The sequence below is a fragment of the Aegilops tauschii genome, chromosome 3, assembly GCF_002575655.3.
Source record: "Aegilops tauschii subsp. strangulata cultivar AL8/78 chromosome 3, Aet v6.0, whole genome shotgun sequence".
NCBI lineage: Eukaryota > Viridiplantae > Streptophyta > Magnoliopsida > Poales > Poaceae > Aegilops > Aegilops tauschii.
The window spans coordinates 20,859,184-20,930,823 of record NC_053037.3 but is presented as its reverse complement, the minus strand read 5'-3'; the positions used below and the strand labels follow the sequence as shown (position 1 = coordinate 20,930,823).

The 71,640-nt window shown below is 43.7% G+C and overlaps 4 protein-coding genes and 2 long non-coding RNA genes across 6 annotated transcripts; 3 read left to right on the top strand and 3 right to left on the bottom strand.

The window, feature by feature from the left end:
• Window positions 1-17,806: 17,806 nt before the first annotated feature.
• On the top strand, window positions 17,807-21,789 carry LOC109771041 (GDSL esterase/lipase At1g28600). The gene is made up of 5 exons (XM_020329758.4): window positions 17,807-18,103; window positions 18,209-18,433; window positions 20,671-20,819; window positions 20,942-21,218; window positions 21,338-21,789. The coding sequence occupies exons 1-5, from the start codon at window positions 17,872-17,874 to the stop codon at window positions 21,616-21,618; spliced, it is 1,164 nt and encodes a 387-aa protein (XP_020185347.1). The 5' UTR covers window positions 17,807-17,871; the 3' UTR covers window positions 21,619-21,789.
• Window positions 21,790-24,970: 3,181 nt separating this feature from the next.
• On the bottom strand, window positions 24,971-26,139 carry LOC109771052 (E3 ubiquitin-protein ligase ATL6-like). Its single transcript, XM_020329767.3, has one exon. It carries the CDS (start codon window positions 26,102-26,104, stop codon window positions 25,055-25,057), a length of 1,050 nt encoding a protein of 349 aa, XP_020185356.3. The 5' UTR covers window positions 26,105-26,139; the 3' UTR covers window positions 24,971-25,054.
• Window positions 26,140-46,205: 20,066 nt separating this feature from the next.
• On the top strand, window positions 46,206-47,785 carry LOC120976376 (uncharacterized). Its single transcript, XR_006671327.1, has 3 exons — window positions 46,206-46,542; window positions 46,637-46,800; window positions 47,412-47,785. It is a non-coding gene; the product is annotated as an uncharacterized lncRNA (long non-coding RNA).
• A 3,052-nt stretch (window positions 47,786-50,837) lies between these two features.
• On the top strand, window positions 50,838-53,892 carry LOC120976377 (uncharacterized). The gene is made up of 2 exons (XR_005771707.1): window positions 50,838-51,047; window positions 53,691-53,892. It is a non-coding gene; the product is annotated as an uncharacterized lncRNA (long non-coding RNA).
• A 5,487-nt stretch (window positions 53,893-59,379) lies between these two features.
• Window positions 59,380-61,248, bottom strand: LOC141020904 (uncharacterized). Its single transcript, XM_073495875.1, has 3 exons — window positions 60,884-61,248; window positions 60,618-60,764; window positions 59,380-60,125 (listed from the first exon to the last, which is right to left on the bottom strand). The coding sequence occupies exons 1-3, from the start codon at window positions 60,944-60,946 to the stop codon at window positions 59,601-59,603; spliced, it is 735 nt and encodes a 244-aa protein (XP_073351976.1). The 5' UTR covers window positions 60,947-61,248; the 3' UTR covers window positions 59,380-59,600.
• Window positions 61,249-64,174: 2,926 nt separating this feature from the next.
• Window positions 64,175-65,037, bottom strand: LOC109771071 (uncharacterized). The gene has a single exon (XM_020329784.4). The coding sequence runs from the start codon at window positions 64,999-65,001 to the stop codon at window positions 64,405-64,407; it is 597 nt and encodes a 198-aa protein (XP_020185373.1). The 5' UTR covers window positions 65,002-65,037; the 3' UTR covers window positions 64,175-64,404.
• Window positions 65,038-71,640: the final 6,603 nt, after the last annotated feature.

The window sequence follows — 71,640 nt, the reverse complement described above, 5'->3', positions numbered from 1 at the left end:
GTTTCCATCGAATTTGCACAGCACCTCAGCCTTACGTCCTCATGCCACCTGCATCTGGGCCTTGGGCTTTGCATATACGCCGTCCGCTTGGCCTTTGCATATACTTCCGAAATCACTAGTTGAGTAGTACTCGTTGCAAAGATCACTCCAACTTCCCAGGCTGCGACAAGTGGCGCATATACAACGCGCCACTGGTCGCAACCTGAGAGTTTTTCTTTTTTCGTAGATCCGTTTATTTAAAACGTTTTATCTCTCAAACCGTGCGTCCAAATCTCGAACCGCTTTCATCATTGGATTCCTCGCGTCGAGATCTTCAAAACTAGATCCCATGTTGATAGGTTTTGACGAACTTTTTTTCATAAAAAAAAACGAACAAAAAAACCGAAACCGGAGCACAGGTTTTTTCCCTTTCCTAAAGAGACATGCCCGTGCCTCTCACGAAATCACAACCGTGCCTCTCGCGGAAGCAAAACTGTGACTCACGAAAGGAAAAAAAAGAAAAAACACGTTTTTTTTTTCATTTCCGAAGAGGCACGACCGTGACTCTCACGAAAGCACAACCGTGCCTCTCGTGGAAGCAAAACCGTGACTCTCGAGAAAAAAAAATAGAAAATGAGTTTTTTTCGTTTCCGAGAGGCACGACCGTGACTCTCGCGAAAGCACAACCGTGCCTTTCATGGAAGCAAAACCGTGACTCTTGCAAAAGGAAAAAAAATAGAAAACACGTTTTTTTCCGTTTCCGAGAGCCATGGCCGTGACTCTCGCTAAAGCACAACCGTGCCTCTCGCGGAAGCAAAACCGTGACTCTCGCGAAAGGAAAAAAAAACAGAAAACCCTTTTTTCGTTTCCGAGAGGCACGGCCGTGACTCTCGCGAAAGCACACCCGTGCCTCTCGCGGAAGCAAAACCGTGGCTATCGGGAAAGAAAAAAAAATGGAAAACGCATTTTTTTTGTTTCCGAGAGGCACGACCGTGACTCGCGAAAGCAAAACCGTGCCTCTCGCGGAAGCAAACCCATGACTCTCGCGAAAAAAAGAAAACGCGTTTTTTCGCGCAATTTTTTTTTAATTTTTCATCGAAAAGCTAAGGAAGACCTGTAGAAAACCAAAACGTCGAAAAAACCTGAAAAAAACCGTTTAAAATGGCGAAAACGCGTGCGGAAAAATAAAAAATAAAAAATCCGGAGGGAGCGCCCAGAACACGACACATGAAGAATGGCTGAGAGCGCGCCAAGTAACGCTAATCGTTGCGAGACTCTCAAAGGAGCGCTCATTAACTAGTTGCTCTCATATAAGTCCCGTACAACTCCAGCCAAAAAGCTCCCGCACGACCTGATTGGCTAGGCCAGCGGCCCGCCTGGCAATTCCTGCTGGCCAAACCTCGCGCTGGACACGCGCTGCATGGCTCGCCCGATCGATCACGCCGCCGCCGCTTGGACCAATCCGCTGCTGCACGTCCATCCGATCTGCAAGATCTCCAGCTACTCGCCTGACGTCACCTGCTTCCGATCGCTTCGATTCCCATGCCATCCATTTACAACACACGCCAATAAGTCATCGTCCGGACCAGCCGCAGATCACCGATGAAGCTTCTGCCAAAGACGCTCCATCCAATTGCTAGCTTCCCCGACCATAAACTTTCATCGGCTCCTTAGCAACTTTGACATCAATTTCATCCTCTAGATCAACAGCCGCAACCTTCCCGAACCTTGCTCATGATACCACTTGTTAGAATTAATCCGAGGCGCTCCATCGATCTACTGAGGACCAAGCAATCACACGAGGCACGACATCGAGATTTGTTAACGAGGTTCACCATCATGACTACATCCCCAGGGCCTGACTACGGGCGCTCCTCCTCATGACACCGCTACAATACCGCACCAGGTCGCCCTGGACGCCGACACATGCCGCCGACTTTCCATGCGTTCCTGTGCTATTGTTTTTTGGCATAGGTTACATCGTGTGTCTACCCTCGCTATATATGAGAGGCCTAGGATACAAGTGTCCTATTAGGAGACGACTCCATATCGTATCTAAACACAATACTACTCAGAGTCCAACTGTAACCTACCTTGTAAACTATATTCGACACAACTCTAACACTTGCCCTACAAAATAGTCCTACAAATGATGCATCCTCCTTGGGTCATCAAACACCCTTGGAACTTCAAAATGACAACTATTGTGCATAAGGCCACAGACCAACATTCACTCGAGTATATAGGAAGCACCAGACATATGTATATTTTAGCAGTGTTCATGTGAGCCCGAACTCAGCATTACGACATTGGATTCTCAGTTATCCCTTGCAACTTTATTATCCTAAGTCATTCAACACGGACAATAAAGTTGTGGCACATAAATGGACCACCAACCTTCATTTGCACTGCATAGATAGTGCTTTCGTTTACTATATAGACAACTGATCTTGGTCAAAGCAAACGAAAAACTCCACCTCATTTATCCATATTTTACATTTCGGCATTACAAACTCTTCATTTTTAGTATTTTTGTATAGCGAATGGTGATGGCGATCCACAAAAGCATAAGAAATAATAGATTGAAATCCGAAACAATATATGCCCATTGACGGTGCGCAGGAATAAGAGACATGGGGAAACCAACCACGAGGTCTGTATACCAGGGTAGCGGATACTTTGCCCGAAACATGCCAGATATTTGCTTTATATATACAGCGGGGCGAAAGCCTTTTTCGGTAAGTAAACATGCCAGATACGTTCGTGGTTCACAAACAGGTCGTTGTTGCATAGAAATTAGTGACGCAAAAATCTACTGTTGTGGGAAACACAACCCTTTGAGCAGCTGTTAAGGGGGGTGTATGGTTTCGCACACGGTTGGCACCTGCTCATTTTCTCATTTTGGACTGCTTCAAAAGTGCTTTTGTTTCTCATTTAATGAACTTCTGGAAGATGCTAAGTTGCTGGAAGTTGGCTTGCGGCTGATGTTTGACAACTGCTAACTGTGTAGTTCTCTTGTTTGGTTGGATCCATGATGTTTCTAGCTAATACTCCAGTTGTGGTAGTCTCTAGATCCAGTTGAAGGACCTTTTTTTGCTAGTTTTGTTTAATTGTGAGCGGGTACTCCCTGAACTTTTGTAATTGTTGAAAGGCATTGTTTGTTCACAAGAATAATACTTTGGTTCCCACGTTGAAGCACCTTTTGGAGTTGGGATCTGATCCAAACCTTGTGATCCTGGATTCTGCTGATAGACCCACGTTCGGTTTCTCTTTATGGAGGGGACATGCATTTCTTGCCCTACAAATGACTTTTCTTCAATGAGGGTAATGTAAGTCGGAAGCACGGGATATTTTAGCAGTATTCATGTGAGCCCGAACTCACAATTACGACATCGAATGGTTAGCACGCTCTTCTAGTCTGTCATATAAATTCACATGGTCTCCTTGTGTATCCCGTGTGTATGTAAGTGTTAACAATAGAATTAAACACATCCAGAGTATTTACCCTGAAAAATAATATCCAGAGTATTTTGAAGTAAACAACTACAATCCTATAAACATGCCCATTTGGAGGCAACCAAATGTGTTCCAAAACAATCAAACTAGCGTGTGCCACTCAATGAGGACCGCGGAGGCAACCAAATGTGTTGCAAGTCATTCAACGTGGATAATAAAGTTGCCGCAAATAAATGGGCCACCAACGTAAACTTCATTTGTACGTAGATGCAGCTTTCAGTTTCTATATAAACAAACCATCTTCCTCAAAGCAAGCAACAAACTCCACCAATTCATTTTGCCATATTTTACTTCGGTAGTAGAAACTCTTCGATTTTAGTACTTCCGTATAGCAAATGGGCATAAGAAAGAGCAGTTGATGATGTGCAGGAATAAGAGACATAGGGAAAGAACCAGCCACAAGACCAGCGTAGCAGATAGTATCGCTGTTCTGAAACCGGCCAGATACTTTCACGGTTCTGAAACCGGTCGTTGTTGCACTGAAATGAGTAAACCAAAAATCTACTGGTGTTGAGAGCAAAGCGGTTCGAGCAGGTCTCAAGGGAGGCGCATGGTTCCGAACAGGGCTGGCACCTGCTTCAGCGTACGGTTCCATATGTGTTTCTTGTTTTGTACTGCTTCTGAACCTGATTTTGTTTCTCGGTCGCCAACTTCTGGCGAGATGTTAAATTGCCAGCAGTACACTTGCGTCTGATGTTCGATGACAGTTGACGGTGGAGTTCTCTTCTTGGGTTGGATCACTATTTCTAGTTGATAGTTTGGGTAGTGTCTAGGACTAGTGAAGGGGGCCTTTTTATGCTCGATTTTGTCAATTGTGAGTGGGAACTTTTGTAATTTTCTACTTGCTTGATTTTGTGCTACTTACAACGTAAGCCAATGGTACGAACATTGAGAGCAATAAGACAGTTATTCTTTTTTCTTTCTTTCCATTTCCTTAGATGAAACGTAGTAGCTAGTGTCTATTGTGAGTACGATTCTAGCGTTTCATAATATTTGCAAGAACCATTAGATTAATCATTATGAACAATTTACCTGCGTGTACTTGTATGGTCCATCTCGTGTGTAACTGTGTATAATGTCCATCTAATTGTGAAGAATAAAATATGAACAAAATCTTTCTTTTCGTAAGCTGAAATCTATACGGTCCATTTATCCTCGACATGCTTCCTCCTCATTCTCCCATTCACCAGGGTTCAAGTTCTAGACTTGGCACTGTGTTCATAAGGTTGAGTGTATTTGCGTGTACATGAGCATCTGCGTTTGTACTTGTTTTTAAAAATATAACATTTCTCTCGAGGAAATTATATAGCTTTAATATGTGTTGTTCTGTACAATAGTTAGAAGTGTATCAAATATAAATGCTAAAAGACGGTACATTTATTTTGAAAAAGCAACTATCTTGAAAATCTTGGATATGTGACAGCTTGAGCAACTAGGCAACTACCGTCCCAAAACAATTTGAACGCACACAAGAGATGACAGTACCAAAATTAATAAACTAATGCACATGTACGAAAAAGATGAAATGAATGAAAATAACAAAAGAAAGGAGCCCTATTCGCAAACTGATTAATATCTCGGTTTCCCTAGCACGCACTTTGCCGTGTGTGTGGCTGCGTCCTGCGTGCCGGCTACCCACCTGCAACTTGATCTAGCCTCATTGCATGACTTGTCAGCGAGTCTGAGTGTGATGTTTCTTTAGGCGAAGAACACTGATTGACCGAGGAACTAGGAAACCAATGTGTAGCCCACTGGGCGCTGCGGGAGCTATATCTCGCTTATAGCGACATAATAGCTCCCTTCGGCTGAAGCTTCCCGCAGCGCGCCCGCGTATGAGCCGTCCGAATAGAGTGTTACTTGGTTGTTTGTTCGTCAGTCTGTGCAATGATGAGTTTGGTTTTTTCCTTTTGTTTTTTCTTTTGCTTTTCTTATTTCTTCATCAGTTTTCTTTGGTTTTTCTTTTTTGTCATTATACTTATTTTTTGTTTTTCCTTCGTTTTTCTTTGGTTTCTTCCCTGGTTTTCATTGTTTTTTCTGTTCTTTTTCTTCAAGTTTCTTTGCTTATTTCTTCGTTTTCATTGGTTTTCTCAGTTTTCATTCTTTTCTATTTTCTGCACTTGTTTCTGTGGTTTTATTTTCTTCTTTGATCTTCTTTCTTTCCTTTTTGTTTTTTATTAGGTTTCTTCATTTCCTTTTTGGGTTTCATTCTACATTTTTTCGTATACTCCATGAATTTGTTTATTACATGTTTACCTTCTAAATACATGATTAACTTTTTTAAAAAAAAAAGTGTTTCTATGTCTATTGTTTTTACACATTATGCTTTTTGGTATACATCTAAAGCATTTTTAGCAGATGTTTAATTTTTTTAAATATATGAATATATTTTTCAAATATATGTTTCCATGTCTATTTTTTTCCTACACATCCTACATTTTTCTTATATATCTGATACATTTTTCTGTACATGTTTACCATTCTATATACGCATGTTTTGCATTTTCAAAATACATGATTACATTTTTTAAGAGCATATAATTTTTTGCTATTTACTTCCCATACACATTTTATATTTTTTGTATACATCATTTTTTTCATATAAATGAACATTTTTAAAGTACATGAATAACATTTTTGAAAACTTATATTTTTTATGTTTAGTTTATTCCATACACATTTTACATTTTTCTATACGTCAGAAACATTTTTTATATACAATATTTGACATCTTCAAATGAATGATTAACATTGTTTTAGAAAAATATGTAAAATATTTACATAATAAAAAGTAAAAAAAATTAAAATAAGAAAACAAAAATATGAAAAAGGAACTATAAAAAAACAAGCGCTTTTGTGGCCGTGGCCTCCGTTCGCTGTGCCAGCCAGACTCGCTTCATGCGGCAGCCATATGCCTTTGCTGTATGCGAGACATGATCCTCACAAAAAAATGCTGTATGCGAGAAACAGGCTCACCCCCTTCGAAATCATTAATTAGGGAGCACTTCTTCCAAAGATCACTTACACACTCCCAGGTTGCGATAAGTAGCACGCTGCATGCGCACCACTCGTCGCAACTTGGGAGTTTTCCATTTTTTCGTAGATTACTTTATTTAAAATATTTTATCTCTTAAACTGTGCGATAAAATATTGAATTGCTTTCATCATTGGATTCCTTGCGTCGAGATCTTTAAAACTAGACCCCATGTTGCTAGGTTTTGAGGAACTATTTTCTTCACAAAAAAACCTTACATAAAAACTGGACGAAAAACCTGGTGTCACTTGAGCTGAGTTATTGCTTAAGTTGGGAGCATCCCCCCTCTCTTGGAAAGCTACTATGGCTCAAACATATTAAGTTGACAGGTCTTCGTAAGCTACAATTAACAGATTGGCCATTTGTCCAGTGATACCTCTAAGGAGTTCTTCCTACCTCCACAACTTGAAAATCTAGTAGTGCAAGCAGGTTGTCCAATTAATGTTAACTAAACTACCTGTTCTACCTCTATCTAAGCTTGGTGTTCTTGAGTATAAGAGAGGTTGGACTGATCAAACTTGCTATGCTTGACAGTGAGAGCAGTGAGGCTAAGCCATCACGGCATCACGTACAGTTAATGAAGATTGAGGTCAGGAATGCAGTAACTTGGCAAGATGTACTTGGCTGGAAATATCTTCTACTCCCTTCATTCCTAAATATAAGTCTTTCTAGAGATTTTATTATGGACTACATACAAATATATATAGACATAGTTTAGAGTGTAGATTCACCCATTTTGCTCCATATGTAGCTCTCCCTCTGTTCCTAAATATAAGTCTTTTTAGAGATTTTAATATAAGCTACATACATATGTATATAAACATAGTTTAGAGAGGGGTGGAGCCAGGCTAGCACCGGGCCTGCTTCATTGCTACAGTGCATAACAGTGATCAACAGTGTAAACACGCTACAGTCAACAAAGGAATAAATCCTCACGCCCCGGGCCCAGCCCCCCCAGCCTGGGGCCTGTCCCCGCCACTGGTTTAGAGTGTGACTCACTCATTTTGCTTCGTATGTAGTTCATACTGGAATATCTAAAAAGACTATATTTAGAAACGGAGGGAGTATTTTTGATATTTTAAACATTTTTGTATCAGCTATAAGGGTATTGATGTACTTTTTTTCCTGCGTGAACCATCCAAATGATGATGTGGGAGTCGAGTCAGCACTTGTCTCATCAGAGCCGTGGTGGAGGAAATACAAGTGTTGTTTGAAGAATGCTTCTTAATTAGCCTAGTGTTGCTTGAGATAATGTACTGTTTGAAGTAGGGACCATCTGAAAGGTCTTGTAGCCTCTTTATTTACTTATTATGACTAACTCTTCTGCATTCAGATATTTCAGCCTCTTTATTTACTTATGACAAACTCCTCTACATTCAGATCTTTCAGCCTCTTTATTTACTTGCCAGATAATTTTATGTTTCCAATGAAGAAAGTGTGGCCAAGTAATTTCCTTCATCACAGCTTCGACCACGGCTACACCACCCTACGCCCTCGGCTACCTCGACAACGGCACAAAGGGCTACCGCCTTACTTGAGCAACCTCATTGGTTCCACTACAGCCACGACTTCCGCGATGCATCGACCGTTACGACTGCGGAGGGGTGTCCGTCAGCTTATCTTCGGATTCTTCTCAAGTCTCACCTTCTGCGTCACTACCGTTGTGACTGCGGGGATGTTGAGTATCGTGATTATTTATTCTCCTCTATCTCTCCATGTATATCTCTAGTTTTGTTTAAACCGCAACCTTGTGTGCCTCTGCGAGAGCTCGCCTCGCCTAATCAACATAAATCACGCGGGCTCCCATGTTACGGGAGTTGAGACGCTTCCATAATTTCCACAGTTGGGTGGCCACTGAGAGAAATTATGCCGTTAGCTGTGTCAATTGAAATGTTCTTGCCTCTCCAATCTACTAGCATTGGACTGTGTTCCTCGAGCCAGTCCATTCGTCATAGGTGCCCAATGGTATGATCTTCATGTCAGTCACGAACGTGTGCCCTTGTGAATACCATGTACACTGAGGAAGTTTGGAATAGCAGCGCCTCCGCCCACAACTTTAACTCGCGCTAGCTGTTTGAGTGGGATGGCACCGATCAATGTACCTGCTAACTGCTTGTCTAGAAACGATTTTGAGATTCCTGAGTCCACCAACATAAGCACTTCAAGGCCCTGGATCCACCCATGAAGTTGGAATGCACGAGGAGGTGCGCTGCCTGTGAGTGCATGGCGAGAGATGGCCATTGCAGTTCCACAGTTGTGGTCGTGGTTTAGGACTGCTTGCTTGTCAAACATCGCATTGATGCCGAAGAGCTCAAGTAATTCCTCGACGACGTGAACTTGAACCGTGGTAGGGCACATGTGTTCATGCCCCCACCGCTCGCGCACTTGAAGCATAAGCCGCGCGCCTATAGTATCTGAGTGCCTTGACTTGGATGAGTCCGCGCGGGCGCCCTCGACATTGCATTGGTCCGCTGCAGGAGTTGGAGTCTGTGTGGGCCGTAACCCTGGTGGCACTGGCGATGGAAGCGGTGCGCCGGGCCAAAGAGTTACGTCCGCTTCTCGTGATGTGGAACTTGGTGTGTGAGGATGGTGCTTTGCGTCTACTACTTCATCTTGCAACAGCGCCAACAAACAAGCGGTGTTCATGTCCGCTGGCCACTGTATCAGCAACAACGCACGAATATCCACCCTGAGTCCCACGACAAAATGAGTGAGGTAAAAGTAAGGGCGAATTGCATGAGAATAAGAAGCTAAGTGATTAAGCCCAAAACGCTCTATGTAATCTGCTACTGATGAAGTTTGACGAACATTGTAAAATTGTCTTATCAACACCTAGTGCTTGTCTCGGCGAAAACAGGTGCATAGCAAAGCGGTGATCGATTCCAATGAAACTCAGACAGTTTGTTTTGGACATATTACAACCAAATAGTAGCGAAACTGGAGAAATTGAGCGCAACCATTGGTACCCAGAAAGAGGCATGTATACCAAACATATGAAAATGTTGTTCACAGAGAGTTTTCCACAATTTGGGGTTCTCGCCTGCGAACTGCAGAAAATGATGAAGGTTGTGCTTGCCCCAAACCCACGAGCAATTGATTAGCATGAGAGAACGGTGAGAGAACATGAATGGGCGAATGGACAGGAGATTGACCAGTGCCCGGGAGGGGCACCGACAGGCGACAATGTCACCGACCCCTTCTCCCAGTGTAGGAATGCGTCGCTATGGTCGCTTGACCCATGTCGCGGCTCCGGCATGCTGATCCCGGCGCCAGGAAGGCCGCGGCCCCGCGGGTCGCCGTGAGACTAGCATCAGGTGTGAAGTCCCCGATAGCCGCCACATTGAACGCCGCAGGCGGAGGCTCTTTTTATAGTAATGCAGCCGCCACAGCCATGGCCACGACTCGCTTCTCCAGAACCGGTCGCCAAGCGACAAGATCGTCAAGCTTGTTGGAGTTGGCTTGGATCACGTTGGTGCTGCTGCGGAGATCAGTGCGGAACTCCTGAGGAAGTAATCTTCGTCGGGTAGTCCTTGATGGAGGGATCCATGGCCTCATGTTGAAGTTGCACTTGCCGCAAACTGCACGTCTCGATGAACTGTGCTAGATCGGAGGGAGGAAGGGTGGTGTGTGGCCTCTGTTACCAGATGTGAGGAGCTAGTTGTGGTAGTTCTCTCGATTTATAGCTCGCCTACACGATTGGGAATCCAAGGTCTCGATTACACAGGAGCTAGGGATTACAAGAATGGGGAATGGAGAGTAGGTGAGGGGATAGCCGCCGCGCCATTGTCGTCTGATCCTCGGGATACCTCTCTCCGGTGCAGTTGGTGGCTAAGTAGGGGGGTGGGCACTTTGAAAACGAAAACCGAAAAACAGAACGAAACCGAACCTTTTTAACCGATTTGTCGGTTTATTCGGTGTTTGGTTTTACGGTTCGGTGCCAAAGCTGGCCGCTATAAGGTGTTTGGTGTTGTATTCGGTTTTCATCGCTAACAAACCGAATTAACCAAAGAAACCGATATGTATGTATCCTGGTTAGTTTGCTCCTGTAGTGCAAGTGCAACAGCCGGCAGGCCAATTTGCCATCGGCCCAACCCAATAGATGCTCCACAATTGTATTTAACTAATATATATATTCTGAAAAATCTACCCTGTAATTACAGTTGCTGTCACATCTAGCCGGTTGGCCGCTAGAAGGTACTTCCCTACTGGCTTCTTCAAGTTTTGGTGTCTCGATGCATTCTACAAAAAGATCTATAATCTATTAATATAAGTAGTGCGTAGGCCATGCTAATATCGGATCACTATACTAATGATTAATTTCATCCATTGGAATATTTTAATATTCTTTTGCATGCACGGCTAGTGAATGCTAGTGAATCCTTCCACCAAGTGTATGTATATGTGCTCATGGAACTAATTATTTTGTGCATTCTGTACAAAGCCACGCCTTCTCATTAGTCATGACATCTTGACTGATAGGTGCAAGTAATTTGGTTTTTCGGTTAACCGAATAAATCGAACCGATATATTTCGGTTAATATGGTTCGGTGTCTGGATTTTGTGTACTTATTTCGGTGGCAATTTCTTCAAAACCGAAATTAAATAAAACTGAATAAACCGAACTGAATTAACCATTAAAACAGAACGCCCAGCCCTAAGTAGCGATGAGCAGGCTGACGTGTTAGTGCACCCATTCTGGGCCAGCCAACTTGCAGTTGGGCTTCTGTTGTCGAGCAGGCCTTCAGACTTGTGGAGAGCTGGTCGAGTCGCCGCCAAGTGGGGTGGGAATATGCATTATTTAATAAATGGGAAGAAAACCTATTTCGAGATAGTACGATAGTACCACAATTCAAACCTAAATAATACTCTAGATTTGTCCTTTTTGGTTGTTTCTTGAGTTGTGGACCAAGTTCTAATATGAAATTACAGAGCATGGTAAAGACATATGGTATAAATATATTTCAAAAGTAACAAAAATAATCGATTTTGAAGTAACCCTTTGTCGTACTTTGATGTGGAGGGATAGCTGGAAAACACAATAGTACTCTCGTCCGAGCTAAGTCAACCCCAGTGCCTAAACGGTGTCCTGTCTTTTTTTTTTGCAAATAAAAGGTTTTTTTCTCGAATACGCACAAGCATGCATATCATTCATTAAAGAAGAAGGGGAAAGACTCCCCAAAGTCTTAATTACATGAGATATTTACATGTCGGTTTTCCGACACCACCCACACCCTCATGGCTCACGACTTCCTATGATTCTTCCTCCCACCCGGCTACCTCTACCCCATCCATCTCTCTTCCAGTGCCCTTCTGGAACAGCCCCGCCTTATCCCACAACGTGGCCTCCTCCGTAATTCTCTGCCGTACTCTCGATAAGGAGGGCGTAGCTCCGTTGAATACAATGTCATTCCTATGCCTCCAGATCATCCACATTACCAAGAGGCATTTTGCTCTCCTCGTTTTCTTGTTGTGCCCAGCAGACTCTTGTCGGAGACACCAAGCCCTTAGCTCCTCCCCAACTAGTGGCTCCAAACCTGGACTACCGGTGATCTGCCCCAACCAATGCCAGATTTGCCTTGCAAACACACACCCTAGCATGAGGTGTTCGATGGTTTCCTCCTCTTGGTCGCAAAGGGGGCAGGCGCTCTGGTGCGGTAGCCCTCGTCTAGCCAATCGGTCCGAGGTCCAGCACCTGTTTTTAACGCTAACCACGTGAAGAAGCGGCAACGGAGAGGTGTCCGTGAACTCCAAGTAAACTCGACCTCCGGCGAGACCTGAAGACCCGAGAACCTCGCCGCATAAGCTGACCGCGCCGAGAACTGGCCGTTACTCTCCCAACTCCACCGCACCGTGTCCTCAACACCATCAATGAGATGCACCTCATCCAATCTGACCCACAGCCCCAAGAACTGCAACAGCGCCTCTGCCGAGAGCTCTGGGCCAATGGTCGTCACCCACCTGTTGTTATCGAGCGCATCTGAGACCGTCAATAACCTTCTTGCCCTCTGAGGACTTCTGTCATAAATCAATGGTGCGAGATCTTTTAAGCGGGAGCCATCCAACCATTTATCTTCCCAGAACAAGGTGGATTTTCCATCGCCCAAAGTCGAAACTATCGCTGTTTGCACCAAAGCCTCCGACTCCACCGGTACGCTGATCTGAAACTCTGCCCATGGTCTTCCTTTGTCGAACTTCTGCAGCCACGGCCATCTCGCTTGAAGAGCCTTATTGAGCCACTTCAAGTCCGCCAATCCTAGGCCACCTGCCCACTTGGGCCTGCACACCATTTCCCAAGATACTGAGCAGTTGCCTCCGCGGGCCTCCTTCTTACCACACCACAAGAAACCACGGCAAATCTTAGATAGCGCCGAAACTGTCTTTGCAGGCAAATCCAACGCCAACATGGAGTGTACAGGGATCGCACACATCACCGAATGAATTAGTAGCATGCAGCTACTCTTTGGGAGTAGGGAGGCCTTCCACAAAGGTAGCGCATCCCTAACCTTGTCTACCAGATCCTGGAGCTGCGCCGCCATTGGCTTCCTGAGGATTAAAGGGAGGCCGAGGTATCTGCACGAAAACGTGCCAGTAGAGCAGCCCAAGATGTTCACCACCAAATCCCTCTCGTCCGTCGAGCATCTGATCGGAATAGCCAAGCTTTTGCTCCAATTCACCACCAATCCCGAGGCCTAGCCAAAAAGCCTCAGAATGGCATCACAAGTCCGTACTTCCAATTCATTGGGCTTGAGAAAGGCGACCACGTCATCAGCAAACATGGAAACTCGTTGTTTTAGCCCCGCACGTGCTAACGGCGCCAGTAGCCCCCTTTCCGTTGCAAACTGGAAAAGAGCTCGCAGTGGCTCCATGCACAAGATGAAGAGCATAGGTGAAAATGGGGTCTCCTTGCCTGAAGCCTTGGCATGGCAAAATCGGCCTACCAGGCATGCCATTAACCGTGATCCTTGTGGAGGAGGTTGCCAACAGTCCACACATCCATGAAATCCATTTGGCACCGAATCCCAATCTCTGCAACACTTGAAGAAGGAAAGGCCACTGAATTGTATCGAAAGCTTTCGTGATGTCCAGCTTAGGAAGGACAGATGGGCGCTTCAACGCATGCAATCTCCTAGCTGTGCATCTCACCAACATAAAATTGTCATGTAGCGACCTGCCACGCACAAATGCACTCTGGTGGTGCCCCACCATCTTCGGCAGGTCAACCGCAAGCCTTGATGCCAAAATTTTGTCGAAGATCTTCACTGATCCACTGATAAGGCTCACCGGTCGAAAATCTTTCACATCCACCGCTCCCTGGATCTTTGGGAGGAGGGAAACTAGCGCCTTGTTAATAGAAGCCAACCCTCTCATGTCACCCGCATGGAACTGCCGCATGGCCTTCATAAAATCATGCTTGATGATGTGCCAGCATGCAACAAAGAAACGGCCAGTGAAACCGTCTGGGCCAGGTGCCTTGTCCAACGGCATTTCTTTAATAATCTTCTCGACCTCCTCCTCCTCAAATGGGGCCTCGAGGTGTGCTAGATCCATAGAAGGGAGATCCAGCAAGTCCAAGTTGATCGATGTCAGCCGCTGAGCCGAGACACCGAACAATGCATCGTAGTAGTCATCCACCACCTTTGCTATGCTCTCCTGCCCAGTGTAAAGTACCCCCTCGTGGCTCAAAGAAGTAATCACATTCTTCTTTTGCCTGTATCTTGCCTGACGCTGGAAGAAAGCCGTGTTTGCCTCCCCCTCTTTAAGTTGCCAAATCCGTGAACGCTATCGTGCAATGGATCTCTCAAGCGAACAGAGTCCAAGTAGCTTCTTCTTCAGTACCTTCCTCAAGCCATGCTCGTTATCCGCCAGCTGGCGCGAGTCTGCAGCCTTGTCAAGCCGACCAATGATCTCCATCGCCAAGGAAATTTGAAGCTTAACATTTCCAATCCACTTGTCACTCCACCTTTGCAAAGCTATGGCCGTTGCATGAAGCTTGCTATCCAGGGCCAAGAAAGGGTTACCTTCCGACGGCACTGCATCCATGCCTCCTGAACTACATCCAGAAAGCCCTCGGCCTTCGGCCAGAAGCTTTCAAACTTAAAGCGCTTGCCCACGTGAAAATCCGCGTCCAAGTCCACAAAGAGGGGGGAATGATCCGAGACTGCCGTGCCAAGAGCCGTCAACAAGTTTCGTGGAAAGATGTCCTACCAGGTGTTGGTAACAAAAATGTGATCGATTTTCTCTAGGGTGGGGTTTCTCCTTTCGTTTGACCACGTGTACCTCCTGTTGTTCAAGTATAACTCCTTAAGTTCCAGGGCATTTAGCAACGACCAGAACCTAGCCATCATTCTCCTGTTGATCATTGTATTATTCTTGTCTTCTGGGTTAACCAAAAGATTGAAGTCCCCCACTACTGCCCACGGGCCAGCGTGAAGATCACGCACCTCTCTCAGTTCGTGCAAGAACTCCACCTTTTCCGCATCGTTCTAGGGTCCATATACACCCGTCAACCACCACATGACCTCGCCCTGCTTGAAAAGCGCCGTAATTGTGTTCTCGGTGGCATGCCTATTAGAGGCCGACACCACCATTTTATCCCACGCGAGTAAAATGCACCCACGTGTGCCTACGGCCGGCACATAGTAAAAGTCCTCAAATCTATTACCCAAGCATTGCCTTACAAGCTCACTCGACATGATCTCCATCTTTGTTTCTTGGAGGCACACCACGCTAGCCCTAGCCGCCTCCACGACCTGAAAAACCGCACTATGTCGTGCCGTGGAGTTAAGTCCATGCACGTTCCACACCAAAATTTTCAGAGGTTGTGAACACCCATCATGACCACCTTGGTGCACCACGGCACTACGACCCAACCATCACACAGTCCTCCTCCCCCGCCAGCGACAACGCTTCCGAGTCCCAACCGAACAAGGCTAGAATTGCCTTCACGTGACTCTCCACCAGTGGCTTGTCAAACAAGTCGACGTAGGCTTGAAGAGCCTCATCCGAGATCACATCTCCCTCGTGCGCCAGGCACAGTTTCCTAATGAGTACCCCCGCTCCCCCGCTCTGAGAGGCGAAGGTTTTCCCCCGCTCCCCCGCTCCCCCGACCTAGGGTTCCTCCCTCCCTCCCCCCGCCGCCGCCGCCGGCCGTCCTAGGCCCCGCCGCCGCCGCCGGTCGCCGACCGCCCCCGCCCCTCCCCTCCCCCCTCCCCCCTTCCCCCGGATCCGCTTCGCGCCGCCTCCCCGGGAGGTGGCCGGGGCGGCGCGAGCCCTCCTTCCCCTTCGGCCGCCCTCGTCGCGCCTTCCCTCCCTGCCGCCGCCGACGGGCGCCCCCGGCGCGGGCCGGGTGGTGTTGGTGGCGGCGGGGCCTGCCTGTCCCCGCGCGCGCGGCTCCCTGCCTGGGGCATGGAGGCGGTGGCGGTGCCCCTCGGCCTGATGACGGCCCGGCGTCCCGGCGCGGTGGCCGGCGGCTCGCTCGGTGGTGGCGCGGCCCCTTGGCGGCGAGACCGCGTGGTGGCGCTGGTTGGCCGGTGGCGCGCCCCGGCCCAGATCGGGGCCCATGGGCCCCATCCGGGTCCTAGCGGGCCGGCCCCCGGTGTGGCTTCGTCGTCGTTTGTGTGGTGAGGTGGTGGAGCAGCTCGGACGGGGGGCAGCGACGCCGACGGCATGCCAGCTGCGGCGCAGAGGCGGGAGTTGTCCGGGCCTTTGAGGGCCCAGCCGGGCCTGTGGGGCCACGGGCCCGGCAAGCTCCCGCTTTGGCGTCCGGTCGGCTACCGTCGTGGACGGTGGAGGTGGGGCCCTCCAGTATTCTGACGGTGCTGCTGCCCTAGTCCCGGCCCCCCTTCCTCGTTGTGCAGGCCATCTTCACGGTGCCATGGTGAGACAGCGTGGGAAGCTTCGTGTTCGTGTGCACAGGGTGGTGGTCGGTTTGGTGGCGAGCACCGGAGTGCCTGAGGTGGAGGATGGGATCGGGAGAAATCCCTGTTGGCTTGGCCGACACCGACGCGGTGGCGCCTGAGGGTGCCATCGGACCTTCCTGGAGGGCGTCGGGGCTACCCTTCCTCTTTCCTCACCGTGTACCGGGGGAAACCCTTGGCAGCAGCGTCATCATCGTCGCGTCCCTTCTTGGAGGTGTTGATTGGTACCGGCGCTTCGGAGTCTCGGAGCTTGGGGGACGATTTCCAGTGGAAGCAGCGGTCGCGAGGCTCCGTCGTCTTTGTCGATCCGCCGTTATCGGCATTTGTTTATTTTCTTTTTTCTCTTTCTTTTCTTTTGGGCGTGGTTGTGCTGCTTCCGCCCCAGCACCTATCGTTGGTTGTATCGGATGTTTGCTTTGTAATACAAAGCGGGGGGAAACCCTTTTTCTCATAATGAGTACCGCCTGCTGCTTGGAAGCCTTCGACGCACGCCCCCCCTTGGCCAGCCTGACGCTTCGACAAGGGGAGGAGACCGGCACACGCTTCTGCCTTGGCTTCTGTTGCTTTTGAGGGGGGTTCCTGCTCACCGGCTGCGCCAACAGGGGGGATAGCGCCTGTCTGAGCTCTGCGCATATCATGGCCACCTGATCACAGGGCGACGTGGAGGCCGGACGCGTTACAACCTCGGCCACATCTTCCATCGGCGTGCCAGCCTGCTCGGAAAGGCTCACCGCAAACCAGCCCTCCCCAAAATCTTGCGTGCATGGGTACGTCCCATCCGCATGCAAGACGGGCCCACACATTCCAGAGCAAGGGACACGCCCTCCATGCATGCAAGCTGCAAGCTCGGCGTCCAGTGCGCTCGAACACTTCGAGAGGAAACGACATGACGCAAAGACCACAGTGCCGCGGTGGTCGCGAAAGACCAACTAGCACTTCCCCCGTTTTCATGTCCTTCTGCAAAAAAATTGCAAGAGCTAGCTGCTGATTCGTCACATTTGGCGAAACACACACGCAACAGTCAAAAGCAAAGCAATTGTGGACTCCTCCCGTGGAAGTGCTGCTATATACTTATTATATACTCACGATGCGACCTCATGTAATCTTTATTATTGTCGTACAATCTTTATTTGCACATGCAACCTCGTGGTTACCATCTGCATTATTTGTTTCCAACTCTTATCCGGCCCCGGCCGATAAAATAAGTAAGGATATAGGAAAACGCTTTTGTCTTTCTGCTTATCCGCGGCATCATCTTTCCTGCAACTTGTCGGATGAAAGCGATCGCACGCCGGCACGCGATCGTAATCACCACCGTTTGGTGGAGTAGCTGACAGTCGCTTCCCTCCCGCGCTCCCCGTGGATTCTTTATATCCGTTCATCTCGAGCACATGTCCCACGAGAAACAGAGAGACAGAGAGAAGCAGCATGGCTTCCTCTGCCACCATGTTGGCGGTGGTGCTACTGGTGCTGGCGGCGGCGCAGCCAGCGCGGGCGTGCTACTCGCGGGTGTTCAGCTTCGGGGATTCGCTGGCGGACACGGGCAACTACCGCTACGTCTACGGCAACGACACCGGGCCCAGGCTGCCCTACGGCGAGACCTTCTTCCACCGCGCCACCGGCCGCTTCTCCAATGGCCGCATCGTCGTCGACTTCATCGGTATGGAACAAGCATTCGATCTATCCACAGGACAACTTTGTCGGCACAGTGTATGTGCTAATTTTGGAACCTGTTTTTTTGCTGTGTGGGTGCGCCACGCCGCAGCGGACGCGCTGGGACTGCCGTTCGTGCGGCCGTACTGGAGCGGGCGGAGCTCGGAGGACTTCGCCGGAGGAGCCAACTTCGCCGTGGGCGCCGCCACGGCGCTGAGCCCGGAAGTCTTGTGGGAGCACGGGTTCACCGCGGCTAGGGCCGACTTGGTCCACCTCGATATGGAGATGAAGTGGTTCCGTGACCTGCTCCACCTGCTTTGCCCCACCGATGTAGCCGGTATGTTAATTTACTTCAACATTTTTTGTCAGCTTAATTTCTCAAGGCAAGTCAGGGGCGATGATACATTTCGCTAGAAACTTAAAATTTGGATACCAGCTCAGGTTGACAGTATTGTATCTTACATTAGGTTTGCCCTCCTCTAAAACTACTTCCCAAGTTCATCTAACGCGACTGGAATGTTGCATCCTTTTATGAGTGGTGTGCTGGTGCTACGTACTAGTATCAGTTACTCTCTCCATCCACAGATATAAGATGATTTGGATATTTTAATTTGAACTATGTAGGGATTAAAATAAGTGAACAAACACACTACTGAGACGTGTCTATATACACCCAATTCGTAAAAAGGTTAGAACATTTTATTTTTATTTATAAACGGAGGGAGTGGCATTTACGCGGGACAAATCCCTGTCTCAAGTTTGGCATCGGCGCATAAAGATGCATCAAGCGGTTAGTCGTTTTTCTCGCTGAGAATAATCACCTTTGGGTGGGCGGTGGGCGCAAGCATTTTGGGCAGCAGGCGCCAACAACAAAGATGCTTTCACAGTTGAAATTGAGAGAAGGCAACGCGACACTTGTTTCTTCTGCGTCGGGCAGTAAGCGCCTAACTTGTTTAATTCGATAACTCCCCGCGTGCTGCTATGGAAATATATATATTAAAAATTACAAAAAAGAAAATTTGTATATATGTGAAACTCCCTCTCGGCTAGCAATGTGTAATTCCCTCTCCGCTAGCAATGTGGAACTAAATTTGGTTCCACCACAGGCCATGCACGAGGAGACCTCCTAATTAGAGCCCTAAGCGCCAAGTAAGGTTTGTAGCGCTTACGCGTCCCCTCATGGGCTGCAGCCCAGTGTGCCTCGCATCCTCGTTCGCGTCCCTAGATCGCTTGCCTTTTTTTAATTGTTTCACTTTTTTGCTTGGTTTTCTTCTTTGTGTTGTATTGTTCACTGAAAAAACCTGTTGCTGGTTTTTTAAAAGTAAAAAAGTTCATGAGTTTAAAATAGTTCGCAAATTGTAAAAAGTTTAGTAATTTTTTAAAGTGCATGAATTGAAAAAAAAACCATCAATTTGAAGAAAGTTCATGAATTCAAAAAGGTTCATGGATTGAAAAAACTTCACGAATCTGGAAAAAGTTCACCAATTCTAAATAGTGTGTGAATTTTAAAAGCTCACTAAAATTGAAACAAAAATACAAATTACACAAAATTTCAAATTTTTGAAAAAGTTCATGACATTTGAAGAAGTTCTTGAAAATTGAAAATCGTTCATAGATTTTCAAAAGAAAAATCATGAATTTAAATAGTTCATCGATTTTCAACAAAACATTTCATGAATTTAAAAAAAGTTTGCAGGTTTTAAAAAAAGTTTGGAAAAAATGAAAAGAGTTCGTGGATTTGATCATTCATTAATTTGAAAAAGAGTTCATGGATTTGAAAACGTTCGCAAATTTAAGAAAATGTTCATGGATTTAGATAAATGTTCATAAATTTCAAAATTCAGGATTTAAACCAAGTTAGAGAATTAAAAAGTGAAAACAAACTGGAAAAAAGAGAGGAAAAAAAGGCTAAACAAAACCAAAAAACCATACAGGGAAACGGTTGCGTCAATTTGACGAACAACTAGAAGAAAAAGAAGAAAATAGGCACACGAGGTATGCTGCGCCATTTGGTTACTATGGTTTGAACTAAACCAAGAGGTTTGGAGTTTAATTCTGTGTGTGCACACCCATTTTTTAAAGGTGTGTCCGCCGGTTTACACATGCATGAGTGGGCCTTTGAGATTTATTATTTTTTTTGTTATAATTAATGGGAACGGCCCAATAATTTCAACAATTAGTGTATTTGTAACTTGATGAAGATCAATGGTGGCATTACGTTAATGCAAATATTCTCAAGGTCCATATTGGTCTCCAAATTAAACTAATGTAGTGAGGTTGTAGCTTGATTATAGAAATTTCATAAGAAAAGGTAATCACTTTACAATTGATTTATTTTACCATAATAAATCACAACAACATTATTGTTATCCAGAGGAGACAACTTTGATGTTCGAAGTGAGAGATATAGTACTTCCACATTTTCTCTATAATAGGATCATAAATAAATGGATGTAAATTGTTGTAAGCCTTTCACTTCTTTACTACCATCAAAATGTTGTGTTTTGATACATTTTCTAAACTAATTAAGATGTTATCTTTCCACATTGATAAAGTAACGTGTTTATTCAATAGACTGTGTGGACATGATGAACAAATCTCTTTTCTTGGTTGGAGAAATTGGGGGAAATGACTACAACGTTCCTCTTACCTCTTTGGTGCCTGTTGAGAAGATTCGCTCGTTCGCTCCGAGTGTTATTTCCAAAATTTCATCTATAATCACCGTGAGTCATTTGTGGTTTGTTGCTCCTTATGCTATCATTACCACTGTTGTTATGTCAAATCCCAATTACAGAAATAGTTTGTAACTACATAATAATGCAGTATAACTAAGTGCAATTTGCAGGATCTGATTGGATTGGGAGCCAAAACTCTATTAGTTCCCGGCAACCTCCCAATCGGGTGCTTGCCGGTGTACCTCACGATGTACCAGAGTGATGACACGGGGGACTATGAGTCAGACACAGGCTGTATCCGTTGGATGAACGAGTTCTCACGCTACCACAACAAACTTCTTGTGGATGAGCTGGAAAAGTTACGGAAACTTCATCCTAGTGTGTCGATCATCTATGCTGATTACTATGGTGCTGCTATGGAGATCTTTGTTTCCCCTTCTCAGTTTGGTGAGTCTAGAACTTTATGGTTTACACATGAAATAACTTAGCAGGTAGCAAGAAAAACATTCCCTACTAAGATATGCATATGCTAATCCCGGCTCTTATTTGCTGTAACTGCTTTTTAGGGATCAAGAATCCTTTGGTGGCTTGCTGCGGTGTAGAAGGGCCTTATGGTGTGTCAATAACCACAAAGTGTGGACATGGAGAATACAAGGTGTGTGATAACCCACAAAAGTATGCATCTTGGGATGGCTTGCATCCCACAGAAACGTCATACAAGGCCATTGCTGATGGTCTGCTAAGAGGTCCATACACTCAACCTCCAATTGCCACCACCAAAAATTCATGTTCAAAACTTACCGAGCTTGTCTCGTCTGTAGAATACAAGGTTCTCTATGATTTGTAATTTTGTAACACACATGTGGAGGATTACTGTATGAAAACTTGCCGAATGACAAACATTTTTTGGCATGGCTAGTTGTCGTTCCAGATGCTCAAGTGATATCTAATGTCGGCATGCATGCATGCCAAACGATCTGTATTTAAGGTACACGAGTATCAATATCTTCACCTCAGGTTCTGGCTGGTAATGACTGCACAACTCTAAATCTTTGTTAGCTCAGGTTAATATTTTTCATGTCTTTCTTTGGGTGGTATGCTTCCTCATTGTTGCTATTCTACCTTTTCTTGGTAGTCAACAACCAACGAACATAGGCTAGGACCTTTATGTACTAGTACAACTTTCTATATTACAAAGAGCACATAGACACACTTTGCACAAATAACACCACACATACGCGCGCGCACAAACACACACAAGATGTGCTCATGTGCTTTCTACGGCTTTTTGCATAGAAACTAAAGGCAATCAATGGTTGCGATTAGAGGTGCTAAAGCTAATCCACTAGTTATTTGAGGAGAGGGTACTCTCAACACTTTGCAACCTTTTATATATATTGTGAGTAATTTCATCAGTGCCTCGTAGTGATATGGTAGTCGCACTGATTTACTTGGTAGCGAGACACAATGGAACAACCATTACCTAGGTCCATGCCCACCCGGTAGGTGAAATGCCTTAGATCATTGGGTCGCGACATGTGTCTAGAACTTCTCATTCTGCAAGGCTTCGACCTCATTTATATAGGATAAGTATGTCGATGGCCTCCTCTCCTCCGAGTTAAACTTCGGATCATTGATGGCCATGACTCCTCCTCTTTTAGCAGGCACGTTCACAAACTCGGTCACCCATGTACTGGCTCCATGGACCTGTGCACAACTCAGCATGTACGTCATGTTATATAGCTGTATATATGCGACATAGGGGTACCGTAGTATGACCCTTTAACTGTTGGAAATATTCCTTAAAGGCAATAATATTTGTATTATTTCTTTCCAAGTTTATTGTTAATGTTTAAATTCCATGTTGTAACTGCTATGGTTCTTAAATATGCGGTTCAGTGGATACCTTGTTAGCACGTGTAGAGATATAAACGGTAAAACCTGATTCCTAGTCTTGCCTCTAGGACTAGCTTAAGTGTTAATTCGATGATTCTCATGAGCATCGTTAAATGCCAGTTACATTTGAGAGCACGATGTTGGTAGAACACTCGTGTTGAATTGACCCAAGTTGTTTGTTATACTTCGAGATTATATGTCTGAAGTCTATAGTTCTGTGAGATGTGGATTCAAAACCGCATGCCAACGTTGACGGACTTGGTGCAGTAACAAGTGCACCGCGATCACTTTGATGTGTTCTATACGAAAACAACACAATTTGACCCTTATTTCTATCTACTATAAATTACTTCAAAAATAAAATGTAAATTTGAAAAGAATTCATGAATTTTTTAGAAGTTCATAGGTTTTGAAAAAAGGTTCACGGATTTTCAAAAAAAAAAAACAAAATGTTCACAAAATCGAAAAGAAGTTCCTCAATTTTGAAAAAGGTTACGAGTTTGAATTTTTTACCAGATTTAAAAAAGTTTACGAAATTGAAAAAAAATCATCGACTTTGAAAAGGGTTTCAGGGATTTTCAAAAACAAATTTCACAAATTCGAAAAATGTCCACCAGATTTTGAAAAAAGGTCATTCATTTGGATAATTTTTTCATGTATTCTAAAAAATAGGGGAATGGAAAAACTAACAAGAAGAAAGGAAAAGGAAGAGAAAATAGTAAAGAAAAAGAAAAAAGAAAATAATAAATAAGAACAGAAGAAAAAGGATCTAACAAATCACATCAGGTGAATTGTCTAGTTGGCCACCGTAGCTAACACCAAACAAGGAGGTTGCGTTTTTGAATCGCAACCGAAGGAGCAAAATAGGGTTTGCGCTGAGTTTTTTATTTTGAGAAACGGGTTTGTGCTGATATTGAACGCCTGTGATGAGCACGATCAGAGAGTCACTCCCAATGACTCATAAAATGGGCCAGGCCCATGACTAAAGGCAAACGTGTTGCGCGACAAACCCAAGATTTCTTTTCATTTCTTTTTCTCCATCATGTTTTGTTTTCGTTTCTCTACACTGTTGGCGCTGCCTCCTCGCAGCGCCGCTTCTTCTACCTCTCAACTATCTCTTGTGGTTTCCCTCAACACACACCATGAAAGGGAGCTCAACACAGACACACACACACGCACAAGGAAGAGCACAAAAGCTTTGCGAATGGCTCTGCTCCTTGGCGTACACATGGGCTACATTTTTCTTCCAGCCCTCACGACCGCTTTTCTCATACATTTGCTCAACTTATATAGCCAAGTACAAGACTCACACACGCACCCACTAACCCCACGCACACACGCATGCATGGTCAAGCCCACGGTTGCTTGATCCGATTAGTACTCCATAGGCTAGCTACACACACGCTTGGGTAACAGCCAAGTCTGCAGAATCTTTGGATACACACGTATAGGACCAAGCCTCAACTATTGCTTCCTATTCTTCCTCCATGCACAACTGCCACGCGACTCGGCTCCTCCGGCTCCATAGCTAGCTAACTAATCCATCCATGCATGCAGATCACACACAGGAGCACATACTCATGCGTGGCTTATTCCTAACATACACTATTTTGGAATTATTTTCAAAAATATTATGACATATTAAGAAAATAATTTATTTTAATAATCTATATATAATGCTTCATGTGTACTTAAAGAATTATTATTTTTCAAGAAGTGCTCATCGTGTAATAAAAGATTCTTTGTTGTGTATCTTAAAATGTTTATCATGCATTCAAAAGCTTTCAACAAGTATGTTTTATTGAAAAGAAGTTCAACGTTATTTCAAAAATAGCAATGTGCATTTTAAAAAGTTTAATGTGTATTTTTGTATTTGAAAATAATTATCTGTATTTTCAAAATATGAACACATATTTGGAAACGGTATTAGTTATATTTGAAATAAAAATCAACAAATTTCGATTCAAAGCTCGAGAAAAGAAAAAAGACAAATCACGATAAGGTTGAGAAAACAAGTACTCCTACCACCGGATATCCGCAAGCCAAACGCCGAATGCCAAAATGATACCTACTCACGGTCAGGAACGGCCACATTCATGCCACATGCACGTTCTTCTCCACAGAATCTTTAAGCACGAGAAACTTTTCCATATACGTTGTGTTACACTCGTGTTTACGTACATGAATATTTCATTTTGGAGGATAGTTTCCATCAACACCAAGGAGCACAAACAAAACATCACCACACCAAACCAAACGCTGCTCCTCCGTGATCGAATTGCCTCCCACACCACACCAAAACGAATTACAGAAAGAATGTACACCATCAGAGTCAACGGAAAGAGCACACGAAATGTTCAGGTGTCGACGTCGTCTGGGTCATGGGCTCATGGCGACGCTGCCGTCGTGGCGGCCACGACGTCATCTCTGATGGAGCTGTCCCGCACCTTCCGCGTCGACCTGGCTCGGGCCCACGGCATCGTCCTGGCCAGGAGCGCCTGCCACCGCCGGTCGCCACGGCTGCAGTCGCCGCCGGTGGCGGCGGCTCCTCCGGCGTCACGGAAGCTGCCTCCTCTTTCTCCCACAGCGCACCCTCCTCCGGTCAAGCTCTCCACAGCGGGCCTCGCGCAGCACCTGCTGAGCACCTCCTCCCTCACCTGCTCCGGCAGCCGCAGCGTGAACCTCTCGTGGTCCTCGCAGTCGCACTGCCCCGCCGAGTGCCCCGTCGAGTGCGACCTCAGCAGCCTCGCCGCCCGGCGCTCCCTGCGCAGCTTCTCCAGCTCTGCGGCCTCCTCCTTACGGTCGTCCTTGTCACTGTCCTCCTTCGGCTCATCCTGCTGCACCGGCATCGCCACGACGGCATGCGGCGGCGAGGAGGGCGCTGGGGCGGCAGCCGGTGGCGGTGGCTTCTCGAGGTTGGCGCGGCACAGAGGGCACGTGGTCCGCGTCTCCAGCCACGGGTCGATGCAGTCCGGGTGGAACGCGTGCGAGCAGTGCGGCAGCAGCCGGAGGTCGTCGGCGTCCTCGAACTCCGTCAGGCACACGGCGCACTCCAGCGCGCCGCTGCCGATCTTGTGCTCCTTGATCTCCCTGTACGGCACGATCGGGAACGTCGCCACCACCGCCGGGTCCAGCCCGCGCTTCCCCCGCCTGGACACACCGCCCGGCGCGACGCTCCCCCCTTGCGGCTCGTCGTGGTCCTCGACGAGCCGGCACTGGGTGATGTACGCGCACAAGAAGAGCAGGAGGAAGAGAACGCCGACGGCCACGGCGACCACCGTGATCACCATCGTCATGGCGCGCCCGAACAGCGGTGGCTTCGGCTGCGGTGCCGGGCCGAGTGGCGGCAGCACCGGTGGTGGCGGCAATAGCTGAGCCGTGCTTGTGGCGGCGACGAGGATGCAAAGGACGACGAGGAGGTGCGCGCGCACCCCCATCGCCACAAGCCCACAACCACTGAACTGGCAAAGGAGAAACTACGCACCTGGTGCGTCATACGACGAGGAGGTGCGACATGTAGTGCCATGTTTTGAGTTTTGACCCAAATGGATTGGCCGTCCTTCCTCGATTATTATTCTTTTTTTTAGGGAATCCTCGATTATTATGCTGAATGTTTTTAGTGTGATTGCTTTTTTTAGCGTGATTACTAATTCGACGTGCTTTAACTTTCCACAAGCACAATGTCGTAGAACCTGGACACGAACCAGGTGAGCTAATGTGCAAGCTGATCAACTGGCAGAGTGTCTATACTGCACTGAATGTCAAAGGCTGAAGAGAACAACAAACAGAGGGGTATCCTTCCGGGAGCCCCTGGTCATTTTTGGTGTACTTGGCGAGCTCTCAGCTGTCGCATGCTGGGCACCCCCTCAGGATTTTATTTTTCTGTACGCAGTTTCGCTGAAATAAGATAGGGAGCTCTTATTTGGCGCTTTTACCATCAAGTTAATCAAATAATCACTATAAGGTGCTATTTGCGAGGCAATATAGTGTCGTCTGCCTCACTTCGCTTACTTTTTCGTGTCACTCGGCCCTAGAAAATCCAGCAACTGACAGCAAGGAAAAAAACAGGTGTGGTTTTTTGTTACCCCCCGCATTCCAAAATAAAGTGTCATAGTTTAAACAAACTAAAACCACTTTAGTTATTTTGAAACGGAGGGAGTGGGTTTTAAAATTTCATGAATTCAAAAAATATTCATGGATTCTAAAGATGTTCATGGATTACAAAATGCTCACAAATTGTATAAAATATTTGCTATTCTTAAAAAGTACATGAATTTCGTTATTTTGCAAATTTTAAAAATGTTCTGAATTATGAATCTGTTTCTTAATTGAAATATGTTTATGAATTACAAAAATGGTCAGGAATTGGAATTATGTTCACGAAATTATAAAAGTATTCACAAGTCTAAAAGATGTTCACAAATTTTAGAAAATGGTCATGGATTAAAATAGAAAAATATAACAAAAAGATAAGAAAATAAATAAAGGAAAGGGTAAAAAAGAAAACCGTAAACTCGCCAAAGTAATCACAAACAAAAACCAAGTAGAACCTTCCCAAAACAGGAAAACCCACTATTGTGGAATCTTGTACATGGGTTAAGCCATTACCGAGGGATCCCTGTTGCTTACAGAAAGACAAGTAATCCACGCAACAGAGATGGAGTAAGCAATTTCAAAAAAATAAGTTCACTAAAGGTTCAGAGACGTTATTCCAAGTTACCAAGGAGACTAGTGACAATGAAGTTGAAGAGCGCCAGGTGTTTGACAAAATTTCCTAGTTAGTGAATCACTGGCGGAGTGTTCTGAGGAGTGAGGACCCTTCTTTGAAACTCACTCCGGGCCACTGCGAAGAGAGGATCGGCCCGAAATAGTGTCGCCTGCCTCACTCTGCTTATTTTTTTCGTGCCACTCGTTCCTAGAAAATCCAGCTACTGACAGCAAGGAAAAAAAAGCTGTGTTTTTTGTTACCCCCTCCATTTCAAAATAAATTTCATATTTTAAATAAACTAAAACCACGATAGTTATTTTGAAATGGAGGGAGTGGATTTTAAAATTTCATGAATTCAAAAAATATCCATGGATTCTAAACATGTTCATGGATTACAAAATGCTCACAAATTGTATAAAATATTTGCTATTCTTAAAAAGTACATGAATTTGTCTGTTTTGCAAATTTTAAAAATATTCTAAATTATGAATCTATTTCTTAATTGAAATATGTTCATGAATTAAAAAAATGTTCAGGGAAAATATAATTATACAAAGCAGAAAAGGCATAATACTTATAGCAGGGAACCGATCAATCCGGAAATGAATGGTGAGATTCAGAGGATATAAGTTCCCATAGACCATTTAGTTATTTCCCATAAAGAGAGATATCCATATTGCAGACCGTGAAGCACCCAAACCTCATGGGGTATTACGGTACGTATCAATTTGAAGGGGAGATTAGGATTTTGCTTGAATTTATGGAGTCGGGATCTCTGATGGCTGACACATCACCGACGAGGCATTGCCTGCCTGTGTGGCTAAACAGATGCTTTCAGCTATTACCTATTTACACAGTCGAAAAATTGTTCATCGAGATACTAAACCAGGGAATACTCTGGTTGATGATGCTAATAGAGTAAAGATTGCCGACCTCGGGGTTAGTCGCATGCTTAGCTCGATGGCCTGCAATACTTCAGATCGAACAGTCTTCTACCTTAGCCCGGGGCATGAATGGGGGAAGATACGACGTGTACGCACCAGACATTTGGCCATTCAGATTAACTGTCTTAGAGTTGTACTTGGGCAGATATCCCTATGGCGACAAGAAGCAACTAGAAGGGCAGGGGGTGATAGCTATCGTAGAGCGTATTTGTTATACTGGTCTGCCTCGGCCACCATCCGACAATGCATCTCCCAAGTTAACAGAATTTCTTAGCCTCTGCTTATAGAAGAAGGATGGCAGAAAGTGCTTGAAAGCAGCAGTAGGCTAGTTGGTGCTGCAAGCTGAGCGGTAGTGGGTCGGCCCAACAACGCTCGCGTCTAGCAACATGCTCAAAAAACAAATGGGAATAAAAACAATCTTCACCATCATTGTTCTACGAGATGTGGATTCGAAACCGCATGCCAACTTTGTGTAGTAACGAGTGCACCACGATCACTTTGATGTGTTCTATACGAAAACAACGCTATTTGACACTTATTTCAGTCCAGTATAAATTACTTGAAAAAATAAAAAATAAAATTGACAAAGAATTCACGAATTTTTAAAAAGTTCATAGATTTTGAAAAAAGGTTCACAGATTTTCAAAAAAAAATGTTCACAAAATAAAAAAAAGTTCATCAATTATGAAAAAGTTTACGAGTTGTAAAACATTTCAGCAGATTTTGAAAAAAAATCATCGACTTTGAAAAAGATTTCAGGGATTTACAAAAAAGTTCACAAATTCGAGGAATGTTCACCAGATTTAGATTAAAAGTTCATTTATTTTGATACAAAATTCGTGTATTAAAAAAGAATGAAAAAATAATCAAGAAAAAAGGAAAAAGGGAAATTAAAAATTAAAAAAGGAAAATAATCAAGAAGAACAAAATAAAAAGGTTGTAACAAACCACATTAGGTTTAACACTACAGGAGGAGGTCGCGTGTTCGAATCGCAGCCGAAGGACCTAAATAGGGTTTGCGCTGATATTCAACACCTGTAATGAGCACGATCAGAGTCAGGCCCAGGACTAAAAGCGAACATGTTGCGCGATAAACCGAGGATTTCTTTTCATTTTGTTTTTTCCTTCATGTTTTGTTTTCGCGTTTCTACACTTTTTTTTTGAAATGTTTTCAAAAATATTATACATATTAAGAAAATAATTTATTTTAATAATCTATATATAACGTTTCACGTGTACTTAAAGAATTTTTAATTTTTTAAGAAGTATTCATCATGTAATAAAAGATTGTCGTCTATCTTAAAATGTTTAAAATTTATTGAAAAGCGTTCAACAAGTATGTTTTTATTTTAAAGAAGTTCAACATGTATTTGAAAAAATATCAATGTGTATTTTAAAAATCTTAATGTGTATTTGTGTATTTGAAAATAATTATCTGTATTTTTTAAAAATATCTAAAAATATTTGGAAATGTTATTATCTATATTTTAAAAAAAATAAATATATATAAAATATTTTCATTGTGTGGTTGGCATGCATTTAGAAATTACTATGTGTACTTATATATTTATAATATATTCAACATTTCTTTTAAGAAGTTAAAATATTATTTTAAGAAATGTTTAATTTGTATTTGAAAAAGATGTTCAATGAAATTGAATAATTTCTTGTCTTTGAAAAATATATGATGTGGATTTAAGAAATATTTGACATGTATTTTAGAATGGTCAATGTTTATATTATGAAATTGATCAAAGTGTATTTTGTTGTATTTTTAAAAAGTGTTCAACTTATATTAAAATGCTCATCGTGTCTTTAAGAATATGTTTCATGCATTAAAAAATATTCAACTTGGATTTGAAAAAGTTCTAGCTTGTTTTAAAGTAGAAAAAAGAAAAGGAGAAAAAGAAAAGAAGGCAAAGTTCGAAAAGTGGAAGATGAAAAAGGAGAATCAACAAAAGGAAACAAAAAGGACAAAATATAAATGAAAAATAAATATAAAAACGAAATATAAAACTTGGAATGAAAAAAAAATAAAAACTGGAAACTTGGGAACATAAAAGGACAAAGGAAAAAAGCAAAAACCGAAATATGAAAAATATTTCCTAGTTACCACTATGTGAGTTTTTGTATGTTGTATGTAGTATCTATCAAACCGAGAGTATGTACATGTCGTATGTAGTATATAAGAATAATTGTGTAGTATATAGCCTATATTTTTGTGTTGTATCTACTTTTTTTTAGTTTATTGTTTATTATGTACCAATATGAAAGTATTTTCAAATATACAAAAACTATGGGCTCACATGCAATTTTTAGTATAACTTGCTTTGCAATATCTTAGATGTAGTATATGAACATAGTTAGAATGATAAAATAGTATATATACTATCACATCGTAGCATATGGGACATGAGGGTCACTACGCCCGGGCGAGCGCTAGCATGAGCGCTATATAGAATTGTCGCCACAAATTCCCACGATTGCGTGACCATTGTGTCAAACACGTCGTTGCAAGGGGAATGTGATCTCATAAGTCTTGAGTCTGTCTTGGAAAGGGGAACTCGTATTTGACGCATCGTGCATCAATTTGCCCACTTTCGCACAAGCGTATCCTCCGACTAGGTCACGACAATGACGAGGCACGTGAGCACCCCCTTAGTTTGTTTTTTTTCAGTTTAAAAAATAGGAAACTTATGTTCGTAAATCACATATCTCTTAAACATTTGAGAAGATTTGTATGAAAGCATCAACATTTTTTACAACACTTGTGATATTTTTGGAAAAACTCCAATGTTTCTTCAAACTTTCATGTATATTTTTTGAAAAAATTGAACATTATTTTTCAAACATGGAATTTTGAAACACAATTTTATAGAATAATCAAATTTTTTGTATATTTTGAAACATAAACATTTTCTAAAAAGTCTGAACATTTTTTGAAATTTTCATTTTTAAATGTATTTTTGAAAAAAAGGAGGTGAAGCGAGACGGAAACTGAAGGGTTTCTAAAACCGATAAAGCAGAATATAAATGTTCCAAAAGGTTCCCAAAATTGTTTATATTTTTTAACCACCGCGATGAAAACCTAAAGCTTCCCCGAAGAACAACATTTTCATAAAGACGACCAAGCATTTAAAATATCCACCTCTTTTCTTATAGGTTACTCATGAATTATTTGATAATGCGGAAACATACGTCCTATTTCAGGCCAGACACACAACCGACAGTCATATGATCAAATATTGTAGTATGAGTGGATGTTGTGAATGGCATCCACATCCTTAAGCAGGGACCAATCTATTAGTTATTTTATATAGTCGAGGTACTAGTTTATGACAATCTAGCATACTTGGAGATGGTGTGATCATAACTTAATTTGAATTTCAGCATCCGTTTCCCATTCTTACACTAAAAAAGGTTCTAAGTAGATGTACATTCAGAGACATAGATGCATTCTCTCTCTTCTCCCTGGTTCCGTTTTAGATATAAGGAAAGCTTTCACTTCTCTTTCCATTTCAAGGAAGTTGTCATATACACTGAAGAGTCCATGGAATATATATGCACAAGATAGTGTGAATCATGGAAGCTAGAAATGTGTATATCACAGTTGACGAAACTTATGATGGACGGTGAGATCATATCTTAAAATGAATTTCTGACATGAAATCAATATAATTAATGGCATAGTCCCATGCACCAACCTTAACATGCATACAAAATGCCGCATATGCTTGCATATATGTATGTTGCCCCATCCACTCTCAGCCACTAAGTGTGAGAAAGACGAACCAACAAACTCACATGCCTACACACTCCACTACTATTAATCAGGCAAGTAACAAGTGCAGAACCAAAATTATCGATGTAGCGGCTTCACTAGCTTGAAGGACTGTGATCACAGACGAAAGAAGCCATTAAAAGCCTAATTTTGGGAATGCGATGCATCATGAAAGAAAATGGAAGTTCACTTTGGGCATAGTGGTGTTCCATCCTTCATATGTTCACTTTGAGAACGCCGATGGCCACGGCGACCACCGTGATGACCATCGTCATGGCGCGCCCGAACGGCGGTGGCTTCATCTGCCGTGCCGGGCCGAGTGGCGGCAGCACCGGTGGTGGCGGCAAAAGCTGAGCGGTGCTTGTGCCGGCGACGAGGATGCAAAGGACGACGAGGAGTTGCGCGCGCACCCCCATCGTGACAAGCCCACAACCACTGAACTGGCAAAATAGAAAATACGCACCTCGTGCGTCACACGACGAGGAGGTGCAGCATGTAGTGGTGTGTTCTGAGCCAAATGGATTGGCCGTCCTTCCTCGATTATTATTCTTTTTTTTTGGGAATCCTCGATTATTATTCTAAATGTTTTTGAGCGTGATTACTAATTCGATGTGTTTTAGAGCAACTCTAGCAGACCCACATCCCGCCGGCCCGCAAAACGCGTTTGCAGTTCGCGCAAAACCGCTTTTGCGGGCCGGCTTGGACGGCCACAGATGCAGACCCCTCAAACGGACCCGTAAAAATGCATATTCGCGGAATATGCTTTTTTACGGGTCGGCTATGTGGGGTCTGCTCTTTGCGCCGCTGCATCCCGCATCTCATCGGCCCGCAAATATCAAATCCAACATAATACAACAATCCAAAACCAAACTAAATTATTCAAATCAAACATAATACAATAATCATCCATATTACAAATAATTATTCAAATCACCATAGCAAACTTAAATAATGCAATACAAAACCTGTCATGAATACAAATACAAATGAATACAAAAATGAGTCACTGTCCAGCCCTTTGCCAATGGTGCTCAATGAGATCCTCCTGAAGTTGAAAGTGGGTGTTTGCATTTTCAATCTTCTTGTATGTTTGAAGAAAAGCTCTAATGCGGTTAGGGTCTCTAGCTGGTTTGAGACGACTACCCACATTGTCATAGAAGAATTTCAAGTTCATTCCTCTCTCATCTTCAAGAATCATATTGTGCAGGATAACACAACATGTCATAATATTTTTCAATGTTTTCTTATCCAAAAAACGAGCAGGACCACGGACAATGGCAAACCTAGACTGCAAAACACCGAATGCTCTTTCAATGTCTTTTCGGGCTGCCTCTTGCACCCTTGCAAATTCACATTGCTTTTTAGTTTTGGGTTCTTTGATGCTTTTGACAAATGTGCACCAAGGAGGGTATATACCATCTGCAAGATAGTACCCCTTTGTGTATTCATGCCCATTGATAGTGTAGTTGCAAGTAGGAGCATCACCACTAGCAAGCCTAGCAAACAAATGAGACCGTTGCAACACATTGATATCATTAAGAGTGCCCGGCATACCAAAAAAGCAATGCCAAATCCATAAATCCTCGGATGCTACGGCCTCTAGCACAATTGTTGCATCACGAGACTTGCCACAATACATTCCTTGCCATGCCTTGGGGCAATTTTTTCAAGTCCAATGCATACAATCAATGCTACCTAGCATGCCAGGCCAACCTCTCCTCTCATTAGTTGCCATCAATTTCTTTGTGTCATCTTCGTTGGGTGCCCGAAGATACTCAGGACCAAAGACACGGATGATCACCTTTGCAAATCTACGCACAGACTCAATTGTAGTATCTTCACCAATGCGAAGGTACTCATCGGCATAGTCAGCCAGAACACCATATGCAATCACCCGCATTGCCGCGGAGATTTTTTGATATGCACTAAATCCCTTTAAGCCCGCATCATTTCTTCTTTGAGTATAAAATACCGGCAATTTGCCTCGCAAGCTTGAACAATTTTGACAAAGAGGGATCGGCGCATTCGGTACCTTCTCCGGAAGAGGTGCGGTGGATATGTAGGATTCTCCGCGAAGTAGTCTTGCATCAACATCTCGTTCCCAAGATGACGATTCCGGGGAATGCAAAGACGCCCGACGGTCGATCCTCACCTCCTCTTCCGGTTCTCGTCTTCGTGCTCCTTCACGGAAAGTGCCATGACCAATGTTTGTTGCCGAAAGTTCGTAAGCATGGTCTCAACATCCGAGTCCATCCGAATCGGACGAATCGGAGAGCAAGAACTTCTCGCACGGGCTCAACTCCATCTACATGCGCACCGGAGCGTCAAATTAACTATACCGCTCGCAAAAATCACAACAAAACGCACTAACCGGTGGTGGACGCGGCGGGTGATCCCGGGCGGCGACGAAGAGGCGGGCCCGATGGTGGTCGATCCCCGGCGGCGGCAGCGACGAGGGCGGCTCTTCTCACCTGATCCGGGGGGGTCGGTGCAGCGCGGGGTGTGGGGCGGCCCCGTGGACCGATTCCGCCCGCAGATTTGGCCGGAATCGCCGGCGGCGGGCAGGCGGAAGCAAGGGCGGTCGGCGGCGGAAGGAGGGGGGAAAGCGCGCGGGCTGAAATGTCCCTCCCGCCAACTGCTTCTCGGTGATGCAGGGCACCGCAGCCGCGAGGAGGAAACCCACGTATTCCCGGGTTGAGGTCGGGATTTTGCCGCGCCCCTCAAAATTTTTTGCGGGCCGGGGCGGGATGCGGGCTCTGAAGGGGCAAGTTTTTCCGCCCCTACCCGCATTTTGGCGATTATTTTGCGGGACGGGGGCGGATGCGGGGTCTGCTAGAGTTGCTCTTAACTTTCCACAAGCACAATGTCGTAGAGCCTGGACACGAACCAGGTGAGCTAATGTGCAAGCTGATCAACTGGCAGAGTGTCTATAGTGCACTGAATGTCAAAGGTTGAAGAGAACAACAAACAGAGGGGTATCCTTCCGGGAGCCCCTGGTTATTTTTGGTGCACTTGGCGAGCTCTCAGCTGTCGCATGCTGGGCACCCCCTCAGGATTTTATTTTTATTTTATTTTTCTGTACGCAGTTTCACTGAAATAAGATTAAGAGCTCCTATTTGGCGCTTTTACCATCAAATAATCACTATATGGTGCTATTTGCAAGGCGAAATAGTGTCGCCTGCCTCACTCCGCTTATTTTTTTCGTGTCACCCATTCCTAGAAAATCCAGCAACAGAGATCAAGGAAAAAAATAGCTGTGGTTTTTTGTTACCCCCTCCATTCTAAAATAAGTGTCATAGATTAAATAAACTAAAACCACGGCAGTTATTTTGAAACACAGGGAGTGGATTTTAAAATTTCATGAATTCAAAAAAATATCCATGGATTCCAAAGATGTTCACGGATTACAAAATGCTCACAAATTCTATAAATATTTGCTATTCTTAAAAATTACATGAATTTCATTATTTTGCAAATTTTAAAAATGTCCTGAATTATGAATCCGTTTCTTAATTTAAATATGTTCATGAATTACAAAACTGTTCAGGAATTGGAATTATGTTCATGAAATTATAAAAGTATTCACAAGTCTAAAAGATGTTCACAAATTTTAGAAAATGGTCATGGATTAAAATAGAAAAATATAACAAAAATAGAAGAAAATAAATAGAGGAAAGGGTAAAAAAGAAAACCGTCAACTCGCCAAAGTAATCACAAAAAAAATACAAACAAAAACCAAGTAGAACCTTCCCAAAACAGGAAAACCCACTATTGTGGAATCTTGTACATGGGTTAAGCCATTACCGAGGGATCCCTGTTACTTACAGAAAGACAAGTAATCCACGCAACAAAGATGGAGTCAGCAATTTCAAAAAATAAGTTCAATAAAGGTTCAGGGCATCAGAGACGTTATTCCAAGTTACCAAGGAGACTAGTGGTAATGAAGTTGAAGAGCGCCAGGTGTTTGTCCAATGTCCTAGTTAGTGAATCACTGGCGGAGTGTTCTGAGGAGTGAGGACCCTTCTTTGAAACTCACTCCGGGCCTCTGCGAAGAGAGGGTCGGCCCGAAATAGTGTCGCCTGCCTCACTCCGCTTATTTTTTCGTGTCACTCGTTTCTAGAAAATCCAGCTATAGACAGCAAGGAAAAAAACAGCTGTGTTTTTTTGTTACCCCCTCCATTACAAAAAAATGTCATAGTTTAAATAAACTAAGACTACGCCAGTTATTTTGAAACAGATAGAGTGGATTTTAAAATTTCATGAATTCAAAAAATATCCATGGATTCTATAGATGTTCACGGATTACAAAATGCTCACAAACTGTATAAAATATTTGCTATTCTTAAAAAGTACATGAATTTGTTTGTTTTGCAAATTTTAAAAATGTCCTGAATTATGAATCTGTTTCTTAATTGAAATATGTTCATGAATTAAAAAAATGTTTAGGGAAGATATAATTATACAAAGCAGAAAAGGCATAATACTTATAGCAGGGAACAGATCAATCCGGAAATGAATGGTGAGATTCAGAGGATATATGTTCCCATAGACCATTTAGTTATTTCCCATAAAGAGAGATAACCATATTGCAGACCGTGAAGCACCCAAACCTCATGGGGTATTACGGTACGTATCAATTTGAAGGGAAGATTAGGATTCTGCTTGAATTTATGGACTCGGGATCTCTTGATGGCCGGCACATCACTGACGAGGCATTGCCTGCCTGTGTGGCTAAACAGATGCTATAGCTATTGCCTATTTACACAGTCGAAAAATTGTTCATCGAGGTACTAAACCAGGGAATACTTTGGTTGATGATGTTAACAGAGTAAAGATTGCCGACTTTGGGGTTAGTCGCATGCTTAGCTCGACGGCCTGCAATACTTCAGATCGAACAGTCTTCTACCTTAGCCCGGACAAGATCGACCCACAAGGCATGAATGGGGGAAGATACGACGTGTACGCATCAGACATTTGGCCATTCAGATTAACTGTCTTAGAGCTGTACTTGGGCAGATATCCCTATGGCGACAAGAAGCAACTAGAAGGGCAGGGGGTGATAGCTATCGCAGAGCATATCCGTTATACTAATCTGCCTCGGCCACCATCCGATGCATCTCCCAAGTTAACATAATTTCTTAGCATGTGCTTATAGAAGAAGGATGGCAGAAAGCGCTTGAAAGCAGCAGTAGGCTAGTTGGCGCTGCAAGGTGAGCGGTAGTGGGTCGGCCCAACATCGCTCTCGTCTAGCAACATGCTTAAAAACAAATGGGAATAAAAACAATCTTCACCATCATTGTTCTGCGAGATGTGGGTTCGAAACCGCATGCCAACTTTGTGTAGTAACGAGTGCACCGCGATCACTTTGATGTGTTCTATACGAAAACAACGCTATTTGACCCTTATTTCAGTCTAGTATAAATTACTTGAAAAAATAAAAAAATAAATTTGAAAAAGAATTCACAAATTTTTAAACAGTTCATAGATTTTGAAAAAAGGTTCACGGATTTTTAAAAAAATGTTCACAAAATAAAAGAAAGTTCATCAAATTTGAAAAAGTTTACGAGTTGTAAAACATTTCACCAGATTTTGAAAAAAATAATCGACTTTGAAAAAGATTTCAGGGATTTATAAAAAAGTTCACAAATTCGAAAAATGTTCACCATATTTATATAAAAAGTTCATTTATTTTGATACATAATTCGTGTATTTAAAAAAATAACGGAAAAATAACCAAGAAAAAAGGAAAAAGGAAAATTGAAAATTAAAAAAATAACGGAAAAATAACCAAGAAACAAGGAAAAAGGAAAATAATAAAGAAGAACAAATGAAAAACGTTGTAACAAATCACATTAGGTTTAACACCAAAGAAGGAGGTCGTGTGTTCGAATCGCAACCGAAGGACCTAAATAGAGTCAGGCCCAGGACTAAAAGCGAACATGTTGCACGACAAACCGAGGATTTCTTTTCATTTTGTTTTTTCCTTCTTGTTTTGTTTTCGCGTTTCTACACTATTTTTGAAATGTTTTCAAAAGTATTATAACATATTAAGAAAATAATATATTTTAATAATCTATATATAACGTTTCACGTGTATTGAGAATTTTTATTTTTTTAAGAAGTGTTCATCGTGTAATAAAAGATTGTTGTCTATCTTAATATGTTTATCATATATTGAAAAGCATTCTTGAAAGAAGTTAAATGTGTAATTAAAAAAATATCAATGTGTATTTTAAAAAGCTTAATGTGTATTTGTGTATTTGAAAATAATTATCTGTATTTTTGAAAAATATCCAAACATATTTGGAAATGTTATTATTTAGATTTAAAAGAAAAATCAATATATTTAAAATATTTTAATTGTGTGGTTGGCATGCATTTAGAAATTACTATGTGTACTTATATATTTATAATATATTCAACATTTATTTTAAGAAGTTCAAATATTATTTTAAGAAATGTTTAATTTCTATTTGGAAAAGATGTTCAATGTAACTAAATAATTTGCTTCTATTTGAAAAATATATAATGTGGATTGAAGAAATATTGAACATGTATTTTAGAATGGTCAATGTTTATATTCTAAAAATTATCAAAGTGTATTTGTTGTATTTTAAAAAAGTGTTCAACTTATATTAAAATGCTCATCGTGTCTTTAAGAATGTTTTGCATGCATTAAAAAATATTGAACTTGTATTTGAAAATGTTCTAGCTTGTTTTAAAGTAGAAAAAAGAAAAGGAGAAAAAGAAAAAAGGCAAAGCTAGAGAAGTGGAAAATTTAAAAGAAGAATCAACAAAAGGAAACAAAAAAGGACAAAATATAATTACAAATTAAATATAAAAACGAAATAAGAAACTGGGAATGAAAAAAAATAAAAACTGAAAACTTGGGGAAAAAGGACAAAAAAAAGGAAAAACCGAAATATGACAAATATTTCCTAGTTACCACCATGTGAGTTTTTGTATGTTGTATGTAGTATCTATCAAAACCGAGAGTATGTATGTGTCATATGTAGTATATAAGAATAATTATGTAGTATATAGCCTATATTTTTGTGTTGTATCTACTTTTTTTAGTTTATTGTTTATTATGTACCAATATGAAAGTATTTTCAGAATATACAAAAACTATGGGCTCACACGCAATTTTTATTATAACTTGCTTTGCAATATCTTAGATGTAGTATATGAACATAGTTAGAATGATAAAATAGTATATATACTATCACATGGGAGCATATGGGACATGAGGGTCACTACCCCCGGGCGAGCGCTAGCATGAGCACTATATAGAATTGTCGCCACAAATTCCCACGATTGCGTGACCATTGTGTCAAACACGTCGTTGCAAGGGGTATGTGATCTCATAAGTCTTGAGTCTGTCTTGGAAAGGGGAACTCGTATTTGACGCATCATGCATCAATTTGCACACTTCCGCACAAGCGTGTCCCCCGACTAGGTCACGACAATGGCGAGGCACGTGAGCACCCCATTAGTTTGTTTTTATTCAGTTTAAAAAATAGGAAACTTATGTTCGTAAATCACATATCTCTTAAACATTTGAGAAGATTTGTATGAAAGCATCAACATTTTTTACAACACTTGTGATATTTTTGGAAAAACTCCAATGTTTCTTCAAACTTTCATGTATATTTTTTGAAAAAATTGAACATTATTTTTCAAACATGGAATTTTGAAACACAATTTTATAGAATAATCCAACTTTTTGTTTATTTGAAACATAAACTTTTTCTAAAAAGTCTGAACATTTTTTGAAATTTTCGTTTTTAAATGTCTTTTAAAAAAAGGAGGTGAAACGAGACCGAAACTGAAGGGTTTCTAAAACCGATAAAACAGAATATAAATGTTCCAACAGGTTGCCAAAATTGTTTATATTTTTTAACCACCGCGACGAAAACCTAAAGCTTCCACTAAGAACAACATTTTCATAAAGACGACCAAGCATTTAAAATATCCACCTCTTTTCTTATAGGTTACTCATGAATTATTTGATAATGCGGAAACATACGTCCTATTTCAGGCCAGACACACAACCGACAGTCATTTGATCAAATATTGTAGTACGAGTGGATGCTGTGGATGGCATCCACATCCTTAAGCAGGGACCAATCTATTAGTTATTTTATATAGTCGAGGTACCAGTTTATGACAATCTAGCATACTTGGAGATGGTGTGATCATAACTTAATTTGAATTTCAGCATCCGTTTCTCATTCTTACACTAAAAAAGGGTTCTAAGTAGATGTACATTCATAGACATAGATGCATTCTCTCTCTTCTCCCTGGTTCCACTTTAGATATAAGGAAAGCTTTCACTTCTCTATCCATTTCAAGGAAGTTGTCATATACACTGAAGAGTCCATGGAATATATATGCAAAAGATAGTGTGAATCATGGAAGTGTATATCACACTTGACGAAACTTATGATGGACGGTGAGATCATATCTTAGAATGAATTTCTGACATGAAATCAATATAATTAATGGCATAGTCCCATGCACCAACCTTAACATGCATACAAATGCCGCATATGCTTGCATATATGTATGTTGCCCCATCCACTCTCAGCCACTAAGTGTGAGAAAGACGAACCAACAAACTCACATGCCTACACACTCCACTACTATTAATCAGGCAAGTAACAAGTGCAGAACCAAAATTATCGATGTAGCGGCTTCACTAGCTTGAAGGACCGTGATCACAGACGAAAGAAGGCATTAGAAGCCTAATTTTGGGAATGCGATGCATCATGAAAGAAAATGAAAGTTCACTTTGGGCATCGTGGTGTTCCATCTCCCATATGTTCACAACAGGTCCGGGAGAAAGAGAAACGACCGCATTGTTCCCCACTCGTATGCCAATTGGATCCGAGCTGAGTTAGACTGGAGGTGCATAGAACTGGCTAAGTTGGGGAGCAACATCTAGAGAGGACCACCAGTGATTAAACTGTTTGCTGGGCATCACTCTACGTCTAGAGAGTTCCAAAATTAAGAATTTTTGGAGCACACCACAACAGAAAATCATGAAATATTTATTTCTTGTGTTTGTGTTTTGATTTTTTATAACTTCGCTTATACAAGTGCGGGAAAGATAAATATGGTATTGCATTTATTCCCATTTAATGTAGAAACATGTAGACATAAATAGCAAATGCATGCAAAAAAATTATTGTGTGCATGTGTTTGAGCACCTTTTGTGTCTTTCCATTTTTCTGTAAATTCCACATCCAAGCTCAAGCACCTAGTGTAATAGGGAGTGAAAGTCATGTGGATTAAACACGTAGTTTTAGATTGTATATATGATGAATGCTTTTCGTTTTTCTATTTTCATTTTTGGTGCTATCTATGATTTTTCTTTGTGTAACTCATCTTGGGAGGTTACCTTTTCTTGTGGGGAATTTGGTAAGTCAACTTTGCCAACCATGTCAAGAACATGTGTGAAGCTAGTAATGGACCAGTGTAATCACCATTTTGTCGCAATACTAATTTCCTATTCATTCGGAAGAAACTTTCTAAATCCTACAAAAATGAGTTGGCCAGAGTCAATCTTTCATACCCCCTCCATCTCCTTATACAAGTCCACTATGAAAAATATATTTTGCATCTATACAAGGCCACTAACAGTAATCGAGGCAAAATTTAGTGATGTTTTCTCGTACTAGCAACTTGTTTAATACTTGCATGCACGTAGTCATAATGACATTGTACTACTTTATTCTCATTTCTTCATTGCATGCATGCGGGCATTCTCAGTTGGCTTGCAAAGCAGTTATTAAATTTTACCTTGGTACATATAATTTGAGTATGTAGCCTTGTATAAGGGAATGGAGGGAGTACATTAATGTTGAATTTGCAAATGAATTTAGTTCAATGGAGGAAACAAAAATATAGATAGTTTAGCGTTATCTCAGCAACACAATAAGGCTGGAATGAAAGGTGAGAGCAACATTGCGATATAGTACACGGAAAGGTATCTCATAGTGAAATAGGTAGTCTCCGCGTTACTCACACACACTTGTGTAATGACGCCCTTTATTAGTTGTCCCTGATACATGGAAGCGTAAGAACAGATAAATGCAAAGAGAAAAACAATTCAAAAAAAAAAAAATAGCTTGGGCTCTTGTTTGTTTTGATTGCACAATGAGGCTCCAAGGGTTTGCATTGTCGTAACCGTTTCCACCTCCTCGGCCACCGCCGGTCCGGCCATTTTTACCACCGCCCTCACAACCACCGTTGCCCGAAGCATTTTCATTTGTATAGGAGGCATCGTCGTCATTATTCGCCTCGCTCAATCCAGATCCGACGCCACCACCTGTCCCAAAGCCACAGGACTCAACAGGGCAGTCTTCGTCGTCGTCCACCTCTACGCTCACAAATAGGGAATTAAAGTCATGTCGATTAAACATGTACGTATATTCATATTGGATTAATATGATGAATGTTTATCTATTTCCATTTTTGGTGCTATTTGTAATTTTTTCTTTGTGTAACTCATCTTGGGTGGTAACCTTTTTTGTTGTTGAGGGAAACTTGTGACGTATTTGTTTTTGGGGGGAATTTGGGAAATCAACTTTGCCAACCACGTGAAAGACATATGTGCAGCCAGTAATGGACCATTTAGATCACCATTTTGCAGCAATACTAATTTCCTATTCCTTTAGAATAAACTTTCTAAAACCTACAACAAATGAGTTCAATATAGATGGCGGAAAAAAAGATAGTTTAGTGTTATCTCAGCAACACAATAAGCATGGAATGAAAGGTTGGAGTAACATTTAGATAAACACGGTTGGGAGTGATACATAAAAGTTTCTCACAGTGAAATAGCTAGTCTCCGTGTTACTTGCACACGCCTATGTAATGAAGCCCTTTATTAGTTGTCCCTACACTAGTAGAAAACAGGGCTTTGGTTCGGCCAGAAAAGAGCATTAATCTTGGTTGCATTACGAACCGGGACTAATGTGAGCATTAGTCCCGGTTCGAGCGGCTAGGGCACCGTACATGCATTAGTCCCGGTTCAAATGGGACCTTTAGTCCCGGTTGGTGCCACGAACCGGGACTAAAGGATGCGATGCCCATTAGTACCGGTTCGTGGCACCAACCGGTACTAAAGGTTAGACCTTTAGTCCTGGTTCGAGCCACCAACCGGTACTAATGAGGTTTGAGGCATTAGTACCGGTTCATGGCACGAACCGGTACTAAAGGTCCCATTTTCAAACTCTACCCCCCCCCCCCCCCCCCCCCCGCGATCACCTTTTCAGTTTTGTAAAAAGCAAAAGAAAATGATAAAAACTTTAAAAATTAAAATCCTTCCAGATGTAGTTATGTTACTACATGTACTAGTTAGGAAAATTTAAAAACTTAAATTTGGACATGTTTTGCAAAAAGTGTAGGGAAAATGTAAAACGGCTATAACTTTTGCATACGATGTCAGAAAAAAGTATAATATATCAAAATGTTCCGCACGAAAATCCGCATCCGATTTTGACGGCCTACGGCCTGTTTGCAAATTTTTAGAATCCTCAAATTCTAAAAGGAAAAAAAGTTATGCTCAAATTTCTATTTTTTTTGAATTTTTGTTAAATCTGGTCAAACTATGGTCAAACTACTTATTCAAGAAGTATTAGTGTTACTAAATAATTATTCAAGAATATTAGTGTTACTAAATAATTATTTCAGTTCTTTTGAATTTTGGTCAAATCTGGTCAAACTGTGGTCAAACTATGGTCAAACAATGGTCAAACTAATTACTCAAGAAATATTAATGTTACTAAATAATTATTTTAGTTTTTTTGAATTTTGGTCAAATCTGGTCAAACTATGGTCAAACTGTGGTCAAACTATGGTCAAACTACTTATTCAAGAAATATTAGTGTTACTAAATAATTATTGTTTTTTAGAACAATAGTTTCAAACTCAAACAGTGAAATGTGTGACTTCATGCTCAAGCTAAATTCCTGAGGGTTAATAGGATTGACATCTTACTATTGTCAGGAAAACAACAAGTGCAGACTTGGAAACGAGGGAGAATAGAACCCGGAAGTTAAGCGTGCTCAGGCTGGAGTAGTGAGAGGATGGGTGACTAGAGATTAGAGGTTAAATTGAGCAGTGATGAGGGGTGATTAGAGATTAGAGATTAAAATAATTCAGAAATTTAAAAATAAAAAAAAAATTCAAAAAGAAAATCATAAAATTTCCTTCAGTACCGGTTGGTGTTACCAACCGGGACTAAAGGTGGACCTCCAGGCAGCGGCCACGTGGAGGGCCTTTAGTCCCGGTTCGTGTAAGAACCGGGACTAAAGGGGGAGGCTTTAGTAACGACCCTTTAGTCCCGGTTCCAGAACCGAGACTTAAGGCCCTTATGAACCGGGACTAAAGGCCCTTTTTCTACTAGTGCTAATACATGGAAACATAAGAACAAAACAAGTGCAAATAGAAAAAAGCGAACGACAATAGCTTGGGCTCTTGCTCTGTTTTGATTGCACGAAGAAGCTTCAAGGGTTTGCGTCAAAGTAACCGTTTCCACTGCCTGCGCCCCGGCCGGTTCCACCATTTTTACCACCACCCTCGCCACCACCATTACCGAAAGCATTTGCATTTGTGTAGGAGGCACCACCGTTGTTGTTCGCCTCGCTTGAACCTGATCAGGTGCCACCACCTTTCCCAAAGCCACTGGAGTCAGCAGGGCAGTCGTCGTCATCGTCGGCCGCCTCTCCACCATCGCCCCCGCCACCGGAACCACCTGCGCTTGTACTCCCACCATCACCACCATAGGATGACGACCCTTGGCTCATCTGACCAGAGCTTGAGCCGCTACCGGACCCAGCGCCATACCCAGTACCATTATACCCTGACCAACCACCCCCGCCTCCGCCACCTCCAGCACTTCCATGGGTTCCTCCGCTTCCACTCTGAGCAGCTCCCTGGCCATTCCCGCTTCCTCCTCCGCCGCCGCCGTTCACCGCTCCTCCACCCTCTCCGCCTCCAGTGCCCTGTTCCCTAGGAACTAGAGTATCTAGATACCCTACCAGCACTGGCTAATCCAATGCTAAACATTACAACCAGGGTAAGCGATATGAGCTTAGTGCAAGACATTGTGATCGAATCAGTGGGTGGGATGGTGCTAAGGATGGTCATAGTGGGGAGTAACTTATACTAGTGTCATGCATATGACACTAGTCTAAGTTACTACCTCCATAGTGCAAAGTAACATAGTAGTAGTGTCATAGATGACTTCATTTATTAGCTTGTGGACTCATCCTTTCTCGAAAAGCGCTATGTTACAGTAACATATTATGTTACTCTAAACACCTCTCTTCTCATTAAGTACATGCCGCATAAGCAAAATTTGCTTGAAGTGCGCTATGTTACTAGCTAAATTACTCCCACTATGACTAGCCTAAACAAGAGATCGCGTGGGCATTTATAGTGCTGGCTCTAAGCAGCCACATGCAGCTAGCTAGTGGTGAATTCTGAGATCTGGTGCTCTCTTAGTTCAGACCATTTATGATCTGATCACTGGATAAAGTATATTATTTTCCTGGAGAAAGTTTGGCTATTTCATGTGAAAGCATTCACAATTGTGTATTTGCTACTTTATTGCTGTGTTGTATAGCTGCTGTAGGCACACATACACATTCATACATTGGTCTTGTCCTCTATTTTATTTCCTTTGCAGGCAAGTTAGGCTAGTATTTAGGTAGGCCGCAGTTCCTCTCCTCCGCTCTCATGCTCAATTTCTAGTGTTTTGAGTTGACAAGTACAAATGCAAACAGTTTACAGTTGGGTCTTCCCGCCAATTATTCGAGTTGTTCCACTGCAATTAACATAGTTGGTACTTTGCTATCATATAATTTAATGATTGTCAACATACGATCAGGATGCTAATATACTCCTTCCATTTCATCTCTGTAGCCATTGTTTCTCATCATCAGCCACTGTCTACGGGTGGCCCAAGGAACTGCCACCTGGGCCATGGAGTCCGTCGCCATCTCGTCCACCGCGCTCGCCAACGGAGGGGTAAGCCAAAGCCGTTGTACTTCTCTTTTCCTAATTTTGTTTGGCAGAACTAAAGCACGGGCTCATCTCCTCCAATTTCCACTTTTTGGTTCAGACATCATACTGTTCTGTTCTTCAATCCTTGTTGTGCTTATTCCTGAAGCCCGTGCTGCTCTGAGATGCAGGACAACATACCCCTGGGCGAGCTAGTGCGTGCCATGGGAGCTGGAGTTGGAGGGCTGCCGTAGGCCTCCATGCTTCCTCTGCTGGAAACTGCGTCATCTTCATGTACAAGTCTGCTCTCGGAGTCCTCCTTCATTCGTTGATACCTTCCTATTAGGGATCTTGTTTTGGTCCTCGTACACTTCCTGTGTTTGGGTGGTCTCATACAATTCTGGCGTCCTTTTGATCTGTATTTTTTGGGTAAGAATATAAATTTTGACCATCAGGGAAAAGCTAGAGTCGGTGGTTGACCTGTTTCTCCAGAAAGAATAATGTCATTCTTTCTTTGTGCTAGGACAAACAAGGTCGAGCTGGACGCAACCAAGGTCGCCTATGGGCAAGGGCAACCTCTAGCTCAAGCTGCTCGAGGTGGATGCCCAAGATCAAGCCGGTTCCTACGCCTTGTTTGCCTTGTTCGCGTCGTCCCCATCGGAACCGGGCTGCTTGCCGTATTTATGGGTGAGAACCATTTTCCCTCTCTGTCAATCCAATTTGAAAAACAGATGGCAGATTGTGGAGAAGTACCATTGGCTAAGTTTTGTGGGTGGTTGTGGTGCAGCCCAAGCTACCAATGTAGATTCATATTTGTTTTAAAAGACTAGTTAGTTTCTGTTTCTGACAATGAAAATAAGCAGGAGTGGCAAGTTCTGTTAGATGGTGTCTGCTGGAATAAAGAAATAATACTAGATGTAGTTCTGCGTGCATACCTCCAAACCATGTTCATGTGTTTGATTCAGACTGCAGGCATCATATACTGTACATGTAGGATTTAGACGAACCAGCAGTGTAAATCTGCACTGAACTCCAAACCACAAAACTCTCATAAGCAGCCGAAGAAGGTCTGGGGATTTGTTTGGTTGATTAGCTTCTGTCCCGTGATGTTGTTTGGATCTTCGGTAAACTTTTTGTGTTTGGGTCTCCCAGGCAGAGACAATTCCGTCATCTTTTGGAGCTGTATTTTTGGGGAGAAGAATAGAACAATAGAAAATTTTGACCACTGGGAAAAAGCTAGATTCGGTGGTTGTCCTGTTTCTCCAAAAATAATAATGTCATTTGTTTCTTTGTGCTAGGACAAACAAGGTCGTGCTGGCCGCGACCAAGGTCTACTATGGGCAAGGGAAACCTCTAGCTCAAGCTGCTCGAGGTGGGCACCGGTGCCCCAGAGCAAGCTTGGCTCCTCGGCCCTGTTCATGTCGCTCCCATCGGAACCGGGCCGCTTGCTGTTCGTATGGGTGAGAACCATTTTCCTTCTGTGTCGATCCAAACCATGTTCGTAGTATGTTTGGTTCAAAAAACATACTGCACCTTGTGGAGAAGTACGCTTTGTTAAGTGTTGTTGGTGGTCGTATTGAAGCTCAAGCTACCAGTGTAGAATCCTTTTTGTTTTGAAAGACTAGTGATGTAACTGCAGTCTAGATCAGAGGCCAAGAAGTAACTTATAAAACCTGAACAAAGTAGCCAACGGAAAGGTGCGACGGCACCCGGGTGTCCCGGCACCCTATAATTATGTCCGTCCAGCTGCGTTACGATTCACGGGAGCTACTGTGCAGCTGCAGTCGTTTAGCAGGCTTAGTGTAATTAGTCTGGCTTTTTTAAGGGGACAGACAGCGACGGGAGGGAGGGAGTAGCTATGGAGGAATAGGCTTGGCAGGAGTAGGCCTGGCAAGAGGTCTGTGATATTCAAGCGATGGTTGAAAGGACAGCATGCAGACGGTGCTCACGGGGCACACAGGTCCAGGAGGCTCATTTTTTAAACCCATCGGCCGACGTTACTAGTGAATACTGACAGCTCACTGAAATCGGCCCCACATATCATTCTCCTTTTTGGATCTGATGGACGGTACTCGTGGCTCACGAACTCCACCGTCCTAACTAGCCAATGGGGATTAATTGGTTAGGTCGGTTGAATGTACCAGCTCCAAGTATATTTGTGTCCGGTGAATTGTACCAGGTTCAAGTATGGTTGGGTCGGTTGAATGTACCAGCTCCAAGTATATTTATGTCCGGTGAATTGTACCAGGTCCAAGTATGGTTAGGTTGGTTGAATGTACCAGCTCCAAGTATATTTATGTCCGGTGAATTGTACCAGGTCCAAGTATGGTTAGGTCGGTTGAATGTACCAGCTCCAAGTATATTTGTGTTTGGTGAATTGTACCAGATTCAAGTATTGATGAGTCCACTGAATGAGTCCACTGAATGCTCGTTCTAAAAATGATGTGATCATGGTTTGGCTTTCAGGATTTGCTGAATTAACCTAGGTATCATTCATATACTGTTTTTCTTAATAATATGGTGCATTCATAGCTTAGCTGTAACTTGGCCAGTTTCCGGTGACTTACCTGCCGGTTTTCAACAAATTTTCTATATTCCCTTGAAATCTACACCTGTTGTTCCATCATAGTTTTGTTTATATTGGTTTTCATCACATCAGAAGTTATACTAGTTCGGGCAGATGTACAGTACTAGTTCGCCATTCGTTGGTGCTATAATGGTTGTCTTTCACCTATCGAATGTTCTTAAGTTGAAACCATGATCCTCTGATGCATATATGTTTAAGTCCAAACATCTTGCCTATGTTCCCACATTGCTGGCTTAGCTTGATTACTCTCATGGCTAATTGTGCTGACTAGAAGTTGTGTTTTTGCTCCATAGGACATAATGAAGCCCGGGGCAACCATGGAGACGAGGAAGGCGAGGGTTGACATGCACAGAGGGTCGATGCGATGCTGCCAAGACTTTGGCCTAGCAAGAGCTGGACCTATCCAAGAGGTATAATGCATAAAAAAACTTATAAATACACAAGGGTTGTTATTAGGACCTGGCCATCTTGAATCTCTTCTTGTTTGTTGTTGTTTCTTTCCAAATTCTTCACTCTGTATGTATAGTAGAGTGGTCATAAGAGTAGAGTTATGGGAGACAAAAGGAATTCTCTGTTAGTAGAATCGTTTTTCTTCTTTGCATCTGGGGACGGCGGGTGTTGATTTGTGACACTTGTTGGACAGTAGCAGCAGCTCATGCTTGTCAATGTTGTAAGTAATCAATCCCTCATCTCTGCAGCTCGCACAAGCGGCCGGCCGCCTCCTCAGCAGCGCCACCACCCGTGCGTTTCACACCATCTGGACCTCCCCTGAGTGCAGACGACTGCCTGCCTCGCCACCGCGTGCTCCCGGCGCTCCAGCGCACCAAACAGCAGCGTGCGAGCTCACGAACGAGGGCCCTGCAGCCGACTTCCACCGGCGACAGCTAGGGGAGGGAGGGGAGCTTCGGGTGGCGGCTAGGGTTTCGCCACCCAAGTTGCCCCTGGGAGCGACGCGGGCTCGTTGATGTCTGTGTTGGTGACACTAATCTCTCACTTTGTGAGACACCACTTTAATAATCCTGAAGTAACAAGCAAAATACAGTTGTCAGTTTTATTCATGCTGAGTCGCGTGACTGTTTGTACTCTTGACTACATAAGTCACTTTGAGCCTTTTGCACTCCTGCCTTTATAATGATCACCAATAACTCCCATGTATGAAACTGTAGTTGTCGAGCCCTTGCCGTTTCCTTTTGGTCAGATTTCATCAACCATGAATGTTCAGAACACGTAAAATTGCTTAGTGATCTACATTAAATTCTGAAATCTAGGGTGTCGGATCATTCCTGGTCATTAGTGGACGCTATGTGTGATACGTTTGATGATATCCTTATTCTAGAGTAGCAGGTATGTTCCGATAATTCAGGGTAGTGCTTGCATGTTTAAAATATTCTTCTTGTATTATACATCTAGAGAAATTTGCGTATTCTCTGTGGAGGCATGAAACTATTACAGTGGTTAGTACAGAGCTGATGCTGGCTTTATGTTAGTAGTAGTGATTTTCTGGTGGCAGAAAAATTTGGGGTTAATGATGGGTTGATGATGCTCGAGGGTTTTACCAAGATGATATTATAATCTTGCATATTTACGTTTTATCAAGATGATTTTATAAGTTGTTGAATGCTTTTAGGCCTGCAATTATTTGCATTTTTATTTCGTCATTGCATACTTGTTCTGTTTGCTGCACGACTGTTGTAATTAAATTGATTTGTTAGGTTTGTGAAGCAGTTTAAAGTTTTTTATGCATTCTTCTTTCATGTGTGGAAGTTCTGGTCGTTCAAGTTTGTTTCCGTGCTAGTTTTGTTCTGACATGTTAATCTCATGTTTGACCACAACTGAATCTTCAATGCAAACAGAGAAAGTCCTTATACTGAATTAGCTTGTTCTGGTTTACTATTTCTGGTACGGAGGGATGGATTAGTTCTGCATATGTAAGATACAATGTTCCAGTTCATCAGTTAGTATTTTAGGACTAGCATAGTGCTTTGCATGATGGTAAAAATACTTAGCTAGTTAATTACAACAATCAACATGACAATATCCTACTCTTGCTAGTCGTGCTTTGGGAATCTTATTACCCCGTAAGTTTGGTACGCTGACCACAACATGGTAGTAATGTCAGAGTTGAGCCCAGCACTGATCAGTGACCACTTTGCTCTGCTTGTTATCTCAGGATTGTTGCTAAATCCCAGGGCCGCTATTCTACCTTGAAGGAAAAGGGGGCCTCCTGAAGTTCATTGAGATGGCTCAAGGACAATGGTCATATGGTGATTGTGGTGGCCGAGGATGCCGGTGAAGATCTCGTCGCACAAAGCATGATTTTTGTCGAACTCGCCATCTCTTCCATGGGGTAAGTTAATGGTTTTGCCGGGTCCCCTCCTCTTACCCGCCTGCTCTGGGACCTGTCCTTTTGAGCTATGGCCATACTGTGCTTAGCTCTGCCTATTGTGTCGATGATCTAGCTAGCAACAAGTAGTCATCCTACGAATCCCAAAAGGTTTTCTTTTATAGATTTGAAAATGTGAAGTCTGCAAAGGATGCAGACTAAACTGAGAAAAAAAAAATAAGTGCTAACATTCCTTGTTTGCATAATCATGATAATTCATTTGTCTGTTTGACACCTCATGTGTCTAGAATTCTGGGTTGCTGAATAAAACACATGTCGGCTGCATCAATTATTAGGACATTTTGGCTTTTGGCTGTTCCTTGCCCATGTGAAACATTTATATTAAAGGAAGGGTATCCCATGCTTGTCCTAAAAATTGGTAAGGAACTAAAAAAGAGAGGATGTTTTTGGAGATTAGCTTGTTCTTTTATGTACACTTGCTGCTTCATTTTTTTTTGTAAGTCATAAGGTTGATATGTGGAGAGGCTGCACGCAAAAGTATTAATCTTTTGCTTGTGCAGTGTTTTTTGCTGCTTCTAATCCATTTTTGCAAGTACATGTCGAGTTGCAGTATGGCTGTAATATAAGTTCTGCTCTACTATGTTCTCGTTTTTCGTGATAGCCAATGGTCCTATCATATACAGACGTGTTCTTGCTCTGTAGCATGTTCTAAGTGTAAAGAAATGAAAGTTATGTTTTTTTAGTTGGGAATTTTTTTTGTATAGCAGTCCCTGCCTCCTGCTGGTGGAGGTATAAATCCATAAAATTGAGTCTTGTTATGTTTTTTTGCTATCTTATACTCCCTCTATGCCGCAATATAATATCATTTTGCAAGCTGTTTTCGCTTGCAAAACAATCTTATATTATGGGACGGAGGGAGTACTCAGCTAGGCTAGATTAATTAATCAGCCCTAAATCTCAACAGGGAAAGGATGATTGATGTATGCTGCCACTAACAACATAGTATATACTTCAAAAGAGAAATAATAACTGGCTCTACCAAATACCATAGATAGCAGCAAAAGCACTAAATAAATTAGCTGGACATATGCACATGCACATACTGGATGAATAAATACAAGATCACTTTGCAAGCTGTTTTAGCTTGCAAAACAATCTTATATAATGGGAAGGAGGGAGTACTCAGCTAGGCTAGATTAATTAATCATCCTCCAACAAATCTCAACAGGGAAAGGATGATTGATGTATGCTGCCACTAACAACGTAGTATATACTTCAAAAGAGAAATAATAACAGGCTCTACCAATTACCATAGATAGCAGCAAATGCACTAAATAAATTAGCCAAAGATATGTACATGCACATACTGGACGAATAACCATGTTTCTTCTTTCACCTGATCGATTGATTGTACACTATACATGGTTGGGATCTTATCTACCTTGTTAAGAAAAGCCACCGACCACCCTTGCGGGATACAGGGCCTCCAATCTAGAAATGATGTGATCATGGTTTGGCTTTTAGGATTTGCCTCGACACCTCCTTCTGATCATAGGTGTTGTTTTTTTCAGCATTCATAGCTTACCTGTAACTAGGCCAGTTTCCGGTGACCTACCTGCCGGTTTCCAACAAATTTTCTGTTTTTTCCTTGAAATCTTTTTTCTAAAAGATTGTATGTCCTCTGACCCGAAGTTGTTTCAGAGTACTTTGATACTGGTTTTAGTTAGAACATCCTGGAACTCTACTGGTTTAGTAGTGAATAAACATTCACGAATGCTTATTCGTGTTACATTTGCGTTCTGCTTCAATGTGCTTGGGTGCTGCTAACCCTCTTATAAGAAGCAAAGTTTCTCCCTTGAGTTTGAGTGAAAAAATGAAAATGCAAGAAAAACCTGTTGTTCCATCGTAGTTTTGTTTATATTGGTTTTCATCATATCAGAAGTTACGCTAGTTCGGGCAGATGTACAGTAGCATTTAAGCAAACGCAAAGTAGTAGTTCGTCCATTAGTTTGGTGGTATAATGGTGGTCTGTCACCTATCGAATGTTCTTAAGTTGAAATCATGATCCTCTGATGCATATATGTTTCGGTCCAGACATCTTGCCTATGTTCCCTCGATCTACGCATTGATTTGGGGTTATGCGATTGGATATTGTAGGAGCTTCATGAAAGTTTGAGATTTGGTCGGCCATTAGATTGTTCAACGCTTATTGAGGTTTGATTCCTTTTAGTGTCTTGTGATGTACTGTGTATTCTCTTAGATCGTTGAACTAATGGTCTGGAACTGATCCAAAGCAGTTTCTTCAAGGAAACTTACCGTAGTTCTTTCGTTTGTGGGAAAGATTACTTTTGTTTTGTTACTAGTATCATCTGTGCCTATGAAGTATCATAAATTCCAGTTATTCTATTTCCTCCCCAAAGCCATGGTGTAGGTTAGATACACCTTGTTAATGTGCTATTTCACTATGAGTTGTGTACATTGTAAAATTCGCTTCCTATATATCAATCTTTTCTTTGCTTCCTGTTATTTAGTTATTTGGATGGGAAGATACCTCGTTGATCTGGATAAGACATGGAACATATGTATTCTGCATTTTGCTTGCTGTTTATGTTTTTCCGTTCTGACATGATTTCTAATCTCATGTAGGTTTTTGATCTGAATCACTCGTGTCTTTTGAAGTCAGTGAGGCATCCCCTTATTTCCTCTCATGCCACTTCTGGTTCATATATTGCATAAAATTCCGAGATTTCAGTTGATACAAATGGATCATCTGGAGTTTTGTGTGAATACTTCCTATCATGTGAATCAGTGGTAGTTCGTTTAATTGGCAAGACTCAAACTTCTCTCATATGAGTTCAGAAACATTTGTTGCTTGAGAGTTATTTACTCAAAACCACCACATTATGGGCTAGGGTAACAGATCAGTACCACATTTGAGGCAGTGCACAAAAACCACCAACAATGGGGCTAATCTGTAACGCGGAGCACTAATTCTTCGTTTTAGCCCAGAAAACAGCGAATCCGACAGTTGGGTCCCGCCTGTCGGGCTGACGTGGCGCGTGTTGACGGACGCCGTTAGACGGCGAGAGAAGGCCGTTTCGGCGCGCCCGTCTACTAGGTCAAGCCGTTCACCCCGTCGATTCAGTCCACCCCTCGATTCAGTCCTTCCCCGCTCCGCTCCGATGGCGACCAGCTTCGGCGGCGACGGCGCACACGGAGTCGACGGAAGCGGCGACGGCGCACTTAGCGGCGAAGGCGGAGGTACTACTTCAGGGCAGAAGCGGCTGCGCTCACAATGCGGAGTCATCGACCCCACTCTCGGCCCCCACACCGATGGCGGCTGCGACCTAGATCCAGAGACGGCCGCGGCGGCGGGCCTGTCGCCGGAGCCTGGTACCGAGGAAGCAGCTTTGCAGATTGGTCCCGAGGATATGCTCCCGTTCGCCCCATCTTCAGCTAGGTAATCTGAATCTTTCAAAATCTGTTCTTTCAATCTTTCCTTACTACTGGATCTGTTTTATACATTGAACAAAGATTCTAGTTCTGAATATTGATTTGTTAGTCATTTAGAAGTGATTGTAGTCCTGAATATTTATTGAATATCACATCTTCAGTCAGGGTTCAGTTATGTTAGTAGTACTGTAGGGTTCTGTAGTGTTCATTTATGTTATTGGTCATGTTACTATAATTGACTTGGTAATTTTGCTTACGCTGCATTGTAATGGTGAGCTATATTAGGCCTGAATAGTGCATTGTAATGGTCAGATATAATGGTCAGTTATGTTGATACAACTGACTTGTTAATATTCATTTGTATGTCTATTTTAGGCCTGAAGATTTATGGTCAATCTATTTCCAGTTTCCTGGGAAGAAGTATGCTCTTGTTAAGATGTCTGAAAGAGAAATCACTTATGCTAGTTTGGTCAATGTAATGGTCACCAATGGATACTGTAAGGATGACAGTCTTTGCTACTTGAAAGAGGAAGATATAGGGCTGCAAGGTGTTTGTGTCATTAAAGGCAACATTGAAGTAGTTCGCATGCTGAGAGAATTTGAGAGCACCCAGACATTGTCACTGACAGTTATAAAGGGAAAGGTAGTTATTGAACCACCAATTGGAGAAGATCAAGATGCACAACAAATAGATGCAGAGCCAGGTGTTGTTTTTGCTGTTGCTGAATCAGGTGTTGTGCACAAATCAGTTCCTCCTAACTGTCAGTTACATCTTGGGACACAGGAAAGTGTAAATTTTTTGCCACTCAAATCAGTTCCTCCTGAAGTAAGTGTCAATTATGCTGATTTTCAGTTTGATTCAAATGAGGAGGACAATGCAGTTAGTGAGGAAGAAATTCCTATAGGCATGGACACAGATGATGATGAAGGTTCAAGCAGTGATGAAGAATTTGTAGTTGATGTGGACCTCTTAGCTGCAGGAGAAGAAGAAGATGACTCAGATTCAGTGCAATATGTGGAAGAACAGAGTGCAAAGAGGAGGAAAGAGGAACATGAGCTAGATGAAACTATTGCTGACATAAAGAGGAAGAGAGCTGAATACATGGCTAGTACACTCTGTGAGGGGGACACCGATCCTGAAGATATATATGACATGGACCAGGAAGAAGATGATGAGGAGGCCCAAGAGATCCCAGTTCCCGAGCCTATTAAGAAGAAGGCAAAGAGGCCAGGTCCTACAAGTAGGTCCCACTCAAGTGCTGGGCCAACCATTAATCCTGATTGGTTTCCATCTTCAGAAGAGGAAGATACATGCTTTGAAGCAGATGATGATGGCAATGAAGCAATGTCCTTTGTTATCAGCTCTGGCAGAAGGAGTAGAGCTAAGAAAAGACCACCTAGGGTCTGGTATGATGAGAACAGGATGCATCCAGAACAACAATTCCAGCTGAAGCTCTGTTTGAAAGATGTTTACCAATTCAGAGAGGCCCTTGTCAATTTGCATGTTAAACAACTTAGAAGATACAAATATCACAGAAACTGCAGTGATAGGATAATAGTTTGCTGTGATGGAGATGGTTGTCAGTTCTACATGGTAGCAGCACAGATAAGAAATGAGCCCACTTTCTGCATTAAGAAGATGAGGTTGGAGCACACATGTCCCACCCAGTCTGAGAAAACTAGGATTAGTTCAAGGTGGCTTGGCAACAAAATGCTTGAAACTATCAGATCAGATCCCAACACTACTGTACCTGCTATTGTTGACAAGGCAAAGAAGCAATTTGGGCTTGAGATTCCTAGGATGATGGCATGGAGGGCTAAGAAGAAAGCAAAGGAGATTGTGCTTGGTGATCACAAGAAGCAATATAAGAGGCTGAGAGACTATTTGGAGACTGTGAAGCTTACAAATCCTGGATCTAGGTGCATTGTCACTACAGTTAGTGGCAAAACCAGAGAAAATCCTACTGCTGGACCAAGGTTCCATGGTCTATTTTTCAGTTTGAATGCATGTTGTGAGGGCTTCTTGAATGGATGTAGGCCATTCATAGGTCTAGATGGCTGCATCATCAAATTGACAAGTGGTGCACAGATACTAGCAGCTACTGGAAGGGATGCAAACAACAATATGTACCCCATTGCATTTGGAGTGGTTGGAGTTGAAGATACAGTGAACTGGTCCTGGTTCTTGACACAACTCAAGTATGCTATAGGAGGAAGTGAAGAGGGCAAATTTGGAAAGTACACATTCATGTCTGATAGACAGAAGGTTAGTTCATTTGCTTGTTCATTTACTTCATTTACTTGTTCATTTAGTTCATTAGCTTGTTCATTTAGTTGTTCATTTAGTTCATTTACTTGTTCATTTAGTTCATTAGCTTGTTCATTTAGTTGTTCATTTAGTTCATTTACTTGTTCATTTAGTTCATTAGCTTGTTTATTTAGTTGATGCCATCATCAAAGTGATGCCATCAACACTAGTTGGTAGGTGTCGAGTCGTAACGCTTCTTGTCGACACTTAGGTCTAGATAGCCTAGGGTGACCCATGTTGGATCAAAAAACATAGGCATCATCAAAGTGATGCCATCAAGACTAGCTGGTAGGTGTGGAGTCGTAACGCTTCTTGTCGACACTTAGGTCTAGATAGTCTAGGGTGACCCATGTGGGATCAAAAAACATAGGCATCATCAAAGTGATGCCATCAAGACTAGTTGGTAGATGTCGAGTCGTAACGCTTCTTGTCACACTTTGGTAGCCTAGGGTGACCAATCAAGACTAGCTGATCATCAAAGTGAAACCATCATGTTTAGTGATTTTAAATGATTTTAAATGATTTTAAATCATATTAAATCATTTACAATCATATTAAATCATTTACAATCATATTAAATCATTTACAATCATATTAAATCATTTTAAATCATTATAAATCATTATAAATCATATTAAAATCATATTAAAATCATTTAAAATCATTTAAAATCATTTAAATTCATCTCAAATCATTTAAAATCATTTCAATTCACTTTAATGCAGGGTCTACTGAATGCAGTGACAGCAGAATTCCCAAACTGCGATCATAGGTACTGTTTGAGGCACATCTATGCAAACTTCCAGAGAGCAGGATTTGGAGGAGAGGATTTGAAGAGATGCATGGATGCAGCTGCCTATGCTTACACTGAACATGACTTTAATTTGGCTATGGAAAGCATGAAGGCTGAGTGCACTGCTGCTTGGGAGTGGATGTCAAGAATTCCTCGTAAAGCTTGGTCTAGGCATGCAATGGACACTAATTGCAAAACTGATTTGGTGGTGAATACCTTAAGTGAAGTTTTTAATAAGTACATTCTAGATGTAAGGAACAAGCCAATTGTCACAATGATCAATGGGATCAAGGACAAGTTTCTAGTGAGGTTCCACCAGAAGAGAGAGGGTGGAAAATGTGCTAGATGGGAGATTGCACCAACCTATGCAGAGATGTTGGAGGTGAACAAGAAGTATGCAAGGGATTGCAAAGCACTGATAGCTGGCCAAGGACTTTTCCAAGTCACTAGTGGAGACAAGACCTATGGTGTTGACACAAACCTACAGATATGTGGGTGCAAGAAATGGGACATCACTGGAGTTCCTTGCAACCATGCTTGTTCTGCCATCTATAGATCTAAACAGCTGCCAGAGGATCATATCAATGTGTTTTTCAAGAAATCTATGTACTTGGAGGCATATAAGCCAGTAATTTACCCTGTTCCTGGTCCAAATAGCTGGGTGAAAACTCCAACACCTGACATTGAACCACCACAATTCAAAGGACAAGAAGGGGCCAGCAAAAGAGAAAAGGAAAAAAAGGAAAGTTTGAGCCACCTCAAGCAAAGCAGACATCTAGGATGGCTACTATAACATGTGGGAACTGCAAGCTGCAAGGACACAAGTACACAAGTTGTCCAAAGCCATTGAGGCCTGATCTGCAAATCAGGAGGAACAAGCACATGGTATTTTCATTTTGAAATTACTTGAGTGTTCATTTCTATTGACTGATCATTATAAAGTTGTTTAATTTTTTAATTATAGGCAAACAGGACTGTACCTGAATGGCACCATGGTGCAGCTTCATCAGCTACTGGAAGTGCTAGGGGTGCACCATCATCATCTACTAATAACTCCTCTCCTGCTGCTGCAAGAGGTGCAAAGACTAGTTCATCTGCTGCAAGGGGTGCTAGTTCATCTGCTGCTGCTGGAAGGGGAGCAAGGTCTGCTACTACTCCTGGAAGGGGTGCTAGTTCTTCTCCTACTGCTGGGAGAGGTGCAAGATGTTCCACTGCTGCTAGAAGGGGTGCAAAAAGGTTCAAGCCTCCAAGAAGTTCTGCAGAAGCTTCTACTAGCCAGCCTGCAGGCAGTAGGCCAAAGAGGACAAAGTACATGAGCAAGAGGATGGAGGGGTACTTCTATGCCAGTGGGAACTACTAAATGCTCAAATTTGAAGTCTGTATGCAAGTGCATGTGTGCTAAATCAGGCATTACATCACTTTATTTATGACATTATGAACCTATGTATGGCACTCAGAACCTATGTTTGTTAAACCTATGTATGGAGTTATGAACCTATGTATGGCACTTTGAAGTTATCTATGTTTATCTCCTGCTGTTAAAATTCTGTGCAAATATATGTTGTGTGCAAAATAAATTTTGAGCAAAAAAGATCTGTGCAAAATATGTTCTGTGCAAAGTAAATGGTAACAGATCATGGCAAAACAACCACAAACATTTAGAATATATGTTTTGTGCAAATAGTATGGCAAAACAACCACAAACATTTAGAATATATGTTCTGTGCAAAATATTATGGCAAAACAACTACAAACATTTCATTTGATACAAACAAAATACATTAATAAGTAGGACATTGATCCAAAGATGCAATGATAATAAGCTGGACATTAGTTCTTGGGAGTACACAACACAAGTCTTCAGAGTACACAACACAAGTCTTCAGAGTACACAACACAAGTCTTGGACATAAAGATACATAAAGCATTACAGCTTATTAAGTGCATAAGAGCACATTCAAATCAACTGCAGTGCTACCCTAAACCACACCACAATACATACTTAAAAATCATCACATATCTCCATCAACTTCTTGATCTTGTCCTTGTACCCATGTTTCTGTTTGAGCAGATCTGCAATCATGTACTCCAGTTTTTTCTTCTCTTGTTTCAGTTGGTCCCTCTCTGTCAGAACTTGGTCTCTCTCTACCACTAGCTGGTCCCTCTCTTTCTCTGCCTTTGCCCTAAGTACCTGATGAAGATTGGTACAACCATGGTCTGCCAGCTTCTTCTTCTCCATCTCCTCTTTGAGATCACTTAGAGCCAACCTAGCATTGCCCAACTCTGTGATAGCATCCTCCTTGTCAGCAACCATTTTAGCAAAGTCCAGTTTGAAAAACCTAAGATCTTCATCCATCTTCCTCTTTTCTCCAACTAGTTTGAAATTTCTTTCAGCAAGCTCAACATTTTCTTTTAGCCTGTCCTTGATATCTTTGTCATACATGCTCCACAATTCAGTGAGGGTGAACTGCATAGCCTCTGACCACTCTGGGTCTATCCACTCGAGATAATTGCACTTTAGTTCTGCCTACAATTAAATAATATGTTCTCATTAAGAAATTGTATGAAATGTGCACAAATTATATAATACTGTATGAAATTGTAGTTTAGTTCTTTCCACCCAAATGTGCACACTCTGTAGTTTTTGTTCTATCCACTGAATTGTAGTTCAGTTATATCCACTGAATTTTAGTTTAGTTCTATCCACTGAATTATATTCTATGCATCAATTGGTGCCCAAAACAAATATTACATCATTATTTAATAGACATATTCTCTAAATTGTATGCACAAATTCTGGGCAGAAACAATTATAACAACATATATAATTTTTTTTCCATTTATAAGATTGTATATGCATAGATTATGGGCAACAACTATTACATCAACAGAAGCAACAAAATCAACAGAAGCAACATCTATCCAGGAACAAATCTTTGATACACAAAATTGGAGTACTGACAAGTGAATGGAGCATAAACTAACTAAGCTAATCTACTTACACTACTAACCAACATACCTTCTCCCCAGCACACGCAAGAAAACGTCTGCCTGTGTCCACAGATTCAAATGCAACAAGCCTGACGCAAGGTTCTTGATGCAGACAACGAGACGACAGGTCGTGAGCAATGCCACTCCATTCATAGCAAGAGATAGTCCTAGGAAGCTAACCAGCACACAAATTGCACAAATCAGCGACCTGGTAAAAAATCCCCAAATGATGTACCCTAACCCTAGCGGGATGAACCCTAATCTGTGGGGGAGGCGAGAGGCGAACACGCATACCTGGCTAGTGACTTCTTCGCCGTCCGAAGAAGAGCTCGAGGACTGGTCGCTCCAAGAAACCATGGCGGAGCGGCGAAAGGCGGCCAGTCGACAGTGGCGGTGTCGGCGGTGGTCGGGGTCGAGAGAGAGGACAGCGAGAGTGATGAACTGGCTGGTCTGGTTCGAACACCGACCGGTGCGGGCCACTTAAACGGGCGCGCCGAAACGGCCGTCTCTCGCCGTCTAACGGCGTCCGTCAACGCGCGCCACGTCAGCCCGACAGGCGGGACCCACCTGTCGGATTCGCTGTTTTCTGGGCTAAAACGCAGCGTCAGTGCTCCGCGTTACAGATTAGCCCCATTGTTGGTGGTTCTGTGTGCCCTGCCTCAAACTGGGTGATTATAAAGATGCTCTACAGGTATCTCAGAAGGTGTCTGTTGGGTTGGCATAGATCGAGATTAGGATTTGTCACTCCGAGTATCAGAGAGGTATCTCTGGGCCCTCTCGGTAATGCACATCATAAGAAGCCTTGCAAGCAAAGTGACTAATGAGTTAGTTGCAGGATGATGCATTACAGAACGAGTAAAGAGACTTGCCGGTAAGGAGATTGAACTAGGTATGAAGATACCGATGATCAAATCTCGGGCAAGTAACATACCGATGACAAAGGGAACAACATATGTTGTCATTACGGTTTGAACGATAAAGATCTTCATAGAATATGTGGGAGCCAATATGAGCATCCAGGTTCTGCTATTGGTTATTGATCAGAGAGGTGTCTCGGTCATGTCTACATAGTTCTCAAACCCGTAGGGTCCGCACGCTTAACGTTCGATGACGATTTGTATTATATGAGTTATGTGATTTGGTGACCGAATGTTATTCGGAGTCTCGGATGAGATCACGGACATGAAGAGGAGTCTCGAAATGGTCGAGAGGTAAAGATTGATATATTGGATGATAGTATTCGGACACCGGAAGTGTTCCGGATTGTATCGGGTACATATCGGAGTACCGGGGGGTTACCGGAACCCCCCCGGGGAAGATATGGGCCTTATGGGCCATAGGAGGGAGGCACACCAGCCCACAAAGGGGTGACGCGCCCCCCACAAGGAAGGAGGCCGAATAGGACTAGGAGAGGGGGCGGCGCCCCCCTTTCCTTCTCCCCCCCTCTCTCTTTCCCCCTTTCCCCCTCCGCTAAAAGGAAGGGGGGGGGGCGAATTGGACAAGGAGCCCAAGTAGGATTCCTCCTACTTGGGCGTGCCTAGGGCCGGCCTCCTCCCCCTCCCTCCTTTATATACGCGGGGGGAGGGGGGGGGGGGCTACAACACACATCAATTGTTCCAAGCCGTGTGCGGTGCCCCCCTCCACAGTTTACGCCTCCGGTCATATTCACGTAGTGCTTAGGCGAAGCCCTGCACGGATCACTTCACCATCACCGTCACCACGCCGTCGTGCTGACGGAACTCATCTACTTCCTCGACGCTCTACTGGATCAAGAGTTCGAGGGACGTCATCGAGATGAACATGTGTAGAACTCGGAGGTGCCGTACGTTCGGTGCTTGATCGGTCAGAACGAGAAGAAGTTCGACCACATCAACCGCATTAACAAACGCTTCTGCTTTCGGTCTACGAGGGGACGTAGACATACTCTCCCCCTCTCGTTGCTATGCATCTCCTAGATAGATCTTGCGTGATCGTAGGAATTTTTTTGAAATTGCATGCTACGTTCCAAGCATAGTCCCATGCACCAACCTTCAAACATGCATACAAATGCTGCATATGCTTGTATATATGTATGTTGCCCCATCCACTCTCAGCCACTAAGGGTGAAAAGACAAACCAACAAACTCACATGCCTACACACTCCGCTGCTATTAATCATGCAAGTAACAAGTGCAGAACCAAAGACATCGATGTAGCGGCTTCACTAGCTTGAAGGACCATGATCATAGACAAAAGAAGCCATTAGAAGCCTAATTTTTGGATTGCGATGCATTATGAAAGAAAATAAAAGTTTCACTTTGGGCATAGTGGTGTTCCATGTCCCATATGTTCACAACAGGTCCGGGAAAAACAGAAGTGACCACATTGTTACCCACTCGTCTGTCAATTGGATCTGAGCTGAGTTAGACTAGAGGTGCATAGAACTGGATATGTTGGGGAGAAACATCTAGAGAGGACCGCCAATGATTAAATTGTTGGCTGGGCATCACTCTACGTCTAGACAGTTCAAAAATTAAGAATTTTTAGAGCACCCACAACAGAAAATCATGAAATATTTATTGCTTGTGTTTGTGTTTTGATTTTTTTATAACTTTGCTTATACAAGTACAGGAAAGATAAATATGGTATTGCATTTGTTCCCATTTTAATATAGAAACATGTAGATATAAATGGCAAATGCATGCAAAAAACAGTATTGTGTACATGTGTTTGAGCACTTCTTATCATTGTCTCTATCCATTTTTCTGTAAATTCCACATCCAAGCTCAAGCACCTAGTGTAATAGGGAGTGAAAGTCATGCCGATCAAACACGTAGTTTCAAATTGTATATGGTGAATGCTTTTCATTTTTCTATTTTCATTTTGGATGCTATCTATGATTTTTCTTTGTGTAACTCATCTTGGGAGGTTACCTTTTTTTGTGCAGAATTTGGTAAGTTAACAATAGCTTGGGCTTCAAGGGTTTGCACCACAGTAACCGTTTCCACCGCCTCCGCCACCGCCGGTTCGGCCATTTTTACCACCGCCCTCAGTGCCACCGTTGCCTGAAGCATTTGCATTTGTATAGGAGACATCACCATCATTATTCACCTCGCTCGATCCAGATCCGGCGTCACCACCTGTTCCAAAGCCACTGGAGTCAGCAGGGCAGTCTTCGTCGTCGTCCACCTCTACGCTCACAAATAGGGAGTTAAAGTCATGTCGGTTAAACACGTGTATTCATATTGGATTAATATGATGAATGCATTTTGTTTATCTATTTCCATTTTTGGTGCTATTTGTGATTTTTCTTTGTGTAACTCATCTTGGGTGGTTACCTTTTTTGTTGTTGAGGGAAACTTGTGACATTTCTGTTTTTTTTGTGGGGGGGGGGGGGGGGGGGGGGGGAATTTGGGAAGTCAACTTTGCCAACCACGTCAAGGACATATGTGCAGGCAGAAATGGACGAGTTCGATCACCATTTTGCTGCAATACTAATTTCGTATTCATTTACAAGAAACTTTCTAAAACCTACAACAAATGAGTTCAATATAGACGGCGAAAAAAAATAAATAGTTTAGTGTTATCTCAGCGACACAATAAGCATGGAATGAAAGGTTGGAGTAACATTTAGATAAATACGGTTGGGAGTGATACATAAAAGTTTCTCACAGTGAAATAGCTAGTCTCCGTGTTACTTGTGCACGCCTATGTAATGAATCCCTTTATTAGTTGTCCCTAATACATGGAAACATAAGAACAAAACAAGTGCAAATAGAAAAAAGCGAACGACAATAGCTTGGGCTCTTGCTCTGTTTTGATTGCACGAAGAAGCTTCAAGGGTTTGCGTCACTGTAACCGTTTCCACTGCCTGCGCCACCGCCGGTTCCACCATTTTTACCACCGCCCTCGCCGCCACCATTACCGGAAGCATTTGCATTTGTGTAGGAGGAACCACCGTCGTTGTTCGCCTCGCTTGAACCAGATCCGGTGCCGCCACCTGTCCCAAAGCCACTGGAGTCAGCAGGGCAGTCGTCGTCGTCGTCGGCCGCCTCTCCACCACCGCCCCCGCCACCGGAGCCACCTGCGCTTGTACTCCCACCATCACCACCATAAGATGACGACCCTTGGCTCATCTGGCCAGAGCTTGAGCCGCTACCGGACCCAGCGCCATACCCAGTACCATTAAGCCCTGACCAACCACCCCCGCCTCCGCCGCCTCCAGCACTTGCATGGGTTCCTCCACCTCCACTCTGAGCAGTGCCCTGGCCATTCCCACTTCCTCCGCCGCCGCCGTTCACCGCTCCTCCACCCTCTCCACCTCCAGTGCCTGTTCCCTGGGAACTAGAGTATCTAGATACCCTACCAGCGCTGGCTAATCCAATGCTAAACAGGACAACCAGGGTAAGCGATATGAGCTTAGTGCAAGACATTGTGAGTCAGTGTGTGGGGTGGTGCTAAACAAGAGATCGCGTGTGGGCATTTATAGTGCTAGCTAGAATGAGGCCACATGCAACTAGCTAGTGGTGATTTGTCTTAATTGCATCCACGTTACTACTTGCACGAGACCTACGGACCCGTGGACTTTCATGTAGCAACTAGGACACTAGATGTGATCGGATGAGATCTATGGATCCGTGGACTTTCGCGCAGCGACTGGAGCTTCTATAATCGAGCGCATCGAAAATTCAGATCTTGCTTAGTTCGAACCTGCGGGGCGACGACTTACGACTTCCTCACGTGATTGATCGATCTATGCGATCAGAGGGAATCCTTTGATATTGTGCACTTAATGTCACTTAACCATTATAACGATGAACACCGGACAGCAAAAAAGGAAAAAAAAAAGATACATAGAGAACAGTAAGTATACCGTATGTAAGGCATGTGTTACTGCTAATTACCAAAAGAAAATCATGTATGATCTTGCTTAACTAATGACAAAGATAAGGATTTCGACACATGGACAGTGACTCGCCCAACCGTAAGGTGCATGATGCATTACATTAACGGAATAGCTCAATTTCTGGACGGCATGTGCACGATGGTAGGATCTTAAGTTCCTTATTTGGGGAAGAATTTAAGCTAATTGTGATTAGCGAGAGTCGTGCATGCATTGGCTGAAAAATCGTCGGCTGTGTAGCACTGCTCTTACACTAATAATGGTGTTCCTACGTACTAGTTCCTAGAAGCACATGATCAGCTAGCCTGGCATGCGGAAACTGGAGCTCTGACTCGTTCTTCGTCGTCGGTGCATGCAGTTTGAGAAATGCTTCTAGTTATAGCAATCGTAGCTACCAGGCGAGTAGAGTTAATCTTCGGTTAAGGACGAAGGAGAATGTTGACTTGGTGCCAGATCTAACTAGCTAGCAAGCCATCTTAGTTGACGTGATCTGATCTTTAATGGTTTAGTACCAACAATATTATTGTAACTAATGGTAGCTCTCTTTCCAATTCACTTCGACAGCACTGTAGTTCTTGACTTGTGAAATGCACATGGCGGCCTCGAAATTTGCATCTTTGAACTAGTCTCTCTTACTAATTAGTACTCCCTCCGTTTTAAAATACTCCTTCCGTTCCTAAATATTTGTTCTTTTAGGGATTTCAAATAGACTATCACATACGTATGTATATAGACATATTTTAGAATGTAGATTCACTCATTTTGCTCCGTATGTAGTCATTTGTTGAAAATCTCTAAAAAGACAAATATTTAGGAACGGAGGGAGTACAAGTCTTTGTAGAGATTCCACTATGGACTACATACAGAACAAAATAAGTATATCTACACTAAAATGCATCTATATACATCCATATGTGATTTATGGTAGAATCTCTATGAAGACTTATATTTAAGAACGGAGGGAGTACTATTATTACAAATTTAATTGATGATGTAAGACTACTTGTAACGGGAAATCTGTTGACATTTATGTATGTGGTAAAATGTACAAATTTTATAGATTGATAGTAGAACTTTGCCTAACAAAAGATTGCACAAAACATCCAGTAGCCCCCGTGATACTGCGCCACACGGGCATCCACCGTCCATCGCACACTGCGCCATGAGACTGCTTCCTGCTTGTTGAGTATGTATTTTGTATTGCACGTGTATTGGAGTTGTGGTCCACCTCCTAGTCTTGTATAGTTAAGGTAGAGGCCTTCCCTTGTATTATATATACGTGCACCAGCACCTCATCAATACAACGGTTCATTGTATTGCAAAATATCTCTCTACATGGTATCAGTTTTTAGGTTTTAATCCTCGTCTTCCGCTACCGCCGCCGCCGCGCTCCTCCCGCGCCGCCGCCGCTGCCACCCTGCCGCCACGGCCGCGCGACCCCTCCGCGCCGCCGCCGCCACCGCCGCCACCGCCGCCGCTGCCTTGCTGCGTCGTGCGCTCCCTCACTCCCTGCCCCGCCCACGCCGTACGATCTCCCACTCGCTAGCTGTACCGCGCGCCGTACCCGATCCCGCTAGCCGCCAGCGCCGCGCACCCGCTTGCCGATCTCGCTAGCTGCGCCGCGCGCTCCCTTCCCAATCCCGCGCCGCTCGCTCCGCGATCTCGCGCCGCGCGCTCGCTTCCTGCATCGCCCGAGTCGCTGCCAAGGTGCTGCTGCTCCCCGCACGACGCGCCCAATCCCCGATGGCATCCGGCCCCGCGAGCATCTTGCTGGAGGCGCGCCAGACAACGCCTCACGTAGCCGCGCCATCCATCGCGGGCATACATGCAAGTATGCATGGCGCGTTGCATGCAGGGGCATGGCAAAACCCATCCATTATGGGTGTACATGCAGGCGTACATGGCGCGTACAGCGTACATGGCGCGTGGGCTGCGGCTCCCTCCAGTGAGTGGACTGCGTACGGCGCCCCGCTCCCGGCCCCGCTGGCGTACGCCGCCGCCCCACCGCCGGCGCTCTCCGGTTAGTCCGTCGGCATCCCGTCACCAGCGCCGACTCCGCCTGTCGACCCCTTGCTGTCGCTTGGCGCCGGCTACGGCGCCCTCCTTGCGCCGCCGCCCATCGGCTGTTATGGTCCACCCGTCCCGGCGCCGCCCTACGAGGGCCTCCTGCAGCCGCCGGTACCTGTGTCATAGGACCCCACCCTCCTCGCCGCCCAGCACTCCGTGTCGTCGCCGAGTAGCTCTGTCGGTGGAGGCGACTGGTACATGGACTCAGGTGCTACTGCGCACATGACAGCTTATCCCGGTAACCTAACCTCTTCCAGTCCTGTTCGCACACCCACTCGTATCACCGTCGGCAACGGCTCCTCCTTACCTATTAGTCATATCGGTAACACTAGTTTTCCCTCCACTTCCACACCCATTACTATGTCTAATTTTCTTGTTTCACCTGCATTAGTCACAAACCTAGTTTCCGTTCGTCGTCTTACTCGTGAGAACCCACTTACTGTGAATTTGACGGTGTTGGTTTTTCTGTGAAAGACGCCCGTATCCGGATGATCCTTCACCGATGTGACAGTCCCGATCAGCTCTACCCCGTGCACGCCGGCGCCGCCACCTCCACACCAGTCGCCCTTGCCGCCGGCGTTGACCTCTGGCATGCTCGTTTGGGCCACCCCAACCCTACCGTGTTACGTCAAATTCTTAGGAGTTTCTCTTTCTCATGTAACAAGCTCGACGAGCACTCTTGTGAGGCCTGTCGCTTAGGCAAGCACGTTCGTCTTCCCTTTAGTGCGTCTACCTCAGTATCCACTTTTCCGTTTCAACTGCTTCACAGTGATGTTTGGACGTCTCCCGTTGCGAGTAACACGGGCTATCTATACTACTTGGTGATCTTAGATGATTATTCTCATTATGTGTGGATTTTTCCTCTTCGTCGTAAATCCGATGCTTTAGCCACACTCACCGCCTTTTATTCCTATGTCACCACCCAGTTCGGTCGCCCCATACTCGCACTCCAAACTGATAACGGAAAAGAGTTTGACAATGTCGCTCTTCGCACACTTCTCGCCTCTCACAGCACCATCTTCCGTCTGACTTGCCCTTACACTTCACAACAGAACGGCCGCGCCGAGCGCATTCTCCGCACTCTTAGTGATTGCGTTCGCACATTACTCTTTCACCCTAACGTGCCCGCTCGGTTTTGGCCCGATGCCCTCGCTACCGCCACTCTTTTAGTTAACATTCGTTCGTGTCGCCCTCGGTGGAACTACGCCCCTCACCACCTTCTCTTCGGCACACCACCGTCCTATGATTGTCTCCGCATCTTCGGGTGTCTCTGTTATCCTAGCACCGCATCCACCACGCCACACAAGCTCGCACCACGATCCGTCCCATGCATCTTTCTTGGCTACCCTCCTAACACCAAAGGTTACCGGTGCTATGATCTTGTCACTCATCGACCTCGAGGCATGTGTACTTCGTCAAGACGGTGTTCCCTTTTTTTCAGGTTCCTCCGGAATCGGCCCCTTTGGCGCCAGCCCCCGCGCCCCCTTCGTGGAGCGATGCGCGGCAGCACCCCCCGGCGGTCCTCCCGGCACGGCGCCCTCTGCCGCCACCACCCGGCTTCGTGACTCCCTCCCCCGAGGTCGAGTCCGATCAGGCCCCTGGGTCCCCGTCTCCCTCGTACGAGGTTGAGCCCGGCACCTCTTCCACCGTCGGCTCGGCCGACGCTGCTGCCGCCGCGGCCCCCGCCGCCGCCGCCGCCGCCGCACCGGGGGCCCCCGCCGCCGCACCAGGTGCCCCTGCCGCCTCGGCACCCGCCGGCCTTGCTGCCCCGTCACTTGGCGTGACTACCCGTGCTCGAGCAGGAGTGCTTCGGCCCAGCACACGCTACTCCGCCGACGAGTATGTGTGCGCCGCCTCGACGTCGACGCCATCACCCGTCCCCACCTGCGCTCGCGCTGCCCTTCGGGATCCCCACTGGCTAGCTACGATGCAGGAGGAGTTCGACGCCTTACAGCGCAACCGCACATGGCAGCTTGTTCCGCGACCCCCTTGTGCCAACATCATCTCTGGCAAGTGGGTGTTTCGCCACAAGACTCGCCCGGACGGTTCTCTCGAGCGCTACAAGGCTCGGTGGGTGGTTCGTGGTTTTCGGCAGCGCGCGGGCGTGGACTTCACCGACACCTTCGCCCCGGTTCTGAAACCGGGCACGATTCGCCCCGTGCTTCAGCTGGCGGTCTTGTTGGAAATATGCCCTAGAGGCAATAATAAAATGGTTATTATTTTATTTCCTTGTTCATGATAATCGTCTATTGTTCATGCTATAATTGTGTTATCCGGAAATCGTAATACATGTGTGAATACATAGACCACAACATGTCCCTAGTGAGCCTCTAGTTGACTAGCTCGTTGATCAACAGATAGTCATGGTTTCCTGACTATGGACATTGGATGTCATTGATAACGGGATCACATCATTAGGAGAATGATGTGATGGACAAGACCCAATCCTAAGCATAGCACAAAGATCGTGTAGTTCGTTTGCTAGAGCTTTTGCAATGTCAAGTATCATTTCCTTAGACCATGAGATAGTGTAACTCCCGGATGCCGTAGGAGTGCTTTGGGTGTACCAAACGTCACAACGTAACTGGGTGACTATAAAGGTACACTACAGGTATCTCTGAAAGTGTCTGTTGGGTTGACACGGATCGAGACTGGGATTTGTCACTCCGTATGACGGAGAGGTATCTCTGGGCCCACTCGGTAATGCATCATCATAATGAGCTCAAAGTGACCAAGTGGTTGGTCATGGGATCATGCATTACGGTACGAGTAAAGTGACTTGCCGGTAACGAGATTGAACGAGGTATTGGGATACCGACGATCGAATCTCGGGCAAGTAACGTACCGATTGACAAAGGGAATTGTATACGGGATTGATTGAATCCTCGACATCGTGGTTCATCCGATGAGATCATCGAGGAACATGTGGGAGCCAACATGGGTATCCAGATCCCGCTGTTGGTTATTGACCGGAGAGTCGTCTCGGTCATGTCTGCATGTCTCCCGAACCCGTAGGGTCTACACACTTAAGGTTCGGTGACGCTAGGGTTGTAGAGATATTAGTATGCGGAAACCCGAAAGTTGTTCGGAGTCCCGGATGAGATCCCGGGCGTCACGAGGAGTTCCAGAATGGTCCGGAGGTGAAGAATTATATATAGGAAGTCCAATTTCGGCCACCGGGAATGTTTCGGGGGTTATCGGTATTGTACCGGGACCACCGGAAGGGTCCCGGGGGTCCACCGGGTGGGGCCACCTGTCCCGGAGGGCCCCATGGGCTAAAGTGGGGAGGGGAGACTAATAGAAAAGGGGGCTTTTGTCCCGGTTGGTAAGGGCCTTTAGTCCCGGTTTTTGAACCGGGAATAAAGGGTCGTTACTAATGCCTCCCCCCTTTAGTCCCGGTTCTTACACGAACCGGGACTAAAGGCCGTCCACGTGGACGCAGCCTGGAGCTCCACCTTTAGTCCCGGTTGGCCAACCGGGACTAAAGGAAATTTTATGAAATTTTTTTTTGAATTTTTTTTGCGATTTTTTTTTGATTTTCAAATTTTTGAATTATTTTAACCTCTAATCTCTAATCACCACCCCTCATTTATCCTCTAATCTCTAATCACCCCTCATCATTCCAAATCATCTAACTTCCCGGACGGTTACCCATCCTCTCACTACTCCAGCCTGAGCACGCTTAACTTCCAGGTTCTATTCTCCCTCGTTTCCAAGTCTGCACTTGTTGTTTCCTGACAATAGTAAGATGTCAATTCTATTAACCCTCAGGAATTTAGCTTGAGCATGAAGTGACACATTTCACTGTTTGAGTTTGAACTATTGTTTTAACAAACAATAAGTATTTAGTAACACTAATATTTCTGGAATAATTAGTTTGACCATTGTTTGACCACTGTTTGACCAGATTTGACCAAAATTCAAAAAAACTGAAATAATTATTTAGTAACACTAATATTCTATAATAATTAGTTTGACCATTGTTTGACCACAATTTGAAATTTTTTGAATTTTTTTGCCTCGCCAGATCTTAAAAGCCCCGTATCTTTTTTCTAGTAGGTTTTTGAGGATTTTGAAAATGTCTAACGGGGTTCCCCCCGTT

Bases quoted from the DNA above. Each gene is read 5' to 3' on its own strand.
- LOC141020904 (XM_073495875.1), bottom strand. From the start codon at position 60,946: ATGGTTTCTTGGAGCGACCAGTCCTCGAGCTCTTCTTCGGACGGCGAA. The intron at 60,765-60,883 runs GTATGCGTGTTC...TGTGCTGGTTAG, and splicing joins GCGAAGAAGTCACTAGCCAG to CTTCCTAGGACTATCTCTTG. The intron at 60,126-60,617 runs GTATGTTGGTTA...ATTTAATTGTAG, and splicing joins TTGCGTGTGCTGGGGAGAAG to GCAGAACTAAAGTGCAATTA.
- LOC109771071 (XM_020329784.4), bottom strand. From the start codon at position 65,001: ATGTCTTGCACTAAGCTCATATCGCTTACCCTGGTTGTCCTGTTTAGC.
- LOC109771041 (XM_020329758.4), top strand. From the start codon at position 17,872: ATGGCTTCCTCTGCCACCATGTTGGCGGTGGTGCTACTGGTGCTGGCG. The intron at 20,820-20,941 runs GTGAGTCATTTG...TGCAATTTGCAG, and splicing joins AAATTTCATCTATAATCACC to GATCTGATTGGATTGGGAGC. The intron at 21,219-21,337 runs GTGAGTCTAGAA...ACTGCTTTTTAG, and splicing joins TGTTTCCCCTTCTCAGTTTG to GGATCAAGAATCCTTTGGTG.
- LOC109771052 (XM_020329767.3), bottom strand. From the start codon at position 26,104: ATGGGGGTGCGCGCGCACCTCCTCGTCGTCCTTTGCATCCTCGTCGCC.